This window comes from Bubalus bubalis, chromosome 19, assembly GCF_019923935.1.
Source record: "Bubalus bubalis isolate 160015118507 breed Murrah chromosome 19, NDDB_SH_1, whole genome shotgun sequence".
Lineage (NCBI taxonomy): Eukaryota > Metazoa > Chordata > Mammalia > Artiodactyla > Bovidae > Bubalus > Bubalus bubalis.
The window spans coordinates 10,291,795-10,363,883 of record NC_059175.1 but is presented as its reverse complement, the minus strand read 5'-3'; the positions used below and the strand labels follow the sequence as shown (position 1 = coordinate 10,363,883).

The window sequence follows — 72,089 nt, the reverse complement described above, 5'->3', positions numbered from 1 at the left end:
ACCTTCTGCTTCCAGCTGCCATCCATGTGCTTGTGGTCAGCATGTAGTCACCACTCACCACCTGGGTGAAGATCTTAGTTCCTACAAAACAGCTCAAAGAAATGCATCAGATTGTTATCAATACCCTTTCAGGAGGAAATAGGGGTCCTGTCACTATCGTCCTAATCATTAACTGTTTGAGCCTGCCCTTTAACACTGGAGCAGACTTTTTTCCCCTATAAATAAGAAATAGGGGGAGAGGCACATAGAGATGCTTTGTACCTGGGAGGACCACTCAGGGTCCTGTGGGGTTCCACTAAAACTTCTATCTCACTTGGCTATTAGTTGGAGCTTTCCGTGACCTCTTCCCTGGAGGCTCAGACTGTAAAGAATCTGCCTGCAATGCAGGAGACTCGGTTTTGATCCCTGGATGGGGAAGATGCCCTGGAGAAAGGGAATGGCTACCCAATCCGGTATTCTTGCCTGGAGAATTCCATGGATAGAGGAGTCTGGAGGGCTACAGTCCATGGGGTTGCAAAGAGTAGGACATGAATGAGCGACTAATACTAATGACCTCTTCTCTTTTAGATTCAGTTATTTCCTAGAACAGCTCACAGAACTCAGGAACACTCGCTTATGTTTACCAGTGTATTAAAGGACATGATAAAGCATACAGATGAACAACCAGATGAAGAGGTTCATTGTCAAGGCAAGGTCAGGAAGGGTTCTGAACACAGGAGCTTCTGTCCCCATGGAGCTGGCAGGCCTCACTCTCCCAGTAAGTGGATGTGTTCAACCCACCTGGAAACCCCCCAAACCCCACACTATTGGGATTTCATGGATGTTTCATCACATTGTGTGTGTGTGTGCGTGCACTCAGTCGTGTCTGATTCTTTGCAACCCCCTGGACTATAGCCCTTCAGGCTCCTATGTCCATGCAATTCTCCAGGCAAGAATACTGAAGCAAGTTGCCATTTCCTTCTCCAGGGGATCTTCCTGACCCAGGGATCAAACCTGGGTCACTTGTGTCTCCTGCACTGGCAGGTGGATTGATAGGCATGAACAATTACTAACTTCATTTCTAGCCCCTCTCTGTTGTCTAGAGAATGGGAGTAGGGCTGAAAATTCCAAGATTTAATCATGGCTTGGCCTCTCTGGCGACCAGCCCCCATCCAGAAGTCTATTAGAACAGCAGATGCTCCAGGACTGCAACCTGCCAGGATCCTCTGTCCTCCACTATCTCCCAGAGTTTGCTCAAACTCATGTCCATTGAGTCAATGATGCCATCCAACCATCTCATCCTCTGTTTCCCCCTTGTCCTTTTGCCTTCAATCTTTCCCAGCATCAGGGTCTTTTCCAATGAGTCAGTTCTTTGCATCAGGTGGCCAAAGTATTGGAGCTTTAGCTTCAGCATCAGTTCTTCCAATGAATATTCAGGACTGATTTCCTTTAGGATTGACTGGTTTGATCTCCTTGCTGTCCAAGGGACTCTCAAGAGTCTTCTCTAGCACCACAATTCAAAAGCATCAATTCTTCAGTATTCTACCTTCTTTATGATCCAACTCTCACATCCATACATGACCAGTGGAAAGACCATAGCTTTTCCCATATGGACCTTTTTCGACAAGTGATGTCCTATGTTTTAATACACTGTCCAGCTTTCCTTCCAAAGAGCAAGCATGTTTTAAGTTTATGGCCGCAGTCACTGTCTGCGGTGACTTTGGAGCCCAAGAAAACAAAATCTGTCACTTGCTTTCTCATAGGGGAGCCGTAAGAGACAGTAACAGTGGGGCTGTCTCCAACCGCAAAGGAATAAGGGGAAGGAAAGCTTGCCTGAAGCTAGAGATGTTGCTAAACTCAGGCTCAGCTGCTCACCGCTTGATGCAGCAAACTCCGGGCGATAGTGGACGACAGAGGAGCCTGGCAGGCCACAGTCCATGGGGTTGCAAAGAGCTGGACACAACTTAGCAACTGAACAGCAACAACTGTTTATGTCTCTTCCTTGAGGAAGAACCAGAACCCTGCTCCGAGGGTATTCTTGTTTCTTGACCGCTTTTCCTTTGTTTCTTCATTCCCTCCTTCCCCCGATAAGCAACTGTTTGAATCTGCCCTTTGGAACTCAGGGAAGGTCAAGGAGAGTAAATAAAGCCTTTTTCCTACAAACAGGAAACAGGGGACATGGACAGGATCTATACTCAGGAGGGCCCCACGGGGTCCTGATCCATTTCAGAAAGAGAATAGTTCAGAGTGAGCCACCTAGACAGGAGTGATGACCATCTGCTGAGGAATGTAGCAGCCTCTGGCAACCTCCCAGGCAAGAACCAGAGAAATGAGCCAGCGGAGCCTGACCCCAGGCTCCACTCTCTCTCCTTCCCGCCTCCTGCAGAAAGCCAAAGAACACAGGTGCCTTTGATGTATTCATGCAGGACAGCCTCACAGGAGAGAGAAGAGTATGGAGAAAGGGGGAGAATGGATCTAGAAGGGCACAGTGAAGAAATTCAACCCCTTTGCCCAGCTAAACAAGCTCAGATTCTATCCCATGTGTAGAAAAGGCAAAATGCTGTAAGGAATTTTGAAACATTTTTCTTTCTTCCTGAATATGAGTTTAAATCATGAGTTGCTAAGCCAAAACCTCTACTCTAAACCCTACAGAGCACAGACTATAATAATGCCAACCCAATAAAAAAGACATTTAATAAAGATCAGAAATGTTGAATAACTCACAGTTCTTAGTAAACCCAAGTGCCCTACTATAAACTTTCAAATGTTACGGATGACTTTTTGAGATTACATAGGAGTTATAAGGACAAGGAAAGCAAAAGAATGGTAATAGGGGAATACTTAGTTCATGGAACATTTCTTCTATTTTCCATCTTTCATCTCTGCCAAGAAGAAAGTTTATTGGACAGAAAATAGAAGAACAAGAATTCAAATGAGAGACCAGAAGTCCAAACTGGTTTAGAGATTCTAAGACAGCACCTGGATTCACTACATCAGTGCAAACCTTCTGGTTCTGACAAACTACATACCAGCCTAATACTGGAAGAACTTAGCAATAAAATGAGCTACTGTTTGTTATCTCAAAAGAATCTTAGAAACTGGGGCAGGGATGGATGATAAAATTCTCAAACAAGTTATCAAACATGATCCTGAACACAGAGAGAGAAACAGGGGGGGACACTCAAACATGCCTAGGTGTCGAGAAAGGCCAAGTCATGATTTAATGAATTCACAGCACTTCCCTCCTTCTCCAGATTGTGCCAGATTAGTAAATCTGAGAAATCTGTCGACACTCCACTTCAGCATTTGAGATCAGAATTTGATAGAGACCCTCACCTTGTGAACAACATGGATGAACGTGGCTCGGATGATCACAAAGATAAATAATAATTATGAATCAATGTCAGCCCAGAGTCTTTGGTGCCACAAAATTCTGTCTTTAGTCTTGACCTGTGCATTGAGCAAATAGCTGAGTGTACAGCCAGCTTGCTTTTCTTCTTCTTCAATGGCTGGAAAGATAGCCAAATATTTTGAATGACAGTGTGGATCCAAAGGCCATAAAAAACAAAATCAACAATAAAACTCTTAATTGGAATAAATGCAAAAGCCTACACTTACATTGTTTGATGCATAAGAACAAAATCAGAAAAACATGACTAGGTTTCCATATAAAAACAGTCATGTTTTACTTCTTACTTTTATTTCTTCTCTCTTCCAAAGCTGACCAAAATGACAGTAGGCAATTTTTTAAATAAAATTATAAATCATAGGAACAAAAAGAATGAGAGAGGATAAATAGAGGACATGAGATGTGGGACCTCCCTGATGGTCCAGTGATTTACAATCCTGTACTTCCAACACAGGGGGCACCAGTTTGAGCCCTGGTCAAGAAACTAAGATTCCCCCGTGCCACAAAACCCTTAGAAAAAGCAAAACCCTTAGAAGGAAGGAGATGTGAGCAATAATTCAAAAGATGGAAAGCCTACAGTAACTGATTTGGCAGAACCCACCAACAGATAGCTCAGTTGGTAAAGAATCTGCCTACAATGCAGGAGACCTTGGTTCAATTCCTGGGTCGGGAAGATCCCCTGGAGAAGGAAATGGCAACCCACTTCAGTATTCTTGCCTGGAGAATTCCATGGACAGAGGAGTTTGGTGGGCTACAGTCCATGGGGTCACAAAGAGTCAGACACGACTGAGCGACTTCACATTCTTTCACTTTCACCACCAAAGTACCTGCAAAGAGGGATGCCAGTGAGAAAGCAGCCAGTTCTACATGAAGAACCCTGGAAAGGCCTCGAACCAGGAGGCCCACTAGTACAGAAGACACTGGTGAAGCCCAGAGTGAGAAGTATATGAACATATGAATAGAATGAACTGCTCCGTGAAAGTGTGTTTCCATTCACTGAGGAGGTTCAGGTAGAATTTAGACAGCCACTAATCAAATATACTATAAAAGTGATTCAAGATTTGGATAGAAACCTGTCTCTGATAACCTTTAAAGTCCCATGACCTCTGAAATCCTATGATTCTAACCCTGTGAACTGTGATGTTGAAGAAGACGCTTGAAAGTCCCTTGGACTGCAAGATCAAAACAGTCAATCCTGAGGAAATTAGTTCTGAATATTCATTGGAAGGACTGATGCTGAAGCAAAAGCTCCAATGCTTTGGCCACCTGATGCAAAGAACTGACTCATTGGGAAAGACCCTGATGCTGGGAAAGATTGGAGGCAGGAGGAGAAGGGGACAACAGAGGATGAGATGGTTGGATGGCATCACCAACTGGATGGACATGAGTTTGAGTAAGCTCTGGGAGTTGGTGATGGACAGGGAAGCCTGGCGTGCTGCAGTCCATGGGGTCACAAAGAGTCCGGCTGGACTGAGTGGCAGAACTGAACTGTAGACAGGACTCCAACAGATTTGGTAACTTTATGCATGTAGTTCTGACAAGAGTTCTATAGGTGGCACTGTGGTTTAAGACAAGAATCAGCAATGGCTCCTACCTGATTCTTTTGGGCTATTCTAATTGACTAAGGAAAAAAGCAGGTCCATATAGTCAAAGCTTTGGTTTTTCCAGTAGTCATGTATGGATGTGAGAGTTGGACCATAAAGAAGGCTACGCCCTGAAGAATGGATGCTTTTTAACTGTGGTGCTGGAGAAAATTCTTGAGAGTCCCTTGGACTACAAGATCAAACCAATCAATCCTAAAGGAAATCAAGCCTGAATATTCATTGGAAGGACTGATGCTGAAGCAATAGTTCTAGTGACATATAAGCCTTTGATTAGTTTGATCACTCTTCTCGGTTCAAGCCTTCTGCCTCATTCATATCGCAGTTGTGAAACTTCACCATATTTGTCAGGGACAACAAAATAAGTCATACACCAAAGCAACTGTTCTTTCACATCCCAAATGTCCTGCTTCGCTCTCTGTCCTGCCCTTTATCTCAGGGGTCCTGGGAGTGTGGGACTTTACAAGCTTTATCCCCCTTGTTTTAAAAAACAAGAAGAACAAAACAAACACCATATTTTTTCAAGTTTAAGTTTAAGCCAGTAACTCAAATATGATGTCTCTGCTCCTCTTCCCTTTTCCATAGCTAAAGATTTATACTCTGCTTTCTAAAAGCTATTTACTTAATATCCAGCTCTTCCTGACAAATTTTGCCACTCATCAATACTGTAAAATTTGGTTTATTTCTCTTATTGGCTTCAGATTTACAAGGTCTTTGGGGAATTTCTGCTTCTCACCAAGGAACGTCTCCAACAACTCCATCAATTTCATAGATTCAAAGGGCTCCTCCATTCAGGTCTCAATTCCAGGAAAACTTCTTCCCATTTGGAATCTATAAAACTGTTAAATCCACTCACTTTTGGCAAAACTAGCCTCTTCCAACCCACTGATGGGGGTGATTGTTGTTGTTTAGTCACTAAGTAGCATAGGGGAGTGCCAAATGTCATTAGTCTAACCAAAAGCCCAGACTGCCTTCCTTTTTTATGTTGAATCTAGTCTAGTTGAGTGAGAAAAAAAATCTTATACTTCTTTTTTGTTATCGTCACTACTTTGTTGTCTTTTTCAGATTCCAGGTATAAGTGATAGGGGCAAGGGGGTGAGCGGTACAAACTATTACATATGATATAAGCTATGAGAACATATTGTACAACACAGGGAATATAGCCAGTATTTTATAATAACTATTAATATAAACGGAGTATAACCTTTAAAAGTAATCACTATATTGGGGCTTCCCTGGTGGCTCAGTGGTAAAGAATCTGCCTGCCAATGCAGGAGACACAGGTTTGATCCCTGGTCCAGGAAGATCCTACATCCTAGCCTCGGAGTAACTAAGCCCGTGTGCCACAACTACCGAGCCCATGCACCCAGAGTGTGTGCCGCAACAAGAGAAGCCACCGCCATGAGCAGCCCACACACCACAACTAGAGAGCTGCCCCACTCACTGCGACTAGAGAAAATCCCGCTCCCAGCAACAAAGAACCAGCACAGCCAAAAATAACTAAGTAAAATACATTTTACAACAATGACTATATTGTACACCTGTAAATTGTATAACATTTTATCCAACTATATTTCAATTAACAAAAAAAGATTTGTGATCACCAAATGCAAAAAAAAAAAAAAGAAACCTCATACTCATTCTTCTATGACTAAATTTTCCATTGTAATGGCATCCTTGCCATCTATTCCAAGTATTTATCCTAATTACCTTGGTCCTTTATAGTCCCAGGCCCTCAATATCTGATTAACTCAGGTTGTTCTGTTTGTTTTCTGAACTGTCCTTTCTACTAATTTTATCTAAACTAAAGACTATGATGTAGTAGCTCACGACATCCCCCATCTGTCCTAATTCTTATACCAACTTTCTAGACTTGATCTTTCTTTCTCTGAAGATAACAGAAACAATTTATGTCCTATTTAGAGCAATTAATAAGGACTTACAGAAACATCTGTGAATTGTTTGTCTCACAGAAGGAAGGGTAGCACCTGGTTAGTTAGTCCTCCAACTAAATCATTTCTATTGTTTCAAAAAATATTCTTAGCATTGCCAGCATCATTTGTGCAAGTGAGTACCCCTCCACCTCTATATCACAAAATGGAAAACTTTGAAAGGAGTGCTGTGCATTGGGGCATACTTTTTAAAATTATTTATTATATTTTGGCTGCACTGGGTCCTCGGTGCTGTGCATGGGCTTTCTCTGGTTGCGGAGAGTGGGGGCTACTCTCTAGCTGTGGTGAGTGGGCTTCTCATTGCAGTGACTTCTTGCGGAGCATGGGCTATAGGCATGCAGGCTCAGCAGTTGTGGCGCACAGGACCTAACTGCAGGTGGGATCTTCCCAGACCAGGGATCGAACCTGTGTCCCCTTCACTGATAGGCAGATTCTTAACCACTAGACCACCAGGGACATCCCAGGCATACAGATTTGTTTTAAATTTCTTATGATCTTATCATGTTCATAGCTCATACTTAAGCCCTTAAATGGCTTATGAAGATGGGGACGGGGGGTAGTGCTCTAAGTGATCCTTGTAATCTACTGCTATAAGGCAAATTACAGTGTATTGAAAAGAGAAGAATTTAAACTTTGTGGATTCAAATTAAGCATTCAAGTCCCCATTTGAGCCAAATTCATTAATGTTGTGTTAAAACTGTGTGCTGGGAGACCCTAAGGATGAAACAAACCAGCATCTCTGTTCATGCATTTTAAATATAGCTGTGGCTTGCATCAAACCAGGATGTGGGAGAAGCTTCTAAAGCTGATGAAAGAGCTGCTCAAGAAAACATAAAAGGTCTTAGTTTCAAAGGCAAAAAAAAAAAAAAAATCAACAACTTGAGCCTATACTTGCTTCAAGAAAATCTGCAGTGAAAATTAAAACAAACAAATAACAAATAAAAACAGCTTAATAAATGCTCCAGAATTAGTTTCTCACTAGGGCACGTGGAGGGATACTAGGTCTCTAAAAGTCTACTCAAAAAAGCCAACAAAGATTCTCCACTCTGTGGCTGTTCTGATGTTTATAGCAAAACATCAGATATCTGATGATGTTTGTCTCCTGATGTTTATAGCAAAAATAAGGCTAGAAATATGAAGATAAGAACTTTTGACTAGGGTTTTATAAGATTATCTCATGTGAAGTGTAATTTTATATACACTTGGCCTGCTTGATTGATTAAGAAATAATTTGGAAAGCATCTTTTAATATTTATTTGTTTGATTGCACTAGTCTTAGTTGTGACATGCAGAATCTTCAGTTGTGGCATGTGAGATCTAGTCCCCCCCACCCCCACCAGGGATAGAACCTGTGACCCGAGCACTGCAGTGCAGAGTCTTAGCCACTGGACCACCAGGGCAATCCCTGGAAAGCTTAATACTGTGCAAAATCAGTTCCTCGAGTCACCTCTCTAAAAAGAAATCAAGCTCCAAAGCAAGAATATCACCTCCCTATTTCACTCTTGTTTCTATGAGAAGCCAAAATTCAGCTTGCTTTACTTCAATTTATAGAAGCTTTTCCATGTTCATATCCATCACGAGAAGGAACTGACTTATGAATGGTACATAAAGTTAGAACATGCAAAGTGTATGAGAATGTCTGTATGTTTGTGTGTGTTAGGGTTTTTGATGTCAAGACAACTTCAGTTTGAGTACTAGGGGATTTACTGTGTGTTGCACACAGGATTAATAAAATAGGAATCTGGGCTACATGGCCAGGCATCGTGGGGCTCGGTGGAGCAGGACAGTAGGTGCTACGGGGCCTGAAGGGCAGTTCCCAGAACTAAAAGGCACTGGTGCAGTGGCAGTGATGAGGGACCCAGGCTGCCAGCCTCGGCCGCTGGGTTCTCTGCCTCTCCATCCTCACGGTGACTCAGCAACTCTCTTTCTTCAGCTTGTCAGGCTGAGACAACCTCCTCACCACTAGAACCAACCACCCCACTCCAAACATCTTTTCTCTCCCTCAGGGCTTACATCACTCATGGCTTCTGCTAGTTCATGGTTCTGCGTCCTCTTGGCATCGATGTACTGCCTTCCTTGGGGGAATCCACACCTGCTTGCATTATCACTTGGTTGTCTCTTGCCCTTTATTGCCAGCACAAATTCTTGAAAGAGAAAACTGCTTGACTTCATAACTGTAGGCTACCTCAGGGCTTCCCTGGTGGCTCAGTAGTTTAAAAAAAAAATCCACCTACCAATGCAGGAGACGCAGTTTCAATCCCTGGGTCGGGAAGATCCCCTACAGAAGGAAATGGCAACCACTCCAGTGTTCTTGCCTGGAGAATCCCATGGACAGAGGAGGCTGGCAGGCTACAACCCATGGGGTCACAAGAGTTGGACACGACAAAGCAACTGAAAAACAACAAGCCACAACACAGGCCACCTCATAGGCCTCTAGCCCAGTGGTTCTCAAATTAGGGCATAAATCACCAGGAAGATTTATTGAAACACAAATGGCCCACCCCTAGAATTTCTGATTCAGTAGATCTGTAGTGGGATCCAATAACTTGTGCTTCTAACAGAGCCCCCAAGTGACTCTGATGCTTCTGATCTAGAGATTACACTTTAATTAAAAGTCTCTGCTGTAGCTGCAGTTGATGGTCCTTCATGTGTTGGCAGGGGATAAGTGATATGATTTAGAATATATGGCCACCTACAAACAAGGACCTTACCAGTGCCAGTTTCCTCAGCAGGAGACTCTGAACAGAAAAGCCTTAATATGGTCTATGGATAGGCAAGCTCTGCCATGTTCCCTGTCCACTCTTCTTCTAAGTGAGGTTCTACAGCATTCAATGAGTGTCTTTTATGTGCCACACCTTTAACGTCCTAAGCATTGGAAATACCAAACCAGATGATACTAAATTATCACCAGGGACTCAGCTAAAGCATTTTAATAACATAAAAATCAAGATAAATGTTTGCATTCCCTTTTGAATATAAAGACACATCAAAAGAAAACTACAGAAATCCTTGTTTCCTTTCCAATCATATTGTGATAGAAACAGAAAAAAGTGCATAAGCAGGAAAAGCACATTCAAAAAAGTTAATTAAGATAGGGGGCTTCCTGGGCCTTCCCTGGTGGCTCAGTGGTAAAGAATCTGCCCACCAGTGCAGGAGACTGGAGTTCGATCCCTGATCCAGGAAGATCCCACATGCTGTGGAGCAACTCAGCCCACTGGCCATGACTATCGAGCCTGTGCTCTAGAGCTCAGGAATCGCAGCTAGAGAGCCTACGTGCCCCAACTACTGAAGCTCGGTGCCCTGGAGCCTGTGCTCGGCAACAGAAGAAGCCACTGCGATAAGCAGCCTGTGCAATGCAATGATGGAGGAGGAAACGGCAACCCACGCCAGTGTCCTTGCCTGGAGAATCCCAGGGACGGCGGAGCCTGGTGGGCTGCCGTCTCTGGGGTCGCACAGAGTTGGACACAACTGAAGCGACTTAGCAGCAGCAGCAGCAATGCAACGAAGAGTAGCCCCCACTCGCTGTAACTAGAGAAAAGCCAGTACAGCAACAAAGACGCAGCACAGCAAAAATAAATAAATAAACAAGATTTATTAAAAAAAAGATAGCGGGCTTCTCTGTTAGTACAGTAGTTGAGAACCTGTCTGCCAATGCAGGGGACATGGGTTCAATCTCTGCTTTGGGAAGATCCCACATGCCCTGGAGTGACTAAACCCATGAGCCACAACTAGAACTGGAGAGCTGCAACCACTGAGCCCACATACTTCGAATACTGAACCCCCCTCGCCTAGAGCCTGTTCTCTGCAGCAGAAGAAGCCACTGCAGTGAGACGCCCACACACCACAAAGCCCCTGACCGCTACAACTAGAAAAGCCAGCACAGCCAAAAATAAATAAATCTTTTTTAAAAAGAAAGAAAGAATACGTTACAAGGGACTCAATTTCTAACTCGGAGTAAAACCAAAGTATATTTTGATGGGGACTTGCCTGGTCCAACTAAGACTCTGAGCTCTCAACACAGGGGGCCCAGAGTTCAATCCCTAGTCAGGGAACTAGATCCCTCATGTCACAGCTAAGACCTAGAGCAGCATCCAAATAGATAAATAATAAATAATTTTTGAAGTATATTATAATGGAAACAAATTAGGATCTGTGCTTTCAAATCCGAGTTGCATGCAAAAGAGTCAAGTAAGCAGATGGTGATTACAGCCATGAAATTAAAAGACGCTTACTTCCTGGAAGAAAAGTTATGACCAACCTAGATAGCATATTCAAAAGCAGAGACATTACTTTGCCAACAAAGGTCCATCTAGTCAAGGCTATGGTTTTTCCAGTGGTCATGTATGGATGTGAGAGTTGGACTGTGAAGAAAGATGAGTGCCGAAGAATTGATCTTTTGAACTGTGGTGTTGGAGAAGACTCTTGAGAGTCCCTTGGACTGCAAGGAGATCCAACCAGTCCATCCTAAAGAAGATCAGTCCAGGGTGTTCTTTGGAAGGACGGATGCTGAAGCTGAAACTCCAATACTTTGGCTACCTCATGCAAAGAGTTGACTCATTGGAAAAGACCCTGATGCTGGGAGGGATTGGGGGCAGGAGAAGGGCACGACAGAGGATGAGATGGCTGGATGGCATCACTGACTCGATGGACATGAGTTTGGGTAAACTCTAGGAGTTGGTGATGGACAGGGAGGCCTGGCGTGCTGCGATTCGTGGGGTCGCAAAGAGTCGGACATGACTGAGAGACTGAACTTAACTGAACTGAACTGAAGCACATCTTAAAAGGAGGAGATGTATCAGCAGCAGATCTGCTTGGGGCAGGAGAAAGCCACATATATACAGGTTTTAGAAAAGGTCACATTTAACCAGCCTGAAAAGTGGGTGCTGTGAAGAATAGTTTATACTATTTTTCCCTGACAGGAGAACCCCAGAAGATCAGGCAACAAACTTGTCTCCTTCTCTAGTCCAGGTTGCAGTGCTGTCTGTCCTTCTCTAACTTTCCTGAAGCATTCACTGCCCAAATTCACCATGGATTGTGTTGTGTTATATCGTCCTCTAGTGGTTTCAAAAATTTCTTATCTCCCATTTTTAAGGACAGTATTTATCACAGGGCCATACACATACTTGATGCTTAACATAGGTCTGTTAAATGGATGGAAATGACTAACAGAGATCCTACAGGTGACTGCAAACAAATAAGACAACCTATCTCAGCATTCCTGGGAGAATGACTATTCTCCCAAGCAGGAGTATTTCAGGCTCAGGTCACTTATGCCATCCCAGGCTTTCCTTTGAAGTACATAATGCTTGCATAGTTTCAAGAAATTCCCATGTAACTTTGGGGAGTACAACAGCCTGAGAGTACAAAAATTCCCAAAATGATAACTACAAGCAAAGTGTTTGAAGTTGGTCTCCATTCCAGAATATTGTGACCAAAAGGTACTTTGGAGTGAGGTTTCACTTCTCAGTCATATCTGAATCTTAATAACACCTCACCGAATAAGGAAACCATATAAGTTTATGGCTTATTGATTTTTTTAACCCAGCAAAATGAATTTGTTTGGAAATAGCAGAGAAATTGCAATTTGCAACATGCGAACCATAGACTAGTCCCTCCTTAATCTTTCTTTTGTGTCAGCTTGCTGTATTGTGTGGTTGGGTTGGGTTTGGTTTGTTTGTACTTTATGTATCCATTCTGTAGGTGTTTGTTGTTCTGCTCTGTGCAAGGCATCCTGATGTTAGTTCTGGGAGGAGCTAGAGACACAAATGAGATTCACCCTTGCTTTCAAACTGCTTACCCTGTAGAGAGAAAGCAGAGTACACACTGAGAGAGACAGAAAAGGAGTTTTAGGAGTTCAAGGAAGGACGAGGCCCCCTCTGAAATAATTCTTTCTGAATGTCTGGCACATATCTTTCAATCCTGATTGAAGACTGCTCAACAGCAAACAAACCACAGCAAATCAATAATGACCAAGAGCTGATATTATCATCTATATTGAAACTGTGACTAAGGACAAAAAAATCCCACTCCTGTTCTTCAGATAAAAAAAAAATGCCACTGGATTTCAACCCAGGAGAAAATACTCACTCAGAAATTTCCAGCTTTAAAATACCTTAACCAGGTACCGAAATGAAAACCAAAAATAGCTAAGATATTCACTCTGCCCCGAGAGAATTCATCACATCGTGGGAAACCTGCTCAGGATTAAGTTACACAGTATGCCAGAGCAGAGATCCTCTGAAGGACTCTCAAAGCTCAGCTCTTTTTCCCTTTGTTCTGTCAAAATATTTTGTATATAAAAAAATCAAATAAATAAAAATACAAAAGCATTTTATAAATATCCAGGCGTTAGTATTGAGATCGTTTTTGTTTTTTTTTAGGCTTATCTTTTTTGCTGGAAGAAAATACTGCAAAACATTTATTGACAAAGGAATGGTATAATCAGAATACAAAAAAATTCCTACAACTCAGTTTAAAAATACAAATCATCCCTCTGGGTCGTCCCAGACCCAGAGGGATGGAATGGGGAGGGAGGAGGGAGGAGGGTTCAGGATGGGGAACACATGTATACCTGTGGTGGATTCATTTTGATATTTGGCAAAACTAATACAATTATGTAAAGTTTAAAATAAATAAAATTAAATATAAAAAAAATAAAAATAAAAATCACCCAATGAAAAATTGGGTGAAATACTCAAATAGACACGTCTCAACAGAAAAATGGCCAATAAGCAAATGAAAAAGCACTCAACTTCTTATTAGTCATTGGGGAAATGTCAATTAAATGAGATATCACTATATACCTATCAGAATTGTAAACAGTTACAATTGAATGATTGATTCCACCAACCACAGTGACAATGTGTAGCAACCAGAACTCATATGTTGCAGTAAGCCTGGAAAACAAAACAGCTACTAAAGGCTGGCATGTTCTTAATAAACTAGAACATACACCTACTCTGTGACTTGGCAATTCTACTCCCAAGGCAAAAAAAAAAAAAAACACCTTTCTACACAAAGACCTGTACAAGTATGTTTAAAGCAGTTTTATTCACCATACCCCAAAACTGGAACAACCCAGGTATCCATCAGTAAGAGAATGAATAAACTGTGTTAATTCATACACTGAACCAAAAGTACCAAAACACACAGCAAGAAAGAATAATAAACTACCAGTCTATGAAGCAACTATGATGACTCTTAAAAACATTATGCTGAGTGAAGAAGCCTTTCTCAAAAGAGAACTGTGGCAGGATTCCACTTATGTGTAGTTCTAATAGGCTAATCTACTGTATGGTGGGAAAAAAATGAAAGTAGCTGTTTCCTCTGTTGGAAGTCAGATTGATTGAGAAGGGACATGAAGGAACTTTGAGGGGTGATGGGAACAGCCCATAACTCCAAAGAGGTGTGAGTTACAAATATTTGTCAAAACTCAGCAAATGTACAGTCAACGTGTGTGCATTTCATTGTACATAAATTTTATATCAAAAGAAAAAACTGGTAAGCAAATATTGAAACATGCTGGGCTTCCCTGGTGATCTAGTGGTTAAGAATCCACCTTGCAACGCAGGGGACACAGGTTCAGCCCCCGGCCTGGGAAGATCGTACATGCCACAAGGCAGTTAAGCCCATTAGCCGCCAACTACTGAGTCCATACGTCCCAGAGCCTGTGCTCCACAACTAGAGAAGCCATGGCAAATGAGAAGCCCCCACTTGCCGCAACTAGAGAAAGTTCACACACAATAGCAAAGCCTCAGCACAGCCATAAATAAACATAAAAATTTAAAATAATAATAAACATGCTGAAGAATTTAGGAAAGGCCTAGATTTGCCCCTTTTAATTGCCGATGTGAATGTTTTTAAAGGGTCTGACGCAGGTTGGGTTCTCCAGGTGCAGACACTGGTTTGGAATTTGCACACAAAGTATTTATGAAGCATGGACACCTATGGGAAAGAGTGGGAGGGAAGTAGGACCGGGCAGAGAGAAAAGTGGAACTTCAATCCAACCTGCTAGGAACCTCAACCCCAAGATGTGCTCTGGGGTGCGTATGATCGATCAGAGTTGAAGAGCACTGAGTCACAATGGCCAACCCCTGGAACCCGGCCCCAGTCAGCATGATTGCAGACCACCCGTAGAATGAGGGCACCCAAAAGGAGTCACAGCTGAGGACTGCAAGCTGCCAGCTGGACAGCACGTCCTGCCTTGAAGTGGATCTGGGACACACATGTCTGTGCCCGCCACAGCATATTTCCTGTTTTAATTTGCGCTTCTTTCATAATTAATGATGCTTTTTAAAATTGATTAAAGTGCAAATCTAACCATGCTCTAAGACATTTCCAAGCTAATGTGCAATCATGTCTCCAAATAAGGAGCCACTGAAGGCTTTGGTGTCTTGAAGCACCTTTCAGCCCGGATGCAATGGAATGGAAAAGATAGGAATGAAGTTGGATGGGAAAGGAAGGACAGAACCAAATTAAGGAGAGAGAAGGGAGGTTGAAACTTTACATAGTCTGGGAACACAGGAGTCAGTCACTGAATGTTCCGGAATAGGGGAATGGTGTGATGACATGGTCATCTAGCACAGGGATTCTACCAGAATATGTCAGCACAGCTGACAACAGATGAGCTTTCTCCAGCCATCTTTTGAGTTTGACCTTTCTGACTTCTTCCTTACCTAGTTTTCACTGGCCAACCGCCCACCCATCATGAATAAGGTAAGATCAAAGACTAATGTGGCATCAACAAGCGGTGGTTCAGAAAATACAGAAGACAGTGTAGAAATTATACCTCAACATGGCCCAGGCAAAGAATCCAAACTGGAATTAGAGTCAAAGGAATTTCCTTAGTGTATAAATTTATTTTTTTATATGGACAAAAGATAAGTCCCTTAAGAGAAAAATGAGAAAGATCGGAAAACAATTTCCATACACTTGAAAATGAAGCCAAAGAGTCAAGAAATATGTCAACAGATGTTCAAACTCAATAGTGTAAAAAAGTTTTGCTTTAATTAAAATACCAGTGATATACAATATTTTAACCCATAAAATTGTCCAAAATCTTTGTCCTTTTTCTTTGGGGGTATCCAAAAATGCAGGGAGCGTGAACCTCAGGTTTGCATCACGTTGTCTTGCCTCCTCCACCCCCAAATCCCATGGAGATGATGCATGTTAGCCTAGATGGATGCTAACATGCAAGTGAGGGTTGGGGAAACCCCCGTCTTTTAATAGAGCTGCTAGCCCAACCTTGTCCTAGAGGGAAGCAGTATCTTTGTTATGTGTTAGTCCTTCAGTCATGTCCAACTCTATATGAACCCATGGACTGTAGCCCGCCAGGCTCCTCTATCCATGGAATTCTCCAGGCAAGAATACTGGAGTGAGTTGCCATTCCATTCTCCAGCGATCTTCCCGACCCAGGAATCAAACCCAGGTCTCTTGGATTGCAAGCAGATTCTTTACTATCTGAGCCACTCAGGCAGCAAACAAATCTTCCCTCTGTTTCAGAGGGAGATATTATCTCTATCTTCCAAGGTTGTTTGCTGTACAAACATCCTTGAAAACAGTCTGGGGCAAAAGCTATCCATGCTCCTGCTCAGAAGACATGCAAAACACAACAGGCCCATGAAGAATTGCCTTCCAACAAATTTATTTTTTTAAGTTTTTTTTCCACAGTGTGTTTCTACCAGTTAAATTTCCAGTTTGAGAAGAAGGGTAACACCGTATTTTTCTCCATTCTGGGATATAACTGGTACTGGCACATAGGAGGCCTTGAGTGAATATTTCCTTTATGATTACTGGGTGTATGTGTGGGTGAATGGCAGGATAAATTCTTGAAAAACTTGGGACACAATTATGACGAAACTTCTAGATCCACTGTTCTGCTAGTTGAAAATATCAAAATAGCAATTATTTCCCTCCGTCTCCTCATTTGCATCCTCCCGATCATTCCTATAGATAGTGTTTTTCATTTTTAGCTGCCCACATTTAATGTCTGCTAAAGAGATTATACACTAATGTGCCTAACTGGTAGCACCTCAAACCCTTAAAAAAAATCCAGAGCTTCCTTCTATAGCTTAGCATTTGTATTGCAAACTCAGTGTCTCCCTTACAATTCCAGGGCACACACACACTTTCCTTCTTCTTTCTACCTGGTCAGGAAGGATAAGGAATTAGTGAACATTGTCTCGTTTCCTTTTTCCACTTTTAAATAGATGACAAGAATATATTTGACATCAAATGAAGTCATCTGATGAGTTTGGGGAAGCTTTCTCCACTATGGTGCAGCATTTTAGGAGTTGATTTTTATAAGCATCATAGTGTTCCCCACTCACACTGTGAGTGAAATAAAATGCACTCACAAGATCTATGAGCTGATTACTGTTCTTAAAGGGTTGCTGCCATATCACCTGTACTATTCAGTGATTTAATTACCAACAGCAACCTCCATTCTGACTAGTTTAGGCAGGAATTTATTGAGGGGTATTGGGTAAATCACAGAACTTCTTGGAGGACCAGAGAGCCAGGCTCTGAAGCTAGGTAGCCAAAAACAAGGTCCAACCATATCATGAAGGCCATTCTGCCCAAAACACCAATGGCATGGCCACTTGGCACCAAGGACACCCAGAAATGGACACCAGAAGCTCTGCCACCACTCTTCCAAAGTACTGGGTCTTTTTTCCCAAGTAGAACATTAACTCTCGATTTCCTGCCTCCTCAGCTGAGGTCAAGTTATGCCTGGATAGTCTGATTGTGAAAAACCCAGGTCATATTCCCAAACCCCAGGTGGAAGGAAGTCTGGGAATGTGAGGTTTCTGATTTCAACCTTGAAAAAGTAGACCATATAATGTGGGAAATGATCAAAATATTTGTAGTCTTGCAGTGGACATTATCATCAATAAGTCCCTTGCCCATGCCCCCTTGATCCCTTTCCTACCCTTACACATGCCAGGAGCACTCCTAACAGCCAGCCAGCACCTTCCTCTCTTTGTCAATGAACTACTGAAATATCCTCATTCCAAATACTATGGTCTCAATGTTGTGTCTCCCTCAGAACGCACACATTGAAATCCTAAACCCCAAGGTGATGGAATTGAGAGGTGGGCTTTAGGGAGGTTATTAGGTCATGATTTGGATTAATATCCTTGTAAAAAGGACCCTAGAGAGTTACTCCCTCCTTCCACCACTTGAGGACACAGTGAAAATGCACTGCCTATAAACCGGGAGGACGGCTTTCACCAGATACCAAATCTGCCAGCACCCTGATCTTGAAAATCCCAGCCTCCAGAACCGTGAGAAGTAAATTCCATTGTTTATTTATAAAACCACTGCGTTTACAGTGTTTTGTTACCGCAGTGCACATGGACTAAGACACCTTACCCCAACCAGGACCCTCTGAAGCGGGATCTTCACAATATCCAAGCTTTCCAGTGGAAGTGAACCTGCTGTCACTTCCTGCTCATCTTTCTTTCCCGTCCCACCTTCCCACACTCCTACCAGTTTTTCCTGGGAACACTTTTCACACAAATCCTCATTTCAGAGTGTGCTTCAGGGAAACCCAACAAGTACCTAGAATTGGACCTACACAAAGTAAGCACTCAACAAGTACTCATTAGGAGGAAGGAAGCCGCCACTAATTTGCTCCGCAGGACGATGGCCGCCGTATTCTTTGATCCGGATTCCTAGAGGTGGCTTACAAAAGAGGCCCTCCCCGCATTGGGTTCGCTTACATCACTGGAACAGTCGTCACTCATGCAAGCAGAAGAGAGGAGCCAAACAGCTGACACTAGAGCTCACTTTGCCCAGTGAATGGGGAGTCTTGCCTTATCCGTTATATAATTTTGGACAGTTTACATAATATTTTTGGGAGCCAGGTTTTTTACCCTCAGGGAAGAGAGATACAGATGTAGAAAGGGGAAAGTCTAGGATAAAAACATCTAAGATTGGCTTGCACTTGGAAGTGTCGGTATGAACTTTTGGTTTCTGGTGTATGATAAATAGAAAAATAATCTTAGGTACACAAACACACACCTAGTTGTATACATATGTACTGGCATAATTCCTAACTCTGTCCACTGAGAAGTCAAAGCAGCAATGAGTGCACCAGCAGCAACCGGATACCCAACACCTAGACCTCGGTCTTTGTTTTATTGAAGTATAGTGGATTTATAATACTGTGTTAATTACTATTGTAAAATGACTCAGATATATATATACACACATATATTCTATTTTTGCATGCATGCTCAGTCGTGTCTGACTCTTTCCAACCCCATGGACTGTAGTCCACCAAGTTCCTCTGTCCATGAGATTTCCCAGGCAAGAATACCGGAGTGGGTTGCCATTTCCTCTTCCAGGGTATCTTTCCAACCTAGGGATCAAACCTGGGTTTCCTGCATTGCAGGCGGATTCTTTACCACTGCACCCCCTGGGAAGCCCATATATTCTATACAGAGAGAATATATAAAATATACATTCCTTTTTATATTCTTTTTCACTAGAGTTTATTGCAGGATTTTGAATACAGTTCTCTGTGCTGTAGAGTAGGACCTTATATTTATCCATTCTATATACACTACTTTGCATCTGCTAATCCCTCCAGATCCATCCCTCTCCCTCCCTCATCCCCCATGGCAACTACAGATGTATTCACCATGTGATTCTGCTTCTGTTTCACAGATAGGTTCATTTGTGGCGTATTTTAGATTCCACATATAAGTGATATCATATGGCATTTATCTTTCTCTTTGGAATCACTTCACATCTTGGTTTCCTTTTTTGGCCATGACATACCGAATCTTAGTTACCCAACCGGGGATGGAATCCGTGCCCCCCTGCAGTAGAAGCACTGAGTCTATGGAACTGCCAGGGAAGTCCCATATAGACCCCAGTTTCTAAATACTACTCTCCTCAAAAGGAACCAGAGCTCCTTGGAGGAATGGCTAATTCCAGAGCTAAATTAGGGAAAGTATATAATAAATCTGGAACCTCTTATATCAGAAAATATGGAAATTCTGAAAGATTGATAGGAATATTTCAAAACTGTACAAAAACCAGTGGCTTAATTTGGGACAATTTAGCATCAAAAGGGGAGAAGGCAATGGCACCCTACTCCAGTACTTTTGCCTAGAAAATCCCATGGAAGGAGGAGCCTGGTAGGCTGCAGTCCATGGGGTCACTAGAGTCGGACACGACTGAGCGACTTCACTTTCACTTTTCACTTTGCGCTGCTGCTGCTAAGTCGCTTCAGTCGTGTCTGACTCTGTGTGACCCCATAGACGGAAGCCCACCAGGCTCCGCTGTCCCTGGGATTCTCCAGGCAAGAATACTGGAATGGGTTGCCATTTCCTCCTCCAATGCATGAAAGTGAAAAGTGAAAGTGAAGTCACAGCAGCATCAAAAGAGTCATAGCAATTGATTATAATCCATTTAATAAAACAGGAACCCATGAACTTAATAATAGTAAAATAGATACATTGGGGGCAGTACAGGAAATTTTTACCTTACAGTAGGTCAAATAATAAATGTAGACAAGATGATGGAACAGATGATTAGCATGTAGCAAACTTTATAGTAAAAACTTTTGATTGAGGAACTAAAATGGATACTAATACAAATGACTGAAAGTGTGATCAGAAACAGAATTTTAACATGGTCTCAAAGTATCTCCAGACAAAACACTCATTCAATAACATTACACTGAAAAATCTAGCAGATGTCTTCTTATCAAATGATAAAAGTTAACTTTTTACCAGTTAATGAGACAAATCAACATCATGTCCCTTCTGATGTAATGCAACAAGAGGAATACAGAATCACTTCTGTGCTATTCCTGCCAAAAATGCATACCTAAAATCCAATCATGAGGAAACATCAGACAAACGCAAGCTGACAGACATTCTGCAAAGTAATTGTCCCATTCACTTCAAAAATGTCAAGGTCATGAAAAAAAGGAGAGACCAGGAACTGTTCCAGATAAAATAAAACTAATGAGACATGACAAACACAATTCATGATCTTGGATGAATCTTGAACCTATAAAAGACTTTATTCAGAAAATAAAAAACTGTAACGTATGTCTCAAGAACCATTTTAGCTCCAGATGCGTCCATGAGGTTTACTGTGGCTTTTGCTGGTGTGCACCACTTCTCAACTTCTTCTGCCCAGCTGTGTCCTTTCCCTCCCCTTTACAGCTCTTGGTCCCCAAAGCACTCCTTAAAAAGTATCTTGCACACTAAACTCCATCTCTCAGAGTCTGTTTCCTAGAGAAACTCAACCTGAAGCAAAAGAACGAGTAGGATCTTAACAATCAGAGGTTGAGATGGGGTGCATTCTACACATGAAAATTGGTCTGAGAAAAGTCTTATATTAGAAAATAAACAGCACAACTGATGACTGGGATCTTGAGATTAGAGGGCAGCTTGAAATGAGATAAAGCTGAAAAGATAGATTAGGGCAAGCCCATACAGGATGTTGCTGGCCACCTTAATGGCTTGATTTTGTCTTAAACCCTGCGTGCTGAGTTGTGTCCAATTCTTTGAGACCCCATGGACTGTAGCCCGCCAGGCTCCTCTGTCCTTGGAATTTTCCACACAAGAACACTGGAGTGGACTGCCATTTCCTCCCCCAGAGGATCTTCCCGACCCGGGGACTGAACCCGAACCTGGGTCTCCTGCATTGGCAGGCAGATTCTTTACCACTGAGCTTGTGTTCAAAAGGATAGAAAGTCACAATGGATAGAAATCCGTCTACCAACGCAGAGGACATTAGTTCCACCCCAGGTCCAGGAAGACCCCACATACCTCGGAGCAACTAAGCCCACGTGCCACAACTACTGAAGCTTAGGTGCCTAGAGCCTGTGCTCCGCAACAAGAGAAGCCACTGCAATGAGAAGCCTGTGTACTGCAACAGAGTAGCCCCCACTCACCGCAACCAGAGAAAGCCTGCACAGTGCAACAAAGACACGGCACAGTCAAAAATAAATAAAACCTTTAAGAAAAGAGTAATGGGAAGCCACTGGAAGGCTGGAGAGTAGGGTCGGGTGGGGCAGGCAGTGCATAATAAGATTTGCAACTGGAAGAGATTGTTAATACTGCGGCAGAATGTGGAAAACAAGACTAGAAAAGGGAGAGGACTTGGAAAGACTAGTAAGGAGGTTATGGTAGCCGACTAAATAAAACGCCACGGTCATTTAGACTAGAGGGTGGCGATAAGGATGGAAAATTTTGGATTGATTCAAGAAATACTGAGAAGGTAAAAAATGACACTTCAATGTTGGATACAGACCGTAAGGAAAGGGAAGTGTTAAGGATGATACCTGAGCTTTTGGTTTACTAAACTAAGTACATGACGCCATTCGATGAGGGAGAAACAACAGATGATCAGGTCTAGTGGAGACAGCATGAGTTTGGGAGAACATGAACTTCCGCTGACAACCAAATGCGGGGCTCTGGAAACCAAGGAAAGAGGATGTTTCCAAAAGAGGGAGAGATCAGCTATGTTGAAAGTTAGAGACAGGTAAGGTAATATGTGGCTCAAAAATACCCATGAGAGAGCTGCTTCAAAGGAATGGTGAACGTAGAAGCCAGGTTGGACTGAGCTGAGAAGTGAGCAGGAGGAAAGAAAAGAGAGTCGCTTTTCCTTCCACTACCAAAAAAAAAAAAAAAAACACAGGAAACATATCAGCCTAAAAGAACAGTGTCCTAATTCTAACCAAATCAAATATCAACTGAATTCAAGCTATACTTGGGATAAAAATTAATCTTAATGTATACATGTCATTTTACCTAGTTCTCTGAACACCAAAGGGATGGAATCAGCTCTAGAAAAACAAGATAGCTAGTTGTTACCACCACCATTTGGATTAGAAAATAACAGTACTGCAAAGAAATAGCTACAAGGAAAAAAAATGCTACAAAAAAGTCACTTCAAGAAAGTGAAGCAAGAAAGTCGTTCTTTGTTCAGCTTTACCTGATCTACTCCACTCTGAGTCAATGACTAAAATTCAATAAACAAACATCCTGAATTTAAAACCCAATTCACTGATGGAGTATTGTATCTTTGCGCTCTTCTTTGCCTCAAATGGGAAAATATGCATCCTTAGCTTTTAAAGTTCGTGCCTTCCCCTCGCATCCTAGAGCCCATGCTACGCAATGAGAGGCCACTGCACTGAGAAGCCCGTTAACTGCAACCAGAGAACAGCCCCTGCTCTCCCCAACGAGAGAAAAGTCTGCGCAGCAGTGAAGACCCAGCACAGCCATAAACAAGCAAACAAATAAAAATTAAAAGTAAAGTTCATGCCTTCTTCTTTGTTCTACACTTAGGACATATCTTCCCACAATGTTTTTCTCACATATCCAAAACTTAGGTTCCATATCAGCTTCCATCTGTGAGTCTTCTCTGGTTACACCCCTATTACACCTTTATTGGGAACTCTCAGCATTTGTGCGTTTAAGGTGTAATGTTGCCAACCAGGTCTTGCTCTCAAATTGCTAAGTATTTTCCACAATAGATTATGAAGTCCCAGCAGGCAGAGACTATGACTCCTCATTCTCTAAAAGGTTTCTAAGACTCTATGTATCAATATATTTGAATTAAGTGGAACATTGTAAACTAATCATAATTTACACTGCTCAAAAACCCCATTTTTATCTCCATATCCCAGTCCTCAAATTTCCCTATAAATAATAGCTAACATTTACTGATTATTATATACCATTCACTGTTACAGACACCACGTATTAACACTTACAATCCTCCCAACAACCCTATGACATAGATATAACTATTCTTGCTTTGCGGATAAGAAAACTGAGGTACAGAAAGGCCAAGTCACACAGTAAGTGGCAGAGTTGATATTCAAAGACAGACACTGAAGCCCATTTTCTTAACTTTTTAGCAACAGAAAAATAACCCTAATAAAGTCTTGTCCTACCTTCCCAGGTTTACTGATGTATCAGGATTAAGTAACAAGTTTAAAAGCCAGAATTTAAAAGAAATTCTAGTCTATTAATATTTCATCACAAGTGGGGCATTTTCTGTCTCCTCTCCGCTGCAGAACTCCTTGTAGTTCTTACGGCCCATAGGTGGCGCTGCAGGGACAGGCATGTGCTCAGGCTTCATCTACGGGAGGGGCAGATGGGGGGGCGAGAACACCATTCAAAGCCCCGCGGTAGGAGGAGCCTTGGGGAGGGGAGGGGAATGGCGAGTGTTGTGCAGTGCGCAGGCGCAGGACCGGGCCCTCCCGCCCCGAGAGTGAGGGCTGCTGGGCCTGATGACGTGGCCCGGTGCCGTCCGCCCCGGTGAGCCTCCTGGAAAGCCGGCGCCCCCGGAACTGTCCGTGGCCTAGTCTCCACGCACGCGTGCTTGTGAGCCGGGGATAGCGGCGGCGGCGGCCGTCTGGCCTGCGGGGACCTGACGGGGCCGTTGCCATGGGGGAGTGACGCGCCCGCGCCCGCTGTTCCGCGGAGCGGAGAGACATGAGGAGACCCCGCCGCGGGAGTAGCGGCGGCGGCGGCGGCGGCGGCGGCGACGGCTCCTGATACCCGGGATGGAGGAGAAATACGGCGGGGACGTGCTAGCCGGCCACGGCGGCGGCGGCGGCGGCAGCGGCCTCGGGCCGGTGGATGTGCCCAGCGCTCGGTAAGGGACCGATCGGGCTCCCGCTTCCGGAGCCGCTCTCTCCCTGCGCCAGCCCGGCCGCTGCGCGGATCCTCCCCGTTGCACGCGGGGCCTGGCGGCCGACAGCCCGGAACGCCCGCCTCGGTGCAGTCCGCGCTCCCGCGGCAGCTCTCATTGGTTCGGCTGTTCCGCGCTGCGGGATAAATGCTCTAGGACCCGGGAAGGTTCCGCCTGAGTTTCTGGGGTTCAGAGCCGTCCGTTAACCTTAGAACTGCTGGCCAGTTCACGTGAGAGGTTTTTCTCACCTGTCAGAAGAATTTCTGTTGGGTGTTCCTCCCTCAAATAGTAGTTTGGTGATATTTAACCTTTCTGACCTTTTAAATGAAGGGTCACCATCACCTCTTCAGGCGAGGAAATCAAAGTACAAACAGATGAACTTTGAGGTTCAGGTTATAACTCCGCACATTAAGAATCCAGCCCGCCCTCTAGTTTTTCTTTTCCTTTCTTCGCCTATTTTGTTTTATCCTTAAATAAGAAATGCGTGCGCATTGTCAAAAAGTTCAAACAGTACAGAAATTCATAGAGTGAAAAGGAAAAATCCCCCTTTCCCTCCCTCCCCGTAATGTTCCCACGAACGCCAGAAAGGTAAGTCAGTACAGTGACCTCTTTCCAGCTTGTCTTTCTGGACCTGGGCTAATTTCTGAGGTAGTGTCGCAGGATGCACGAAATACGGCTCAACAGTTGGATTGAACCTGATTTTCATCGCCTTTATATTTAATAAGGTTAATGAGGTTAGGTGTTTCTTGTTCTCGCATATCTCCTTTGAGACTGGAAGACTGTTTTGCTAAATTCTTCGGAACTGTATAAATAGCATTACCAGAATAACTATTTTTTGTGAAATGCTGAGCAACTTAAATCAGCTGCATTTTTTGTAGTACAAGTTTAATTTTCTGATCTATTTTGAACAGCTCGTTTTTGTAAAATAAAAATATGGTTGTGGTGGTTTAGTCGCTAAGTTGTGTCCAACTCTTTTGCAACCCCATGGACTGTAACCGGCTCCAGGCTCCTCTGTCCATGGGATTTCCCAGGTAAGAATACTGTAGTGGGTTGCCAGTTCCTTTTCCAAAAGGTCTTCCTGACCCAGGGGTCAAACCTGGGTCTCCAGCATTGCAGGTGGATTCTTTACTGACTGAGCCACCAGAGAAGCTTAAAAAAAAAAAAAAATCAAATATTATTTACTGAGATGTGACAGCTAAATGCAATAGGCAATTCTGGTGTAGATTTAATACTGGAGAAAATGTAGTAAAGGGTAGGACTGGGTCAGTTGATAAAAGTGGACTGTAGATGATAGATAAAAGTATATCCATGTTAAATTTCCTATAGTTTATAACTGATTTCAGAAGAGAATGATCATGGGTTTAGGAATACAAGTAATTATGGGTAGAGGAGCATAATATATGTAACTTACTCTTAAATAGTTCAGAAAAAAAAGTTTGCACCTGCCAATGCAGGAAATGTGGGTTCAGTTCCTGGGTGGGGAAGATCCCCTGGAGAAGGATGGCAACCCATTCCAGTATTCTTGCTCCCAAGGGCAGGAGGCCCAGGTCTGATCCCTAATTAGGGAACTAGATCCCCAGATGCCACAACTAAAAGACCCAACATGCTGTCAGGAAGGTTGGAGATCATGAGTGCCATAACGTAGACCTGGAGCAGCCAAATACATAAAAATAAATATCCTTAAAAAAAATAGTTCGTTACAGAATAAAATTCAAATCAGGACTGGTTGAATTTTGAATAGATTACAGGTTGAAAGAATTTTTCTTTATATAGACTGAAAATCAAATTCTGATTATAATCTGCAACAAAAGCTAATTGACAGATTCTTTGTGGATGTTTTTATGCCTGAATTCACAAATATGAATTGTTTTACATGTTTCTATGTTGGTTTCAATAAATCCTCTTGGCAGGAAAGAGCATAGGGTGACAGCCAGCATTTGTTAAGCACTTCCTATGTTCCAGGGACTTTGCATGCAGCATTTCACTTAAGCCTTAGAGCAGCACTGCAGACTCATTAGCTGTGTCCTTGTCTCACAGATCAGGAAACTGGGACATAGAAAAATAATTTTTCTAAGGTCACACACTTAGTAACTGAACTGGGAGTCAGTTCCCTCAGACTTCATTTTTTTTTTTTTTAAGCTAGAAGCTTCCTTTTTATTTATTTTTGGCTGTGCTGGGTCCTCTTTGTTGTGCGGACTTTTCCCTAGTTGCAGAGAGCAGGGGCTACTCACTAGTTCGGTGTGAAGGCTTATTGTGGTGGCTTCTCTGGTGGAGCTCAGGCTGCAGGGGGCGCGCGGGCTTCAGTAGTGGTGACTCCCTGGCTCTAGAGCACAGACTCACAGGTTGTGGGTCTCAGCACAGGTTGTGAGTCTCAGCACAAGTCTCACTCACAGACTCCGCACAGGTTGTGCTGTTGTGGCACAACCACTGAGCGAGTTGCTCAATTAGTTGGTCCCCGGCCTATGGGGTCTTCCCAGACCAGGGTTCAAACCAGTGTCTCCTGCATTAATTGATAATTGCAATAATTGATAATTATTGAATTGATTGACGATTATTGGATGAACCCATGTCTCCTGCACAGACTGATAATTATTGAATCGATTTATAATTACTGCATTGACTGATAATTATTGAATGTCTCCTGCATTGCAGGCAAATTCTTTACCACTGAGCCACCAGTGAAGCCCCCAAACTTCATTTACACTGCCCTCTACATAGTAGACATTTAAATATTGAGTGAATCAAAATAGATTTACATACACTGATTCTGTCTTTTAAACTGCGAGCTGCTACAGTGGGCAAAGCCCGAAAGGCAGGTTTGAATCCAAACTCCGATTTCAGTAATTTCAGATTTGAAGAATGAGTTTTTTCCTAACCCTTCACAGAAAATACCAGTGATACCTTTGATGAGGCTAGTTAATGGCAGATAATGATTTACAAGTCAGGAAGGTGGATTGGATCCTGATAAGTTGCCTGAAGGATCAGTGAGTGGCTCAGAAGCCACTGCCCCCATTTAAGTGCCTCCCTTCCTCACCCATGAAAATTTCCCTCTTGGTATGTTTCCCTTTGCAACGTGAACTAGGGATTGTGTGCTTATTATTAATAGTGTATGGTTACCTGGCCTTAGCTAGTGTTTTGTTGTTAGCCCCACAGGAAGACTTCATTAGTTGACACTTTAAAAATCAAAGTATCTACCTTTCAGCTAAATATTAAAATAGTTTTCCTAATTAATAATGACAACAAAAAATCTTCAATATATATTACATGAAAAATCACATAAAAATATCAAAATATGTGTACAGTGGTAAATATATGCATGTATCTAAAATATGTGTTTGTCCATACATGGAGATGCAAAGGAAAAGGTTTGGAAAGATGTCCCCAATTGGGCACCTGTGAGCAGAAAATTAGGAATGGTTTTATTTAAAATGTTGATAACAGGCAACTACTCAGGAATTACTTTCACAATCTGTTGTTTTGTTTTTGTTTTTGTTTTTTTTAATTAAAAAGGAAAAGCATCCCTGGTGGCTCAGTGATAAAAATCTGCCTGCCAGTGCAGGGGACACAGGTTCAATCCCTGATCCAGAAAGATCTCACATGCTCCAGAGCAGCTAAGCCCTTGAGCCACAGCTGTGGAGCCTGTGCTCCAGAGCTGGGGAACCGCAAGTACGGAAGCCCACTCACCCTAGAGCCCAAGCTCCACAACAAGAGAAACCACCGCAGTGAGAAGCCCACCACCACAGCTAGAGAGTAGCAAGTATTATAGGGACTGCCCTGGTGGTCCAGTGGGTAAGAATCCACCTTGCAGTGCAGGGATGTGGGTTCAGTCCCTGGTCGGGGAACTAAGATCCCACACGCCTGGGAGCAGCTAAGACTGTGCAGCACAACTAAAGAGTCCAGCGCTGCAACGGAAGAGCCCTCATGCTGAAACCAAGATGCACGCAGCCGAATAAATATTTTCCAAAAGGAATACTATGTTTAAGATTCCCTATGACTGAATCTTGCCATCACAGTGCCAAATGTTTAAGTTTTGTTAGCAATTTAAAGAAAAATTATTTAGAAATGATTTTACATATTCCCTCATCTTAAAACAAGTCTATTAAGTATAGTTTACCTTTTTCTTGATGACAAGACTTGATTTGTATCTGACTGTGACTGCAGACTATAGCCTATCAGGCTCCTCTGTCCATGGAATTTTTCAGGCAAGAACACTGGAGTGGGTTACCATTTCCTGCTCCAGGGGATCTTCCCAACCCAGGGATGGAACTCAAGTCTCTTGTGTCTCCTGCATTCTTTGCCACCGTGCCACCTGGGAAGCCCAGTTGCAGCACAGACTCTCTAGTTGTGGCTCTTGGGCTTAGTTGTTCCACGGGATGTGGGATCTTAGTTCCCCCACCAGGGATCAAACCCACATTTTTTGATTGGGTTGTTTATTTTTTCTACTTAGTCTTTAATACCCACACACCCGAGACTCGGAAGACTACTTTTGTTTCCCTAGGTGCAATTAGTTGCTTCCACATCTGTTCCTTTAGATCTCTGCTAATTAACCTGGGTCACATAAACACTTGTTTCTCACCTGTCTTTAGACCTTAAACTCCTTAAGGGAGGGCCTCTATTACAAGTTTCTTGGATAGCACCTAGAAATGCATTTAATTGTAAGTAACCAAACTAATGGCACCCCACTCCAGTACTCTTGCCTAGAAAATCTCATGGACGGAGGAGCCTGGTAGGCTGCAGGCCATGGGGTCGCTAAGAGTCGGGCATGACTGAGTGACTTCACTTTGACTTTTCACTTTCATGCATTGGAGAAAGAAATGGCAACCCACTCCAGTGTTCTTGCCTGGAGAATCCCAGGGACGGGGGAGCCTGGTGGGCTGCCGTCTATGGGGTCCCACAGAGTCGGACACAACTGAAGTGACTTAGCAGTAGCAGCAGCAGCAACCAAACTAAGACAGCTTTAAACAAAGACGGATATATTCTTCTCACATAAAAGATGCCAGAGGCTGCCAGTGTTGGTTCAGCCCCTCCGTAGTACCATCTAGGACAGATTCTTGGCCTTTGCTCTCTGCCATTCCAAGTATGGCTCTCATATTCAGGCTTATTATCAAATGGATGACATTTTTTTTTAAAGAATGTTAAGACTTTGATAACATTTTAAGATAAATTTTAGATAAAAGTCCTGCTTTGAAGTCAGAAAGAATGCAGAACTAGTTCCAGGTGCATCAGGCCCTTTTATCAGGAGGAGGGAAGGCTGTCGTACCTGAAACCAACCTGTCAGACTGGTCTCATTGGACTCCAGTGACACCTGGCACATAGTAAGTGAGCAGGGAATATTTGAAAAATGGCTTCACAGCTCCCTGAGGGCTGTACAAGGCTCTTCGCTGGCATCAGGAATTCCCAGATTGCCGGGGTTTTTAATGTATGTCTGTCTGTTTTTCCTGGTCTCTTGTTTTATCCTCCCTGTCTTGTTGACAGTGTTGTTCTTTGTGTCCTTGCTTCTGTCCTGCTGCCTTATTTTTTTTTTTTAGTTTTTTTTTATTTTATTTTATTATTTATTTTTTTTTTTGCCTTATTTTTACACCTTGTTAAGAGCTGAAGGAGTGAAGCGCTTGAGGCTTTGAGCTTTCCTCTCTCTTCCCTCATTCTGAATTCATGCCTGAGTGGATGACAGTTTAAATTGCCAGAAGCTTGACAGCCAGTTGTGTACTGTATTACTGTGCTATCTGTATTGCTATGCTAGACATCGCTGCATCACACAAATGTTAACAGTAGAGTTAGCATTCTTTCATTTAGGAAACATTTGCTGAGCACATATTATGTAAGTCCCCTTGTTAAGAAGTGAATAAACAGAAGAATAAACAGAACTGAATAAACAAAAGTAGTATTTTTATTGGCTAATTACAAATTGCTGCCATGATCATTAGCATTAATATAGTTAATTTACTTCAGTCTATCTGACTTTTTTCTCTAAGTGAAGTTGCTCAGTCGTATCCGACTCTGCAACCAGGTAGACTGTAGCCCGCTGGGCTCCTCTGTCCATGGGATTCTCTAGGCAAGAGTGGGTTGCCATTTCCTTCTCCAGGGGTTCTTCCCAACGCAGGGATCAAACCTGCATGTGTCCCACATTGCAGGCAGACTCTTAACCCTCTGAGCCACCAGTGAAGCCCTAGCTTAAATAGAGAAAATCTGCATTAATCTTGGGTTTTAATATGCATTTTGTTTGTAATATTTAATGATTTTACCCTTTGTGAGGGCCACTGTGAATATATAATTGGAAATGATTTAGAAGATGGGAATCCCCAAAGCCTTCTGGATGAACTTGGGTTTTCTGTGTGACCTAGGAAAAGAGCATACTTAAGAGTCAAGGACTGGGCCCTCGCTAACTCTGTGGGCTTCAACTTCCCCATCTGTGACAGGAGAGGAATTGGACTAGAGAATCTCCAGGGTGTTTTTCAGCTCTTAAATGTTAGTGTTTTGTTTTTTCTAGCGCATATACATTACTTTCATACCTACATAATTGCTAGAAATGTGATGGATTTTTCATGTCGTACTGCGTTTTCAACCAGTCTGCAAACAATCCAAAAACAAAATACACTCAGTTTTTTGTTGTTGTTATAGCCATAATTTTATTATTTTTTCCAATACTCCTTTTCTCATTGAGATATAAATTACATCTTTCAGCACAATCAAGCTGTAGGCCATTTTTATCACCCCAGAAAATCTGCTTGATCTTTTAAACAGAAATTTCAATATTTATACTATTCTATAGGTAGATTAAGTAGGAACCTCTGTGGTTTAGGATTTGAGTTATGTCATTCTGCATAATGTTTTTATTAGCTTCTTGGTGATGATTATCACATTGTTAAAACTCCCAAACAGCACCATTAAAAGTTCCCTCAGATTATATTCATGAAAAGAAAAACCATTTTGTTCTAAATCTGATTTTCTTTAATGTTATTTGGTCTAAAACAGAAAATGAGCTGTCAGATGGTGAAGATGGTAGAATTGTTGAGATTCATTCTTTCAAGGACTGAAATATATTTTCACAGTTGCATTAAAACTTCCAAAAGTATATATTTTGATGTCTTCTGAAGCAGATTACTGTTTGTTGATTTAGTGCCATGAGACTTAATGATTTACACTCAGTGATTTTTTAGACCATCCTATGTACATTGGTATCATTGCAAATCAAACTGTTTTAGCACTACTATTTGAATGACTAAGGTTTCCTTTAAACTTCTGTGTCTGCTTTTTTGTATTTTTCTCCCATGGGTAGAGACTTCTTCCTCTACTGTGCTGCTTTGCACATCCCCTGTACCTCCTTTTTAATGTATTAACTCCTGTTAGACGTAAACTTTGCAGGTAGTCTCCTGGGTGACGTGAAGACGATCTGTTAAAATTTCTCAAAATTTTATCTCATTATTTTTCATTTCTAATTTGTGTGTGTTTTATAACATATAATATCAACATAGTAGTACATGTTTGTAATATCTAAATAAATAATGGGTTTCAGGTACTTTTTTTTTTTTTTTTTAATACTAGAGGTATATGATCAAAGAAGACTCAGTTCAGTTCAGTTTAGCCGCTAAGTTGTGTCCAACTCTTTGCAACCCCATAGACTGCAGCACGCCAGGCCTCCCTGTCCATCACCAACTCCCAGAGTTTACTCAAACTCATGTCCATTGACTCGGTGATGCCATCCAACCATCTCATCCTCTGTCGTCCCCTTCTCCTCCCACCTTCAATCTTTCCCAGCATCAGGGTCTTTTCACAGAGTCAGTTCTTCTACTAAGCTGAAAAACAGATAATTTCTTCACTGTTTTCTGATTGCTCTTTTGGGAGTTCCTTTTTCCTTTCTTTTTATGGAAGCACCAGGTTTTCATGGATGCAGTGTTCTTTCTTGTCCGAGAATGTATAGTTCTTTGATGCTCTCTACTATTCCCTATGCTCTCTGTATCTTTTAAATTTCTTTGTTATTTTAGTTTGGTCTGTTGTCATAGACTTATTGTAAATGATTAATTATCCAGATCTGGCTTTTCATATTTGAATGAGGCCTAAAAAACTAGTTAGAAGAGTTGTGTAGGGCTTGTCCCCTGATGGGCTTCCCAGAAAAGGGTTCTCCTGTTGGGAGATTGAAGTCTGACAGTTAGGATGTTAGAGCTAAATGAGGGAAGACAGGTGTGTTGGGGTAAAGAAGGGAAACGTCCTTTTAATCTCTGTGGTTTTAGTCCAACACCTCATCCTTTTTTTTCCATTTGCCTTTTGTCTAGATCTCTCCAGAGGCTAAACTTCACTTGTTCTGTCCTCATTGAGGGAAAATGGTTGCCTGGCTGTGCTGGGTGGGATTCTGGAGACCAAACTGCTTGGCACATTTCTAGAGTGTGTGTGTGTGTGTGTGTGTGTTAGTCACTAAGTTGTGTCCAACTCTTTGCAGCCCCATGGACTATAAATCCCCAGGCTCTTCTGTCCATGGGATTCTCCAGGCAAGAATACTGGAGTGGGTTCCATTCCCTTCTCCACACCCTTTCTGAGGTGCTTCACATTCCTAAGCCTTTTCAAGACTGTAGGTCAGGTCACTTGACTTCACCTATGACTACTGCAGCCACTTAATGAAACAGAGGAGAGGAGAACTTCAGGCATTTATCATATTCTCCCTTCCTGTATTATGATCTCATTTCATGAGAGTTTGGTTTCTGTTTTTATTCTCTTTGTTTGGAGTAATTCTTTAAAAAGTGCATTATAAAGTAGTCAAGGCGACTCAGGAAATCAAAAATGTTTATTTTTAGTTTGCCTTTTTTTTTTAAATAGACTGTACCTATCCATAATACATTCATGTACATGAAAAGAATCTGAAAGTATATATACCAGTGTTAGTAGTAGTTACACACGGGGAGTGAGTTGAGTGTTTGTTTGTTTCATCTTTTGTTTATATTTATGGTTTTCATAATGACCTCTCTTGTATAATAAGAAAAAGATTTCAGAGTTCCTTGTGATTTCATTGATAACTGAAACTTGTTTCTGTTTTTATTTTTCAGATTAACGAAATATATTGTGTTACTGTGTTTCACTAAATTTCTGAAGGCTGTTGGACTTTTTGAATCATATGATCTCCTGAAAGTAGTTCACGTTGTTCAGTTCATTTTTATATTAAAACTTGGGTGAGTGTGTACAGTTCTTTTTTTCCTTAATGTTTTTTAATGTCTTTGAAAATTCTGTGTTAACTGAGTGTCTTTAGGAAGTTTTATGTAAAATATTTTGTGCATTTTATTCCTCCTGGAAAGTATTTGAGAGAGAGATATATATATATTTTAAAGATAGACTACCTAAGGTTAGAGATAACAGGCTGGATTTAAAAAAAAAAAATTGTCACACACTATTAGCTTGCCAAAACATCAACTTTTACTTTAGTTTGTGTTAATGTGTGAAGAGATACCCCACAACCAAGGTAAGAGAAACCCCAGTAAGACAGTAGGTGCTGAGAGAGGGCAGCAGAGGGCAGACAGACTAAAACCACAATCACAGACAACTAGCCAATCTGATAACATGGACCACAGCCTTGTCTAACTCAGTGAAACTAAACCATGCCATGTAGGGCCACCCAAGACAGATGGGTCATGGTGGAGAGTTCTGACAAAAGGTGCTCCACTGGAGAAGGGAATGGCAAGCCACTTCAGTATTCCTGTCTTGAGAACCCCATGAACAGTATGAAAAGGCAAAAAGATAGACACTGAAAGATGAACTCCCCAGGTTGGTAAGTGCCCAATATGCTACTGGAGATCAGTGGAGAAATAACTCCAGAAAGAATAAAGGGATGGAACCAAAGCAAAAACACCCAGTTGTGGATGTGACTGGTGATAGAAGCAAGGGCCAATGCTGTAAAGAGCAATAATGCATAGGAACCTGGAATGTCAGGTCCATGAATCAAGGCAAATTGGAAGTGGTCAAACAAGGTGGCAAGAGTGAACATCGACATTCTAGGAATCAGCGAACTGAAATGGACTGGAATGGGTGAATTTAACTCAGATGACCATTATACCTACTACTGTGGGCAGGAATCCCTTAGAAGAAATGGAGTAGCCATCATGGTCAACAAAAGAGTCCCAAATGCAGACTTGGATGCAATCTCAAAACAACAGAATGATCTCTGTTCGTTTCCAAGGCAAACCATTCAATATCACAGTAATCCAAGTCTATGCCCCGACCAGTAACGCTGAAGAAGCTGAAGGTGAATAGTTCTATGAAGACCTACAAGACCGTCTAGAACTAACGCCCAAAAAAGATGTCCTTTTCATTATAGGGGCCTGGAATGCAAAAGTAGGGAAGTCAAGGAACACCTGAAGTAACAGGCAAATTTGGCCTTGGAGTACAGAGTGAAGCAGGGCAAAGACTCATAGAGTTTTGCCAAGAGAACGCACTGGTCATACAAAGCACCCCCTTCCAACAACACAAGAGAAGACTCTACGCATGGAAATCACTAGATGTCCAACAGGGAAATCAGATTGATCATATTCTTTGCAGCCAAAGATGGAGAAGCTCTATACAGTCGGCAAAAAAAAAGACCATGAGCTGACTGTGGCTCAGATCATGAATTCCTTATTGCCCAATTCAGACTTAAATTGAAGAAAGTAGGGAAAACCACTAGACTATTCAGGTATGACCTAAATCAAATCCTTTATGAAGAGTGGAAGTGACAAATAGATTTAAGGGACTAGTCTCCGGCCCTATCGGCCTGAAGGCGCCCGATCTCGTCTGATCTCGGAAGATTTAAGGGACTAGATCTGATAGAGTGCAAATAGATTTAAGAGACTGGATCTGATAGAGTGCCTGAAGAACTATGGAACAAGATTCATGACATTGTACAGGAGACAGGGAACAAGACCATCCCCAAGAAAAAGAAATGCAAAAAAGCAAAATGGCTGTCTGGGGAGGCCTTACAAATAGCTATGAAAAGAAGAGAAGGGAAAGGCAAAGGAGAAAAGGAAAGATATACCCATTTGAATGCAGAGTTCCAAAGAATAGCAAGAAGAGATAAGAAAGCCTTCTTCAGTGATCAGTGCAAAGAAATAGAGGAAAATAATAGAATGGGAAAGAATAGAGATCTCTTCAAGAAAATTAGAGATACCAAGGGAACATTTCATGCAGAGATGGGGTCAATAAAGGACAGAAATGGTATGGACCTAACAGAAACAGAAGATATTAAGAAGAGGTGGCAAGAATACACAGAAGAACTGTACAGAAAAGATCTTCACAACCTAGATCTTCACACGATGGTGTGATCACTGACCTAGAGCCAGATATCCTGGAATGTGAAGTCAAGTGGGCCTTAGGAAGCATCAATACAAACAAAGCTAGTGGAGGTGATGGAATTCCAGTTGAGCTATTTAAAATCCTAAAAGATGATGCTGTGAAAATTCTGCACTCAATATGCCAGAAAATTTGGAAAACTTAGCAGTGGCCACAGGACTAGAAAAGGTCAGTTTTCATTCCAATCCCAAAGAAAGGCAATGCCAAAGAATGCTCAAACTACTGCAAAATTCCACTCATCTCAATGCTAGCAAAGTAATGCTCAAGATTCTCCAAGCCAGGCTTCAGCAGTATGTGAACCGTGAACGTCCAGATGTTCAAGCTGGATTTAGAAAAGGCTGAGGAACCAGAGATCAAATTGCCGACATCTGCTGGATCATCGAAAAAGCAAGAGAGTTCCAGAAAAACATCTATTTCTGCTCTATTGACTATGCCAAAGCCTTTGACTGTGTGGATCACAACAAACTGTGGAAAATTCTTCAAGAGATGGGAACACCAGACCACCTGACCTGCCTATTGAGAAATCTGTATGCAGGTCAGGAAGCAACTGTCCAGTTAGAACTGGACATGGAACAACAGACTGGTTCCAAATAGGAAAAGGAGTACAGCAAGGCTGTATTTTGTCACCCTGCTTATTTAACTTATATTCAGAGTACATCATTAGAAACGCTGGGCTGGATGAAGCACAAGCTGGAATCAAGATTGCCGGGAGAAATATCAATAATCTCAGATATGCAGATGACACCACCCGTATGGCAGAAAATGAAGAAGAACTAAAGAGCCTCTTGATGAAAGTGAAAGAGGAGAGTAAAAAAGTTGGCTTAAAGCCCAACATTCAGAAAACTTAAGATCATGGCATCCGGTCCCATCACTTTATGGCAAATAGATGGGGAAACAGTGACTGCCTTTATTTTTGGGGGCTCCAAAATCACTGCAGATGGTGACTGCAGTCATGAAATTAAAAGACACTTATGAGAGTTGGACTGTGAAGAGAGCTGAGCACCGAAGAATTGATGCTTTTGAACTGTGGTGTTGGAGAAGACTCTTGAGTCCCTTGGACTGCAAGGAGATCCCAACCAGTCCATTCTGAAGGAGATCAGCCCTGGGATTTCTTTGGAAGGAATGATGCTAAGGCTGAAACTCCAGTACTTTGGCCACCTCATGCAAAGAGTTGACTCATTGGAAAAGACTCTGATGCTGGGAGGGATTGGGGGCAGGAGGAGAAGAGGATGACAGAGGATGAGATGGCTGGATGGCGTCACTGAGTCGATGGACGTGAGTCTGAGTGAACTCCAGGAGTTGGTGATAGACAGGGAGGCCTGGCGTGCTGCGATTCATGGGATCGCAAAGAGTTGGACACGACTGAGCAACTGAACTGAACTGAACTCCTTGGAAGGGAAGTTATGACCAACCTAGATAGCATATTCAAAAGCAGAGACATTGCCAACAAAGGTCCATCTAGTCAAAGCTATGGCTTTTCCAGTAGTCATGTATGGACGTAGAGTTGGACTGTAAAGAAAGCTGAGTGCCAAAGAATTGATGGTTTAGACCTATGGTGTTGGAGAAGACTCTTGAGAGTCCCTTGGACTGCAAGGAGATTCATCTGGTCCACCGTAAAGGAGATCAGTCCTGGGTGTTCACTGGAAGGACTGATGTTGAAGCTGAAACTCCAGTACTTTGGCCACCTGATGGGAAGAGCTGACTCATTTGAAAAAACCTTGATGCTGGGAAAGATTGAGGGCAGGAGGAGAAGTGGATGATAGAGGATGAGATTGTTGGATGGCATCACCAACTCAATGAACATGAGTTTGGGTTAACTCCGGGAGTTGGTGATGGACAGGGAGGCCTGGCATGCTGCAGTCTATGGGGTCACAAAGAGTCAGACACGACTGAGCAACTGAACTAGACTGAATGCAGTTTTTGCAAATTTAATGTCTGGCTTAATAGAACACAGCTGGATTCCCACATCTGAGTCAGCATTCAGTCAGTTACAGTCAGCATTCAACTGCTTACGGTTGCAGTATCCCACATGAACTAGCCTCTGAAAAGCTCTCCTGTACAGCACTGAGAGAATAAGAGTAAAAAGAGTAAATAATATCTAAATACTTCTTTAAAAATAGTGTGACCTCACAGCTTCCTAAAAGGGCCTCAGGGGCCCTAGGGATTCCCAGACCATCCTACTGGGGTAGTCTAACCTTCCAGCTGGCATGGTATGTCACCTGAGCCTTGTCTGAGTACAGATGTTCCTCATTTTCCAAGTTGAACCACACTGGTCTGTGTTCACTATATGTCCCTTCGTAATATAGGGTAAGCTTGAAAAGAAAGTGAAAGCGTTAGTCGCTCAGTCATGTCTGATTCTGCAACCTCATGGACTGTAGCCCACCAGGCTCCTTCGTCCATGGGATTTTCCAGGCAAGAATACTGCAGTGGGTTGCCATTTCCTTCTCCAGAGGATCTTCCTGACCCAGCAGTCTAACCTGGGTCTCCTGCATTGCAGGCAGACTCCTTACTATCTGAGCCACCAGGGAAGGGCCCGCTTATAGTATACCTTTTACACTATTCTGCATGTAGTAAGAAATTGTAAAAGTGCTCAGGACCTTGGGACTGATGGTGGCCAACCTCTGTATTAATACTAGTGTGTTACACTCCTGGCAGTATAATTTTAGTAATAATGAAAAGTGATTCTTGACTAGGAAATTTTAAGCACCAGTTATATGTATTTTTAATAACTATTTTGGGTATGTGAAAGGTAGGGTATATAATTAGTACTTTCTTCAGTTCTATTTCAAGATTTGTTATTACTAAATTTTTGAGAAGTAGGAATTATTTTCTTTGGTATTTCAGAGTATAAAAAAATATCGAGGGTTCTTTTGTGGCTTGTAAACTGGGTTTTGAAGGCCATTACAAAAGAAAGAAGAGTTCCCAAGACATCATGGTGGAAGCCTTATTAAAATAAGTGTTGTTCTCTAGTATAATTTCTTCAGAGGCTAACATATCCTTCAAGTTCTAGTATATTTAAGTGTCTTTACTTTAAACCATACGTTGTATATAAGATTAATATTAATTTGTTAATATTTCAATATTCACAGGACTGCATTTTTTATGGTTTTGTTTCAAAAGCCTTTTTCTTCTGGGAAAAGTATTACCAAACGCCAGGTAAGTCTTTTGCAGAATCCTTTTGTCCTAGAAGGAGACCAGGAGGCAGTGTTCTTTCCTTGATCAGGGTTACTTATTGAATGATTTTAGGTGCACAACAGAACATTTCAAGAGTTAACTTGCTCTTGACTTAGCTTTTCAGAACTGAGGCTTTAAGAGTAAACTATAAAATGCTAAGATAATGAAGTATTTAAAAATGTAGTATAGGGTAGAAAATGTCTCAAGCATCCATATAATTATTTTCTTTAATACACGATCCATATTTTGAAAAGATTTACAAATCAGGCATGTAGACATGCCCACAAGACTAGGATAGATGTCACTAGGGAACAGATGAAGCATAAGGGTTAAGAACAAGGCATTTGGAGTCAGACAGATTCTTGGCTGTTGTAGTTACTAACTCTTACTTAAAGTAAGTTACTTAATTTCTTTACCTTCAGTTTCTCACCTGAAAATGCAGATGGTAATGCTTTCCTAATGAAGCTATGAGGAATAAATGGATTAATATATGTAAAGTTCTTTAAATAGTGCTGGACATGTTGTGAGTGCTAAGTCGCTTCAGACTCTCTGCAACCCAGTGGACTGTAGCCTGCCGGGCTCCTCTGTCCATAGGGATTCTCCAGGGAAGAATACTGGAGTGGGTTGCCATGCCCTCCTCCAGGGGATCTTCCAAACTCAGGGATCAAGCCTGCATTTCTTACGTCTCCTACATTGGCAGGCGGGTTCTTTACCACTAGTGCCACCTGGGAAAACCCAAGTAGTGAGTATGCAATGCATACTAGCCGTCTCCCTTGTCATCACTATTATTTTCTTTAAGCATCTGAGGTTCAGGATGCATACCCAGAAATGTCCTACATTCTGCATAATCATCTCACATTACCACTTCTTTGGACAGCACTTATACCCTACTACATGTTTGCTTTATGCCACAACTTAGAAACCTGTGCTATGATTTTTTATTAGAAAGAAATTTAAGTACCTCTGTTTTAGAGGACCAAGAAGATTTTTTAAAACAGGATTAATTTTTAAACCCCATCTTAACTCCCCACCCCCCGCCCTGCCCTGCCCTCTTTTCAAATAATTGGAGAATTGACTATTCCTGCTGGAGAAGAATTTAAAGACTAAAACATTTTATGTTCCTGGCAAACTTGTGAGAACTAATGTAAAAAATGGAGAAAATTGTATATAGAAAAAGATTTCAGGATCTAGCACCAGAGAAGAATATAGAAAATGCAAAACAGAGTAATATCTTGTAAATCTAGATTTAATCAAGACATCTTAATAATTTCTGCTTAATTTCAAAATATGTAATTATTTGGCCTTTAAAATATTTGTGTTACCATTATCTTCCCCTATGTGTTTTGTTTAAGATTTTGAGATATCTGGCTAAACATGACTGAAATTTTTAATTTTTTGTTTCCATTTTTAGTGGATCAAAATATTTAAACATGCGATTGCTGGGTGTATCATTTCACTCTTGTGGTTTTTTGGCCTCACGCTTTGTGGACCACTAAGGTAAATAGAAATGCATGTTTTGAGTGTTTTTATTTCTTCATTTTGAATATTAGTTTTTTGCCATTATGTTTTATGTCAAATTTTTTTGTCAGTTATATACAAATGCTTCTTTCACTTCAATAGCATGGGGTACAACTAAGTGAGCATACATGTATATTGAGGACCTGTTTAGTCTGTGGACTATTCTTTGTTGAGTAGCGTTAATGTATTGTTCATGATCTGTCATAGACATTTTACTAGAGTCCACCAAACAGTTTCAGAAAAATTTTAGCATAAATGGCTTTTTTGTTATTCATTGATTATATCCATTTTAGCAGCTGATTTTAGAGATGAAAAGTCTAAAATGGTAAATAAAATCAGCCGATAACGAGGAGAGCAGAATCTTTTAAAAATGCTCCCTCCCCCCACTCTGAAAGTCCTGTAGTACCACAGAAGGTATGTGAAAGGTATGGTCATAAACAAATGCCTTGGAAATAATGTGCCAGTCGTCAGATTGAAGATGCGTTAACTCGCGTTTCATATTCCCCGAAGTCTATATAGATTCTTTTATGTAAATTGGTCAGTTCAGGGGGCAAAATGCTTTAGGGCCACTTAATCTAATAAGAATTTGATAGGTGCAACTGTGTCTAAGTCTTAATGTTTCTCTCTCTCAAAATTATAAGAAAAAAGTACCCTGCCATTGATGAGGGAGGAAAATGGGGACAAGAAGCAAGGAGTAAGCTGAAGGGTATTCTAAAGAAATTCACTCAGGGTGATGGAGTGGACAGAGTAGAAAGTGATCAGTGAGACCTGCTTTGTGAAAAGGCTTTCTCCTCTCCCAGCGAATAAAGGAGCTCTGGGTTGTCTCCCTTTAGCTTGTTTACCCTGTGCTTTTCGAAAGGGAATATATAGAACTCCAGTGTCACATCGCTGTCCACAACAGCAGTAGGATCCTGGAGTGGTGGGAAAGCTGGCTGGAATTTTTCAGCTTGGGGAAAGCCTTTTCAGTTTATGTTTAAATATGACTGACTGATAATTTCTTACTCCTAAAGTGATCCTGTGGTCTGTTTGTTACTAAATCACCATCACTGAGTGTCAGGGAAGGAAGGGGGAAAGTTGTTAATTCTTACTTGGCTCCTCATTGAGTCATCTGTTTCTGCCCTTACAACCCTCAGTACCACCAGCTCCTCTGCCAGCGCTGCCCCTCTCATTCTTTTACTAAAATCATCATTCAGCTTCTTGATCATAGACTTCTTTGGTGTTTCATAGCCTGTCGTATTTCAAGTTACTGTCATTCTGCTGATATATTTAATATATATATAAATATATGTATTTGTATTTATATAAATATATATAATATATATTTTTATATATAATATATATTTATTTTTTTAATTGTAATTTCCCAAATGTTAACAGAACTGAAATAATCACTGCCATGTTTTCATTACAGATTTTTGAGTACAGAGGAAAAATGAAAATTTTCTTAATGAGAAGCTTAAGATCTGTAGATCCTATAAGCTCCCTTCAGCTAGCAATAATTTTTTAATATTTCATACATATAAAACAATAAATCTAAATAAATATGAACATTCATGTGTTACCCCAAATAAAACCGTACCAGTTCTTCTGGTGTCTTATGAATCCCCCTCCTGATTAAATCCCTGTCTCTGGCTACCATCAGATGTAACCAGTATTTCTTTTTTGCAGATTTTTTACTTGATATGAATAGAATTACATTGCGTGTACTTCTGTGCAGCCTATTTTTTACATTCAGTGTTATGTTTGAGATTTGCTCATTTTGATGCATGTAGTGTGTGTATATATACACATATGTGTAATAGTTCTTTGAGTTTTATGTTAGCTTTTTGAAATATAATTCATATACCATAAAATTCGCTCTTTTTGTCTCAGTCCATTTGGGCTGCTGTAACAAAAATACCATGGGCTGGGTGACTTTAAAAAAAGGCACATTTGTTTCTTACGATTCTGGAGGCCAGGAAGGCCAGGATCAAGGTACAGGTGACTGGATGTGTGATGAGAGACCTCTTCCTGGTTCATAGAAAGCCATCTTGTTTCTTCACTGTAACCTGACATAGCAGAAGGGGCAAGGGCGCTCCCTTTGGTCTCTTTTTATAAAGACTTTAATCTCATTTATGAGGGTTTCACCCTCATAACCTTAAGCACCTCTCAAAGGTGTTCCTTACCTCCTAATACCGTCATGTTGGGGATTGAGTTTAACCTTAGGGAAGGGAGGGGGACACAAACATTCAGTCTGCAGCACTTCTAAAGTATACAATTCTGTATTTCTTAGAATTTGTGTATATTCATGGAATTTCCTTCATTTTTACCACTGTGTAATAGTCCTTTGAATGGATACATTCTATATTATATTACCCATTCTCTCATCAGTGAGTAGAAAGGTTGTTTCCAGCTTAGGGATATCGCAAACAATGCTGGTATCTTACAAGTGTTTCCTGGTACATGTATATAAGAAATATGTATGATATAATCCTACAAGTAGTATTATTAGATATTTGTAGTTACAACCTTCTAAGATACTTAATGCCAGAATGTTTTCCAGGGCAGCTGTGCATGTTTATTTTTTCCATAATGGTTTATGAAATCAAGGGGAAAGATGTTTGTTCTTCTCCCTTAATCGGTTGAATTCCTGCTCCCTGATACAGATCAGACATACTTCATGAATCACGGTGTTTTGTTTGTAGGACCTTGCTGCTTTTCGAGCACAGTGATATTGTTGTCATCTCACTGCTCAGTGTTTTGTTCACTAGTTCTGGAGGAGGACCAGCAAAGGTAGAATTTTCCGTTATTTGAAAATTGAAAGTATACAAGTAAAATATTATCCAAGGCAATAAAATAGTATATCCTTTCCCATTTAAAAGAATGTAGAGGCTTTTTGCTAATTATAAATTTTTCTCACAAGTGTTCTATTTTTTACTGTTTATTTTGAAATCATTATAAATTCCTGCATATGTGTGTGTGTGTGTACTAAGTCATGTCCGACTCCTCGAAACCCCATGGGCTGCAGCCTGCCAGGCTGCTCTGTCCATGGAATTTTCCAGGCAAGAATACTGGAGTGGGTTGCCACTTCCTCCTCCAAGGGATCTTCCTGACCCAGGGATTGAACCCACATCTCCTGTCTCCTGCACTGCAGGCAGATTCTTTACCACTGAGCCACCTGGGAAGCCTAGGAGGCTGCCAATACAGTCAGAGAGGTCCCTGTGGCTTCACTCAGTGTCAGCAGTAGCTTCTTACCAGCTCAAGTACGCTGTCAAAACCAGGAAACTGACATCAGTACAACCCATAGACAGTATTCCGATTTCACCAGTTTTACATACACTCTGTGTGTGTGTGTGTGTGTGTGTGTGTGTGTGTATGTATGTGTGTGTTTAGATTTGTTTAACCATCACGATAGTCAAAGATACAGAACTGATCAATCACTGCAAACATCTCCTTCATGCTTTACCCGAGCCCTCCCCTATTTCATTCTTAACTCCTGTACATCATTTTTGGAAAAGATGTCCCTAAAAACTTGTTATATTTAAAGTTTGATGAACATTTGCCAAGTAGGCAACCGTATTCATCTTATATAATTTAAGTATTAATTTATTTTTAGTAAATTTATCAATATGCAATTAAAAGTTCTTGCAGCTACAATACTTTTACTTACCAAATTAAATGCTTCCTGTGTTACACAGGAAAGGAGAAATAAAGGCAAATAAGCTATAACAGTCTCTTTTCTGAAAGGGACTTTCTGGCTCAGTAGTGAATAAAATAAAGTGACCAAAGCAATATGCCAAGTAGAGCAAAGTGAGTCCGCCCAGCTTGTACATTTCAGATTGGATCTATGGGTATTAAAGTATATGCTACTATTTAATCTTTTCCCTTCACTCACAGAGTATTCCAAAATAAATGTTAAGTGTACTCACAGCGTACTCCAAAATCAATGTCAAAAAATCAGAGAAATGTCAAAATCAAAATCAATCAGCGTACTCCAAAATCAATGTCAAAAAATCAGAGAAATGTTAAGTGTACTCACAGCGTACTCCAAAATCAATGTCAAAAAAAAGAGAAAACCCGTACTTGTGACTTCATAATGATTACAAACATCTGCATAACAGATACCATTGTGCAGGGACTTCCCTGGCAGTCCGGTGGTTAAGACTCCGAGCTTCCACTGCAGGGGACGCTTTCCTGGGAGGGGAACTAGGATCCCATGTGGCACAGACAAAAGAATAAATAAATAAAAATATTTGAAAAATAATTGTGCAAACTAACAATGGTAACAAATTGCCACAAAATTTTACATTAAATATATACTCACATCACTCAAATAGTTTAAAAAAATGCTGAAGATCTTCAACATAAATGAGCTAAGGACAAAGACAACTCATAAAATAAATACTGCTGCTGCTGCTACTGCTAAGTCACGTCAGTCGTGTCCGACTCTGTGCAACCCCATAGTCGGCAGCCCAACAGGCTCCTCTGTCCCTGGGATTCTCCAGGCAAGAACACTGGAGTGGGTTGCCATTTCCTTCTCCAATGCATGAAAGTGAAAAGTCAAAGTGAAGTCGCTAAGTCGTGTCCGACTCTTCGTGACCCCATGGACTGTAGTCTACCAGGCTCCTCCGTCCATGGGATTCTCCAGGCAAGAGTACTGGAGTGGGGTGCCATTAACAAATGACTTTAAAACATTAAAAATTTTACTGCACTAAAAGGAGAGTATAGATCTTACATGTCCTCTCGTTAGTGTCGGTAATGAATCTAGGCATCTAACCAGAACTGTGGTGTTTTTTTTTTTTTAGTTCTGACTGTGAAGTACTACAGAATCCTCAGTGCCCTCTTTGCAACAAAAGTCTTAAGTTATAGTCTCCATGTTTGGGTATTGTTAATCTACCATGTCCTGATTCAATGAAAATTAGGAAATTTTAAATTGTATGGCTTATGTATACTGACTTTGTCAAAATACCTACCACACTAATAGGGAATTTATCAAGTACAGTGGTTATCTTGTAATGAACAAAAATCCTCATTTTGCACTTAACATTTTTATTTTCTGAAAGTACCTGGTATTACACCTGTAAATTTATAACTAGAGAATGTACAGTAGTGCTATTTAGATTGCTTGTGTGTGAAAAATTCTGAAGTATTTGCGTAAACCTGGATAGTATGTCCTTCCTGTAATTGTCTTTTATCAAAATCCTTTCCTGGAATGAGAACTTAAGAAGTGTGTATAAACCTTTACTAGATATTAGAGTTGACTGCTGATTTTCATAACATGTCCTCTTAGTTCTTTTTCCCTAGAAGAATGATAAGTAGAGTACTGATATTATTGTATATCAACTGTCTTCACTATAACTGTTGCATGTTATAGAATAAAATGTCACTACTAATTATTCCTTAGCTACTTGGGCTTTTCAGACAGAAGCAAAGTAACATTTAAGAAGATTAGTTCTGTGAACATGTAACAGTTTGTGCATGGAAATATCCCTATTCACAGTAGCAAAGACACAACTGAAGTTGTCATTATTAAGTGTCTTAAAGTGCCCTGAAAACATACTGCAGAATTTATGGGAGCTCTTTACTTTTGCATCTTACTGTTAATACTATAAATTTACATTGTATAGTATAAAGATTTTAATGTCAAATGTTATTTTATCTTTAAATAGGTATTTGAAAAAATTTTCTTTAGCATTTGTATAGTCATGGTCTTAAAAATCAACACTTGAAAAAGCCACTCTTGGTATTATTCTCTTCATTTTCAGACAAGGGGGGCTGCTTTTTTCATTATTGCTGTGATTTGCCTGTTGCTTTTCGACAATGATGATCTCATGGCTAAAATGGCTGAACACCGTATCCTTTTGCAGAAGATGGGAGTTTTTTAGTCTTACAGAAAAACAGAAGACTGGCAGAATGGGAAAGAAGGAGTAACTGAATTAAACTAATCAATCGTGAATGAAACTTTCATAGATTAATGTAGGTATTCTAAATCAGTATTCAAATAGTGAATAAATTTGTTCTAAGTTAAATATCTTTTAAAGCACCCTAAATTTTCAGCAATTTTGGGACAATGAAAGAATTTTAGAATGTTGTGGCGCTAATGTATGTATGTGTATACATATATATGTATGATTTACTCACTCAACAAAATCAATCTGTTTGCTCCCTTGTAATTTAACAATTTAAATGCTCCCTTTAGAAGGCAGTGGCAGTTATTAAATATAAACTTTTTTGAAATTAAATGCAAAAACCTTTGGCATCTTCTTACCTGAAAGAAGTTTAAATTCCTTAATCTGGTATTCACTGTCTTGCTCTAAACTATTTCCAACTCAGCCCCCCACTCCTCTCTTATACTGACTAAACCCAACTTCCAATCAAATATATCTACTCATTTTCCTCTGCAGACATGGCTTGTTCTTTCCTATCCACATACCCTTTAGTTACCTTAGCCCTCTCCATTAGCAGGTCTCAGAACACCAGTTTTGAATCTTCTGGTGATTGATACTGCCCTAAAACCTATTCATTAACTAAGACCAGTTTACTGTGTTACAGTGAAAGAGAATGGCATACTTTTGCAAAACTTTGGGTTGACTGTTAAAGAACTGTTGCCCACCCTACCCTCTTTTGCTTGCTGCTTATTTTGCTGAGGCTTATGCTATCAATGACTAAGAAGCAGATTTAGGACTGAGTTTTACATGGCATTCCAAAAGATCAACCTTAATTGAATCAGGTAGGAGTGGTCTAAGGAGGTTCCTTGTTCTCATCACTTTGTTCTAGTATGCATGCATATGTCTTTAGGAGGTTATGTACTAAAATTTAACAACTATGCCTTAAGCACTATTATACTTGTCTTGGAGACAACAAAAGAAGTATATACAAGCCATTCTAATTTACAAATCATGTTCCCTAAATTAATTTTTTCATTATTTTATTTTGTTTTTAAGGGAAACATTATTGAGGATAGTCAGGTTTGGGGCCCTCAGACTAATAAATAGTCAACCCAAAATAGTAGGTAAATTCCAGGAGGACTTCAGGATTCAAAGAGTTAAATTTTTTTCCTTTACTCCAGCTCACTTAGCTGAAGGACATCATGACAGTGCTCTAACCCACATGCTTTACACAGCCATTGCCTTCTTAGGTGTGGCAGATCACAAGGTATGTTTTCTTTTCTTTGTTCTTAACATGAGAGATTCTGAAAAGTTAAAGCAACAATAACTTTAAAAGTGCATTTAAAATTATTTACAATACTGCCAACCATTTAAGTAGTTCAGTAATTTGGGTTATGAAAAAAACATGCTAGCTCCACTTCTTTAAATATTATGTATTTAAAGCTTAAGTATTGAACTCTTCTATTAAGATTTATCTACTTTTCTCACAGGGTGGAGTATTGTTGCTAGTACTGGCTTTGTGTTGTAAAGTTGGTTTTCATACAGCTTCCAGAAAACTCTCTATAGATGTTGGTGGAGCCAAACGTCTTCAAGCTTTATCCCAAATCGTTTCTGTACTTCTCTTATGCCCATGGGTCATTGTTCTTTCTGTGACAACTGAGGTAAGAGCAGGAATTTATTGGTAATAAGTAAAATAAATTACTATTACTTATAGATTTTAGTTCAATACATTATATTTTATTTCAGTTTGATGCTGCAAGTGGCTTAAATTTCTTTGTATTTTCTTTATAGGTTTTGAAAATTTTTTAGAGTTAACTTTATTGTTTATAGGAAATACAAATCAAGTACTGTTACATTTATATACCCCTCCCATCCCTGTGGCCTGAAGGAATCAGTTAAATACTACCCAGAATAATTTAATACTTAACCAAAAACCCAAGGATTGTACATCACCAAGTATTTATAAAATTATTAAACCATAGTGCTTCTTTTTTTTAATACTTTGGGGAATACAAGGAAAATGTGCCAATATCTTATAACTCATATTTTGTCATTTTACAAGTTGTATTGAATCATGGAAATACTTGTGTACACATAAACGGATTAACTGAAATATAAGATGTGAACTTTATACCCATATGGTATTAACTTTTTTTTTTTTTAATTTCCAGAGTAAAGTCGATTCTTGGTTTTCTCTCATTATGCCTTTCTCAACGGTTATTTTTTTTGTCATGATCCTGGATTTCTATGTCGAGTCCATTTGTTCAGTCAAAATGGAAGTTTCCAAATGTGCCCGCTATGGATCCTTTCCCATTTTTATCAGCGCTCTACTGTTTGGAAAGTTTTGGACACATCCGATAGCAGGCCAACTCCGGGCTGTGGACAGAGCAGCACTCCAGGAGGGCACGGAGCACGTGCTTTCTGGAGGAGTGGTGGTCAGCGCTGTGTTCTTCACCTTATGTGAGCATTTCCCCTAGCGGCTCATTCATTCAACTGGGGAGTGTGTTCAGTGCTTACATAAGTGCTGAGAGATACTGTTGGGTTCTGTAGGTTAAACTTTTTAAATTTTTGTAATATATGTGTGTGTGTGTATATATATATATATTTTTTTTTTTTTTTTTTTCCTTTTTTTAGCTGCCAACATCTTATCATCTCCTTCTAAGAAAGGACAGAAAGGTACCCTCGTTGGATATTCTCCTGAAGGAACACCTCTTTATAACTTCATGGGTGACGCTTTTCAGCATAGTTCCCAGTCCATCCCTAGGTTTATTAAGGAATCACTAAAACAAATTCTTGAGGAAAATGACTCTAGGCAGATCTTTTACTTCTTGTGTTTGAATCTGGTAAGAGTTTTAAATATTAGTGGCATATCTTGAAAGCTTAAGCTTTTTTTTTTTTCTTTTTGAAGGCTTAATCTTTTAATTTTGACCGTTCTGGTGTAATTTTTGTTATTCCCAAATAATTTTAATAGTTAGAGGTGGGCTAAAATATTTTCTCTAGTAGAAAGATTCCAGGATCATATTCATACTGCTTAAACACTTTTGAGGTATTTTAGAGACATTGGTTTCATGTGCCATTCAAATCAATAGAGTAGCTTATAAAGATTCTAATGTACTCCTTATGGGATCTCACTCCCAACCAGATTGCTAACATTTTCTAATCTAGTTTATTGAGTTCTACAGACATGTAGATAAAGCTATCTCCTTTTAAATAATTTATAAGATGGACATATCTGATTTAGCATGATTTCTTACCATTTATATGAAATGAGATTTCTTGTTTGAGAATCAGTTAAGTAATGAAAGAGGCAGTATATCTTCAAGTAAGCTTTGGGTAATTAAGCATTAAATTCCTTATGATCAAATTCTGATAAATTTATCTTAAAACAGTATTTCCCAATTGTTTTTTGGGGAAATAAAAACTATTCCCCTGTTGTTGTTTTTTGTTTTGTTTTGGAACATGTTTTAGCTTTTTACCTTTGTGGAATTGTTCTATGGTGTGTTGACCAATAGTCTGGGTTTGATCTCGGATGGATTTCACATGCTCTTTGACTGCTCTGCTTTGGTCATGGGACTTTTTGCAGCCCTGATGAGCAGATGGAAAGCAACTCGGATTTTTTCCTATGGGTAAGTACACTGACTATCAAGGCTTGTGTTAATAGCAAATTCCATCTCATGGGATAAAATTCTACTACCTTGAATACAAATTTAATTTTTCAAAGCCTAATTTTTCTTTAAAGTAGATAAGAGGAAATAAACCAAGCATTTGATAAATACTGAATGGCAGTAAGCTTAAGACCATACTCCCTGACAAATCCTTCTCATAGATAGGTAGCAAAAATCAGTTAAATAGTGAGCTGTTTGGCCAGCGGTGTTTCTTTGAGGTCATGGAATGTGCATGATCATTCACGTCTTTGCTGTTAGGAAGAGAATTCAAACTTTGAAGTGATTATGCATGCAGTATCCTTTCATTAAGTGAATCATTCAGTGAATACTAGAATCCCTGATTTGTTCAGAGTATTTTGATAAAGACCTACTGTAAATAGGTTAATAAATTCAGCTTATTTTCAGCTGTTTATATTTTGAAAGATGAATGAGCCAAAGATACAAAAAATCTTGATACAAGTTGAATCTGTGTGTTGTGACAGATACAGAGAACATCAAAGTCTTGAAAGAGAGAAAAGTAACTTCTTGCTAAGAAATTAGGACATCTTTATATAAGAGGGGACACTGAAGAAGGCCTTTGATAAACACATAAAATCCCAAAAAACATATAAACCTTCCAGCAGTAGTATGATATTTAAAATCTTGGTAATTTTCAAGTCTTACTGTTTGTGTAGTTGAAAATCTGGACTCATTTCCTCATTTATAACATAATAATGTTTATATTTTAAAAATACTTCATTTGTCAACTTCCTTTTCTAAAAATATATTCTCCATTTTTAGGTATGGCCGAATAGAAATTCTCTCTGGATTTATTAACGGGCTTTTTCTAGTGGTAATAGCTTTCTTTGTGTTTATGGAGTCGGTGGCTAGGTTAATTGATCCTCCGGAATTAGACACACACATGTTAACAGTAAGTCTTTTCATTTTACTACTTAGTTTCTACTCATGCAGCTTTTTCCCTACTGTTTAACTACTTGTAATTATTGACCTAACAAGGTTTTATTTTTTTTTTTATTTAACTCAACATAACTTCCTATCTTGCTATTTATATTTACACTGCTGACTCTTAGAAATTAATACACCTTTCTCCAGTACATTGGTAGTCAGAATATTAGATGACATTCTAAAACATAGATTTTTTTTCTGCCTTATTAAATGTTTTTGTTTGAAGATGTGTTTTTAGGTACCTGAGGAAATTTGCAAAGACTTTATTACTCTAAATTAGTGCTATGGTAACTTTTAATGTTCTCCCTGTGCCCCTTAACCTTTACATGTGCTTTTCCTTGTAGTTCTCATACCTTTCCCACATTCTGCCCTTTTAGCCTTTACTTCTAATGTCTCCTCTGGTGGGATACCTTCCCTTCATCCCTCTCTTTGCACCACAAAGTATGTTAGATTTCCCTTTTTGAATATTCCCATTGTATCTGTGCAGTCTTCTTATAGCAACACGGACTTAAAGCTGTTGTTTAATTTGTCATTCTTCCACAATTAAGATGTATTTTCAGGACCTGAATTGTGTATATTAACTCTTAAATTTTAGCACCTGGCTTATAATAGAAAGCCAACTATTAATTGGTAGGGATTTTTTTTTGTAATATAGTAGAATTTTTATTATAATGTTATGTTAGTTTTAGATCTACCACAAAGTGATTCAGTAATATATATATATATTCTTTTTTTACAGTCTGTTATTAATCATTAAATGACTAAAAACAATTATGAATCTTGTTGATGGAAGCATATAGTAAATGTTTTTGAATTGTAATTTGGATATATATTTTGGATTTTTAAATGCTTATATCTTTGACCTTTAATATTTGCTACAGAAATATTCACACAAGGGTGTAGGGGTGCACCATTCATTGTACCATTGTTTATAATGGTACAATGGCAGGGAAAAAAGAAAAACAGTGTTCACCAATGAAAGGACTAGTTAAATGGCACTCATCCAATAGAATAATACACACCTACTAAAAAGAAAGGTATATCAATATATGCTGGCATGAAAAATATTTACAGTATGTACTAAGTGAAAAAAAATATAAAATAGTATTGAATATGATCCTGTTACTGATTTTTAAAAGGTATATATATATATATATGTATATTAGTATTGTGCATAGAATATACACCATCCTCTTAGGAGAGACTAACTCTTAGAGGGCAGAATTAGAGGGGCCTTTCACTTTGTTATTTTTTTTCATTCTGATGAAATACAGAAAAATGAAGTATTTCTCAACAGAGGAGAGTATTTATGATCTAATGAAGTCTCTGCAAACAGTATTTTATTTCATTCAAAATTCATTAACACTCTTCAGGATCATAAAGCTGACTGAAGTTTTTAAATCTGACAGACAGATGGTCTGAATCGTGAGAAGAAGTAAATAAGTTCTATACATGTTTACTACAGACTACAAAGCTAGTCTCTTACTAGCTTTGAAAATTAATTAAAATATTCTGTGCCCTTAATTTTATATGTTCTTTTTATAAAACATATGGATTTCTCTAAAGGAGAAATTGTAGATATATGTAAATTAAATAGTGCCATGAGCTACTATTTCAAATCACCTTGTAAGAGGTGTTAATGAAGGTAAGTAACTTTGTTTATCCTCTGAGGTATTATTGTGGCACCATTAAGTCAAGATAATCCCGCTTACTTTGTTTTTGAAAAAATGCTTTTTCATTACACTTTTTTTTATTTTGGGAAATCTTACTATAGTTAAGGCACAATAAGACTATGTTTATTTGGAGTCCACTCATTAGTAAATTACAGTCATTGTCTTTTAAAGTATTGAAATTTACCTAGTAATATAAATGAGATTTCAGGTACAGTGTATACATGCTCTAGTTAAGCAGTACTTTCAAACTCTTATTTAAACAAGACAAAACTTGAGCATCATTTATTTATTCATAAACCCTGAATCAAGTACACTTTTATTCTTAATCATTTAATTAAAGCAAACCTAAATCCTTTTACTTGTCAGCACTTTGGTATTTGAAACTTAAGTGCTGCTTCTAAAATATTCTAAAATTCACACTTTAAAATTTTTTCTTTTTGAATTTAGTGAGGTTTTACTATATTTTCAAAACTGTAAACAAAAAAAACGTATAGCTGTATAGTAAGTTTTTGATAACAAATTTTTTTTTTTTAATTACAAATTTAAAGGTTTCTTTCCTCTTTTTTGCTAGCCAGTCTCAGTTGGAGGGCTGATAGTAAACCTTATTGGTATCTGTGCCTTTAGCCATGCCCATAACCATAGCCATGGAGCTTCTCAAGGAAGCTGTCACTCGTCTGATCACAGCCATTCACACCACGCGCATGGACACAGTGACCATGGGCACGGCCACGGCCACAGCCACGGATCTGCAGGCAGAGGCATGAACGCTAACATGAGGGGTGAGTCCTGGCCAAAAACTGCCCTACCTTTCAACTGTTCTCAGTTGATACTGTACTAAGAATTGGGCTTCTGGTACAATTTTTTTTAAAAAAAACAATCTGTAGCTAAGAGATCTAAAATCACCTGTTATACAAAAATGCCCACAAATGTTCATAAATGTCAATTTTTTTAAATGAATTATTGTAATTATAAAGTCCCTTTCATAGTAACACTTGTATAAATATTAGTTGCGAGGGAAACTGTGTTATTATGCACTTGCATGTAAAAGAATTAGGAAATGTTTATTGTACTGTAAAAAAATAATACAGGGGAAGTATTTATCATTTATGTGGTATTTATTCTGATACTTGTTTGGACGTGCTGTGCAGCTTATGGGATCTTAGTTCCCCAACAAGTGATTGAACCTGCGCCCTTGACAGTGAAAGTGCAGAGTCCTAACTTCTGGACTCCCAGAGAATTCCCCATTCTGATATTTTAATATAAATAATTTGAGTAATGTCAAGAGTTGGCACATGTATGATTTCTAGGAGTCGTTCCCAGACAAACTACACCATCGTAAAACTCACCACTTTGTTAATAGTTGCCCAAATCTTTACTTTCACCTCTATGCCATGAATTCCTTGATGAAGTGAGGAGGTTTAATCATTTGGAAGTACCAGCCCCTAGCAGAGTGCCTGGTGGATAATAGATACCTTGTGATATTTGTAGAATGAATAAAAAACTAAATTAAATGTGCTTTAATTTTTAATATTTTATGTACCTTACTTGTAGGTGTATTTCTACACGTTTTGGCAGACACACTCGGCAGTATTGGTGTGATCGTATCCACCATTCTTATAGAGCAGTTTGGATGGTTCATTGCTGATCCCCTCTGTTCTCTTTTTATTGCTGTATTAATATTTCTCAGTGTTGTCCCACTGATTAAAGATGCCTGTCAGGTTCTACTTCTGAGGCTGCCACCAGAATATGAAAAAGAGCTACATATTGCCTTAGAAAAGGTACTGTGTATAATTTCCTTACTATTCTTCTTCCTTTTAAAATAGTATTTGAAATTAAGTTGGCCAAACAAGATGAAAATGAAAACGACAGTCTTATAGAAAATGAACTGAAAATATGGACAGGCAATTCATAGAAAAACCAGACACAAATAGAATATATTTCAACTTGTAGTTCGCCATTTATTATTATCTGCTGATGAACAGTTGGCATCTAGAATATATAAGGTATAACATTTTAACCACAGTGGTTTCATAAATAAAATTAGTAAAGTTTTCTCACTTTCTCATAATTGGTATCTATTAAAAAAAAGTTTTTACTATGTCCTACTAAAAAAAGTATTTTACTTCAAAACTAATATACATCCATTACAGAAAGTTTTAAAGTATAAAAAAGAAAAAATATATATAGTTAGTTTCACCACCTGGAGAGAAATACTTTTGAAGAGTTATTTTTCTATGAAAAATACTTTAAAAATATTAAAAACGGCCAAAAAAATGTTTTGTACTGCTTTGTAAATTTTTTCCCATTGAATTTAACCAGCCTGTATTGTTGAACATGAAGGCTATCTTTTGAATGTGCTATCTCAAATATAAAATAATACTTGAATGTTTGTATCAGTATAAAGGAAAACAGGTAGTTCACTAAACATATCCGATGTTTAAAACAGGTAAAGTGCATGTTATATAGGTAAAAATAGGTGTGCACCCATTGTGTATAAAGGCGCCTGTGTAACCCTGTTCACGTCCTATTCCAAACTTCCTTCCCTGGCATCACTGCCAGGTCAGTACTGTAGACATCTTTGCTTGTAGTTGTCCCTCCTATTCCCTTCTAAATTCTAGGCTCTCTTTACTATTGTTATTATTATTGTTTTTAATCAGCTTAATAATGGTTCCTGGACCAGAAAGACTGCTTTGTTTTCAGTAAATTAGCCTTTCAAGTCCATTTATATCACCTTTCCTTTTATTTGACAGCTACAGAAAATTGAAGGATTAATATCATACCGAGACCCACATTTTTGGCGTCATTCTGCCAGTATTGTGGCAGGAACAATTCATATACAGGTGACATCTGATGTGCTGGAACAAAGAATAGTACAGCAGGTAATCCTCTTAAGTTTTAAAAATAATTTCAGTTGAGGTAATTCATAAGTTAAATTGTACACATTATAAGTTTCTACAGCTCGATTGTCACTTAATTTTTTTAAAATATCAGCCTTACAGCTGACCAGGGACAGCTTTCTTTTTTACATTTAGATTTGTTTTATAACCAAAAATAGTAAAAATAAAGTCAATCTTTATTATGTGGAGGACAAGCTTAAGTTAATGTAAAAAAAGTTCATTTGTAATCCACCTTGATTACCAACAGATGGTCAAGAAATAAGTTATTATAAATAGTCCTAAGTTAATAATAATAAAGTTGGCAGGGTGGCGATAAGGATGAAAACAGTCCCTGTACCCCTATTCTGGACCTACCAAATTAAAAACAATCGCTGTTCTCCTTTACTCCTCTTGAGTTCAGTGAGCTACTGGCCTCCTGACAGATCCTATGTAATATTTTTCCAGCTAAATAATAAATGTTACTTTAAGGACATATCACTGACTGGCTGTTTTTTAAAATGTGATATTCATTATTTAATCCATGTGCACTAAATGCATTAATCTAAATGCTTTTCAATGTATGGATTTTTATAACAGGTTACAGGAATACTTAAAGATGCTGGAGTAAACAATTTAACGATTCAAGTGGAAAAAGAAGCATACTTTCAACATATGTCTGGCCTGAGTACTGGATTTCATGATGTTCTGACTATGACAAAACAAATGGAGTCCATGAAATACTATAAAGATGGTACTTACATCATGTGAGATAACTTGGGAATTACCGCTGGGGTTTGAACAATGAAGATTAAAAGGCCGGGTATTTATAATACCACCAGAAGGAAGAAAATTGCACATAATTGTACAGAAACATTTTGTTGCTTTTGAGAAAATTTTTAAAGCTCCCTACAGTTGGATCAAGGAATCTTTCTTAAAGGAATTTAAATATAGAATGAAGCATTAATTGTACAAGTAAAATAATTGTTGAAATTACGTGTAAAATAGCAAACCTGAAATTTGAGTGAATGTGATGTAATATCACATCATCTTCAAAAATGAACATATAATGATGGATTCAAGTGAAGACCAAAATTACTTCTGTGTGTTTACTTTCCGCCAGAAAGCATCTCCACTGTAAATGATGTATGTAACATGTTTATTACAAAGACCCAAATGAAAAAAATTTAGTCACTTTTTTGCATAGCCCTAGGATAAAATAGGAATAAAAGATCTATATTTATGGACTTTCTGTATATAAAACTGGTTTCTAATTATAACTTAAATCCATTAAGTAAAACCTTGTTGCCACTTTAAATGTAAACTGAATTACTTGGGAGAGACCTCAGCCACTGATAGGAGGCAGCAGTGGGAATGTGAAGGACAGCATGACAGATTTTGATGCGTTACAGAAGTCAACCACTCTGTAAAATAAATTTTTTTTTTTACTTTTGGTAATATTTGCAAATGAATAATTGCTTTATTAGGGTAAAGAACTTAGACTAAGTTGTGTCCATGTTGTTCACTCACTTGTCGTCTTCTAAAGTAGAATATTCCACTTCTTGTTATGCATCTGGCATTCCAAGTTGCTTATTAAGCTGGTATCCAAGCAGTGCTAGGCTTTTCATCTTTTCATTTAGCTCCATATACTGTGGAAGAGCCACTGGAGAGAGTCATAGATAACTGTCAACTCAGAGTTGAATTTTCTGCCTAAAAATGTAACTTAAAAAAAAAAAATTTCTGAAACATATCGCTATAAAAGAAATATCAAAGAATTAGGTGGTTATTTTAAAGTTTAATAAGTAAATCTTGTTCATAAACCCTTGGGCACTATGAAATCAAAATACCCTATAAGTACTTTCTGTAATAATATCTAATTTATATTTTTTCATTTCCGATTTAAACTGAATGTATAGTCTGAAAAGACTGTATGATAAATAGATACATAATAATATATGCAGTTCTATGAACACCAAAGAATGTTGTCCAAAAGAAACTTTTGAATACCTATTTATAAGCATCTGAATATTTTCTCTCTTATACTAGGAATTTTGATGAGTAGGATGAATTAATTTTAGTATGGGTACTATTTTCTTATCTATACCATAATGGCAAACATGTATTGTAAATCATATTTTTGTCTTACAAATTTTAATATGTGAGAGGTTTTAGAAATTTGTTATAAGTTATTTTGATATTCCTTGTCTTCTCTTTACACATTTTCTGGTCCAGATTCTTCAATACATATTAAAACTTTGGAGTGGTGGGAAAATAATTGCATATGGATGTTTTAATGTAATTTTTATACATTAAAAAATTTAAGTAGATAGGTACAATATTACATCATTTTTTTAAATTATATTTCCCTTTAAAAATAAAATTGTCATCTCCCTTAGAAGGCATAAAAGTAGCAAGAAAATTAAGCTAATGTGATTGACAACTATCAAGATGAAAGAGAAGGCAGCATGAAGATATGACTTTAGGCAAATCAGCTTCTGGTTTGTATTTTTTTTTTTCTCATACATAAAATCAGAATACAGTCTGCTTAAATTCCGGACCAACTGGAACCCAGACACTACTAGTAGGAATATGAAATGATGCAGCCACTTTGGAGAACTGTTCAACAGTTTCTTTTAATGTTGAACATATATCTATCCTGTGACCCAGCAGTTCCACTCCTGGGTCTTTACCCAAGAGAAATGGAAACATGTCTATAAAAAGAGTGGAACAAGAATGTACATGTTTGTGAGAGCCAGAAACTAAAAGTATCTAAATGTCCATCCTCAATAGATAGTAAATTATGGTATATTTATAATGGACTACTACTCAGCAGTTTTTTAAATTACTGTTAGAAACGATATAGGTGAATCTCAAAAACATAAGTGAGGGACTTCCCTGAAAGTCCAGTGGTTATGACTGTGCTCTCGATGCAGGGGGTGAAAGTTCAATCCCTCGTCCAGGAACTTAGATTCCTACGTGCCACAGGGTACAGCCCAAAAAAGAATAAGTGAAAGAAACCAGCTACAAAAGAGGTCTGGGTTTCCCTGCTGGCTCAGCTGGTAAAGAATCCGCCTGCAATGCAGGAGACCTGGGTTCGATCCCTGGGTTGGGAAGATCCCCTAAAGGAGGGCATGGCAACCTGCTCCAGTATTCTTGCCTGGAGAATCCCCATGGACAGAGCAGCCTGGTGGGCTACAGTCCTTGGGGTCTGAAAGAGTCAGACACGACTGGGTGACTAAGCACAGCACAAAAGAGGTCTATATGGTTCCATACGTGTAAAGTCCAAAAACAGAGAAGATTACTTAACACAAACTTATACTTCTGCAGTCAGAAGCTGAAGATGGGACTTAGTGGCCTAAAATCAAGTTGCCACAAGGCTGCATTTCTTTATGAAGGCTCTCAGAATCCATTACCTCATTCATTTCAAGTTGCTGGCTGAATTCAGTCCTATAGTTGTGATTGAGGTCACTGTTTCTTTGCTGCTATTCCCAGATTCTAAAGACCACCTATATTTTTTGACCACTCCCTTCCTCCATCCTCAAAGCCAACAAGAGTAGGTCATGTGCTTCTTACACTTCAGATCTCTCCTGCCTCTTTTTTCACTATAGCATCTTTCTCTGACCCACTCTTCTGTCTTCCTCTTCTATTTTTAAGGACTCTTGTGGTTATATTGGGCCCACCCAGGTAATCCCAAATAATCCCCTATCTCAAAGTCCCTTTTGCTATGTAACATGGTCACAGGTATGTTCATATTCACAGGTTCTGGGCATGAGGACAAGGACATCTTTTGGGGAGCTGTTATTTTGCCTGCCACACGGTTGCCTTGGGAAGACAGGAAATTGTTCCAAAAGGGCAGGGAGATCTTTTTGGAGTGGTGGAAGTGTTCTATACCTAGAGCACAGTGGTGGTTACCCAGGTATATACAGGAGTCAGAATCTTAGTTATAATTTAACTTCTGTTACTGCATTTTTTTCAAGTGCTTTTATATTACTAATTTGCTAGTAATTACTCAAAGCAACTATATGGTAGGCACGCAATTATCCAGTTTTTTTTTAGTACTCTAGTGTTACCATATAATAAGTTAGCTTTAACTGATCTAGTTCAATAACACAGTATAATGGACTAGATTTTTTTCCAGATACACTGTTCCTCTTTGTGGCTATATTCCTCTTGAATATAAAGGCTAAGGACGTTTCCCCCGAAGCAAAGTACAGTACATAGATCTGTCAGTATTCACAGTTATGGAAAGCCCATTTAAGAAATAATAGAATTTAGTAATTTATGTTTTTTTAAACATTGAATAAATCCAATCATTCTTAACAAAACTCACTGAAGTTCTTTATAGCAAGACACTGCTCTAGAAGCTAGGGGTAAAATCACCAATAAAACAGTCCTGCCGTAGAGGAACTTACTTCTAAATGTAGAAGACAGACCAATATGTAAAAATACCAGTTTGTGATAAGCAGTCTGAGGAAGAGCAGTAACTTACTGAACCCTTGTTATATACTACGTGGGCACTGTTGTAAGCAATCAATATGTCTTAATTGTTATCTGCATTTTACTGATGAGGAAACTGAGGAAGCAAAAGGTTAATTGCCCCAAATCATACACCTAATAAGTTGTAAAGCCAACTTTCCAAACCAGGCAGTCTGGTTTCACTCAAGAGAGGTGCTAGAGCTAGCCAAAGAGGATCTCCATGGCAGGGAACAGAACCAGATTTGAATAAGGAACCAAACAATATTAGTATCCTAAACTGTATTCTATTAATAGCCCCTATTCTACCCTGAAAGAACATCAAATGCACGGCATTTGAGGCAGGCGGTGGTTAGCATGTGGCACCCCACTCCAGTACTCTTGCCTGGAAAATCCCATGGACAGAGGAGCCTGGTAGGCTGCAGTCTATGGGGTCGCTCAGAGTCGGACACGACTGAAAGACTTCACTTTCACTTTCCACTTTCATGCATTGGAGAAGGAAATGGCAACCCACTCCAGTGTTCTTGCCTGGAGAATCCCAGGGACGGGGGAGCCTAGTGGGCTGCCGTCTCAGGGGTCGCACAGAGTCGGACACGACTGAAGTGACTTAGCAGTAGCCACAGTATAGTGAGGACATGGAAAATCTGTGGAGGGCTTTGAGTAAGGGGCAACTTGAGCTGATTAGTTTCAAAAGGATCAGGACAGGAAAACCAGAGTGGAATCCAGGGAACAGTGAGAAGGCCTTTGCCAAAGCCCAAACGAGAGATTTGGGCGGACTAAAAAGCATGTTCATTGCCTCTTAATCATAAGCTCGCTGTTTAAGGTAAAAAATAAATCAGACACAAACCCTGCCTTCACTGTTTGTTACACAAGGAAGATAAGGTGTACATAACGGTAATTCAAGATTTAGAGAAATTTGGTGCCATGAGGGAGTGGCAAAGTTCAGAAAATGGAAGTTACTTTTAGCTGAAGGGACAAGTGTGAGTCTTCACAAAGGAGGTGGCATTTGATAGATCAAAAGGACCAATGGGGTTGGAGACAGAAGGCAAGGGGATTAATTTCCTCGGGAGTAAAGTGTATAATCCCATTAGGGGTTCCCTTTTGTGCGATCATGACTTGTGAGTGTGGGTGTGGGGTTAGCAGTCCTACAATTAGGAAGGTTAGGAGCAGAGCATTGATATCTGAAAACCAGGTTACAGCTAACCACAGACCTGTTAGGTAATCACGCATGCATGCATGATAAGTCGCTTAAATCGTGTCTGACTCTTCAACCACATGGATTGTAGCCCACCAGGCTCCTCTGTCCATGGGATTCTCCAGGCAAGAGTACTGGAGTGGGTTGTCATGCCCTCCTCCAGGATAAGGTAATCATACAGGTGTTCATCTCTAGCCCTGTAAAAAGGGCTAAGTTACAGTGACTTATGCCTTATTTCAAGTAGGGTTTTCCATTGTTGGTTGCCTTGGTTTCTCACAGGAGCAGGACAGGAATGCCTAATATGAAAGACTGCAGACTGATAGTGGGCTGGACACTGGCAGGCCTAGGAATCAGACTTTGCCCATAGCTGTGATCCAAGTGTCTGTCACTTAATCTCTGACCTAAAATGATAGGGTTTGGATCCAGTGAATATAAGGTGATCAAGCCCTTGCAGTCCTGTGCAATCAGGGCAATAGTCCTAAATTCATCTACAGGAACCATTTTTTGTTAAAGGCAACAAATGCATTAAAAGCCTAAAGTGTACAAAGCAGGGTGCATGATACAAAGAAGTCTAATACAGTCTCTGCCCTCATAGGAACAAAACAGTTTCTAAAAATATAAAAATATGTAAAAGCATGAAAGAGATACATGCTGAGAGAAAGGTAAGTGTAACACTGCTCCAAGTTCAGAGGAGGAAGAGAACCCTTCCTCTTGGAAGATTGCAAAAACCGTTATGGAGGAGAGGGCACACATTTTCAATAATCAGGGAAGATCAGTGCACTTCGTTATGATTTTGAAGTTTGACTTGTCCATATCTTGGCTATGTAAAAATTTGAGTAAACTGCGTAAACTCTGAGCCTCAGGTTCATCAGCTAGGATCACCAGTGAATTCTGGGGTGATCAGCAGCACCTTTCACCTACTCCCACTTCTGACCTCATCAAACAGCCACTGTAAAGTATAGCTGGGCACCAACAAAAGACTATTAAATTGTGCTTTAATTTCGCTCTGTACTGTACCCCATGTTACTCAGCCCCAGTCTTAAGAGTCTCAGGCTACTCAGCCTTCTAGAAAGACTACTCACTGTGCAAAGACTCATTACTGTGCACACAGAGTAAGAACAGATATAGCAGGAGTGGTTTGCAGAAGAGAATCCTTTCTTCAGTTTCCAGGACCAGTAGACTGTCCTCTCATTCTCCATCCGTTTTTTCTTGGGCTTCTTTTATTACTTGCCTTTCTTCTTCATTCCCTTTTATTTCTCTCCATCTCCTTGAAAGTGAAAGTCGCTTAGTCATGTCCGACTTTTTGTGACCCCATGGACTATACAGTCCATGGAATTCTCCAGGTCAGAATACTGGAGTGGGTAGCCTTTCCCTTCTCCAGGGGATCTTCCCAACCCAGGGATCAAACCCAGGCCTCCCACATTGCAGATGGATTCTTTACCAGCTGAGCCACAAGGGAAGTCCAAGAATACTGGAGTGAGTAGCCTATCCCTTTTCCAGGGGATCTTGCCGACCCAGGAATCCAACCAGGGTCTCCTGCATTGCAGGTGGATTCTTTACCAACTGAGGTATGAGGGAAGCCCATCTCCTTACCACGACTTAACCTAACAAACTGAAGGTCCTACTAAGTGTGAAGTTTGACTTTACAACAGATTTCTCAAATGTGTGAGACATTTAGTTGTAAAATACTTCACCTCACTTTGCTAGCTCTTCCCTTGTAGCTCAGTTGGTGAAGAATCTGCCTGCAATGCAGGAGACTTGAGTTTGATTTCTGGGTCGGGAAGATGCCCTCAAGAAGGAAATGGCAACCCACTCCAGTATTCTTGCCTGGAGAATCCCATGGACAGAGGAGCCTGGCAAGCTACAGTTCACAGGGTCACAAGAGATGGACACAACTTAGCAACTAAACCACCACACAGGGCATAACTTATTCCCAGAGTAATGTCTGTAGGAAAAAACAAATGTATTAATATTTCCCTTACTGGACGCTGCTATAATTAATCACAAGTTTCAACAAAAATTAATTAATAATCAAGTTAAGAAGAAAAAAGGGAATGTTATTCAAATCAAACTAAGGATCATAACCTGGGAGATAGACTCTCAGCTCCTAGAACTGTTTCAAAGTTAGAAGTTGAAGGCACAGTCATATACATTTTCAGGACAGCAGATTATACATCAAAATGACATACAGATATTTTGCACAAAGTTCACCAAAGATACATAGACTAGATAAGCCTGCACAAGGGCTTCCCTGGAGGCTCAGTTGGTAAAGAATCTGCCCACAATACGGGAGACCTGGGTTCAATCCCTGGGTTGGGAAGACCCCCTGGAGGAGGGCATGGCGCCCCACTCCAGTATTCTTGCCTGGAGAATCCCCTGACATAGGGGTCTCGTGGGCTACAGTCCATGGGGTCACAAAGAGTCAGACACGACTGAGTGACTAAGTACACACACATACAAACTTGTACAAAGTGAACAGCAAGTCACCGTGACCTCCTACAGAGTTGGGAAAGAATGCTGTTCCTTTTTGACGGTACATTGCTAGCATCATAAGAAAGAACAAATTGATCTTCACAGTTAAGCAGACACTTCTGTATTTAAGAAGGTCTAGTTAATGTGTAATGCTGATGAGCACTGGATATTAGGGAAGGGGGAGACCCAGACAGACGGGGAGGGAGACTTTTATGTTTAAGTTTTCTTTCCCTGCCTTAAAATGTAAACACTATTTCATCACAATAAATAGAGCTTCAACTGTAACATGTTTTTGCATGAGACCAATTCAAGAAATATATACATACCATATTCTAAATATAACAAATTATATTCTAAATAAAACGTTTAAAAACAAGTTTCTCACTTCCTTCTCAAGTACCAATTCATTAACACCCTTACTTCTGTAAACCAATTTTTGTGTTCCCCATGCCCACACACCCACATATCCACTGTGGGGTAGAAGTAGGAGCAGACGTATCTTGCAGCTTTAAAATCTATGTACTTTTACATGGGATTTATCTGATGGTCTGGGTGGTTAGGACTCTGTGTTTCCCCTGCAGAGGGCACAGGTTCAATCTCTGGTCAGAGAGCTAAGATTTCCCAAAAAAAACCCTATGTACTCTTATATGTGCACAGAATATTCCTGAAGGATACCCAAGAACCTTTTAATATATTTTCCTTTGTGGAAGTGGACCAACTCTTTATTGTATAACCTCCATGACTATTAAACACAGTATCCAAAACCTAAAATAACAAATTTAAGGGACAATGGCAAGGGGTTAAAGTATACATTGGCTTTACAAATCTATGGTCAATATACAACTGAAGAAAATTATCTTATGGTGTTTTTCTGTATACTGTCTTTTTTTTTTTTTTTTTTTGGCCACGTAGCTCATGGGATCTTAGTTCCCTGATCAGAGATTGATCCCCAGCCCTCAGCAGTGACAATGCGGAGTCCTCACCATTGGACTGCCAGGGTATTCCCGATAATGTCATCTTTTTCAACTCCTGTTTCTATCAACATTTTAGTGTGAATGTCCCTGATTTTCAGTCAATACATCAACCACTTTAACCTTAATTTTTTTTTCAGTTACACAGTGTATTGTTTTAAAAAGTAAAATAGTTCTTTGATAACAAAATCATTACACCCCTGTCTACCATTCCTGCTCTCTACAAAGAACCATTTTCTATTTTTGTAACTGTGTGCTTTGCTATTTACAGTCATAATTCTCAATAATGTCCTTATACTGTTATTTTTTGTAGTTTTTTTTAACCAGTTTTAAAAATCATCCACTTCTAACAACGAAAGATGAGGGTTCAGCTCTTTTATACTATCAGCACACATACATACTCACACATAACACTCCCCTCCCCAACCTCCCAATAGAGTTGAACCATAATTTGGGGTTAAATCAATCTTCAGTGTTTTAATTATTTTATGACCATATGATTTACCAATCTGCACTAAGTCCCACACTGTGATTACATTTCCAATTTTTCTTTTAACTAGCTTGTTACAGATTTAATAGTGCCTTATTTATTTTCATTTGCCTAGTTTTTCTGTACCTATTACTCATTCATCTCCAATTCCACCAGAAGTGTAAGTCTCTTCTCAGTATAGTCAAATACTTCAAGTAAGGTATTGATTTAATTTTTTGCTTGGAGATGTCCCACTTAGAACCCACCATCATCCTTGTCATTCTATTCAAACGTACTGCTCTCCAGGCCTACTAAGAAGAGTCAGCTGAGGGTTACCTAAAGTCTTGGGAATTCTCTTTGCCTTTGTCCTGTGGTGGAACTACTCTTTTGTTTTGTTTGATCCCACACCTTCCTCTCTTATTTTGGCCTTGCCACACCATGCAGGCCCTTAGTTCCCCAATCAGGGACCCAGGGAACTAACCCACGCCTGTGCAGTAGAAGTGCAGAGTCCTGACCACTGGGCCACCAGGGACGTCTCCTTCACCTTTTAAAATTTTCATCCGTGTTAGAAGACTACACACTCCAATAACTTTCTATAAATGCACATGTGGAAAATTATTTTTAGACTTTGCCCATCTAAAAATGTCTTTATTCTACTTCATGACTGTTTAATGGTCTGACTGGGTACAGAATTATGGATTGAAAATAATTTTCCTACAAAATCTTGTAGCTTTCAACATTGTTACTGAAAGCCTCATTCCATTCTGATTCTAGATCCTTTGTATCTGATTTTGTTTCCTTAAGGGTCTCCCCTTTGTTTTAAATGTCATATGCCAGCACAGTATGCCATGAGATGAGCCTTTGGTTCACTTATTGTGCAACTCTCAGACATGGACCCATGAAACTCATGTCCTTTAGTCCTGAGAGGTTTTCTTGTATTCTCTCTTTTATAATTTCCTCCTTTCATTTTCTTTTGTCTTTTTTTTTCTAGAACTCCTCCATCTGTTGTATGTCAGATCTTATGGAATGAATTTCTTATATAAATAAACTTCTTATATTTGCTATAGTTTATCTCTTTGTCTTTTTGCCCTTTCTGGGGGAAATTTTCTTGACTTTCCCTTACAAACCTGCTATTGCATTTTTAATGTTTGTTATCATATTTTTAATTCCTTAGAGTCTTTCTAAAACTTGTTTATGGGTGCATTATTATCTTTTCTTTCTCTGATTATATAAATACCTTTTATACTTATTTTTTTAGCTTTCTTCTCCTTGAATTTTCTGTCCACTTGGGAGTTCTTTTTTTTTTTAAATATTTATTTGCTGTGCCACGTCTTAGTTGAGGCATGCAAGGTCTAGTTCCCTGACCAGGAGTGGAACCCAGGCTCCCTGCACTGGGAGTGTGAAGTCTTAGCTACTAGACAACCAGGAAAGTTCTAGGAGTTTCTTTTTATGTATTCTTGTTAGGTCTCTTTCAAGTTGGAGGATTTCCTTCAATTGTCCAGTGCTCCTTGACCGGCTGTTAATAGTTAGGAGTAATAAATTAATATATTGATTAGAAACCCTTTGTCAGCATACAAGTAGGTCAAACGCTATCACTTTAAACATGTCCCATCCATTTCATTGATCATCCTTCCTAACCTTCTGTATTTTTAAGACTTCTGTTTCAGGCTCTTCACTTCTCAGAGAAGCACACTTTGATCTCACTTAGGAGGGCATAAGTCCAGCTGCCTGCATTTAGGGGACTAAGTGGAAGAGGGAGCAGGAGGTCTCACTAATTGGGATGAAGAATTTCACTTCATCCCCTTTCAGCTTGCCTGGAGTCTGAAATCCCAAGTTCCATTAGTTCAGCCTCTAATCATCTGCCAGGACCAAGAAGATGTTTCACTCTAACCATGCTCCCAAGTGCAGGAGGTGATCAAGCAATCCTGCTCTCAACTCTACCTATGTCACCAGTTGCATAGATTCCCGGTGCCTCCAATTCCCAAGACTAGCTGGAATCCACAGTATGAATCAGTTTGCTTCTTTAATCTCCATTGCCAGCCTAGATTCTAATTTCCTTGGTCTGGTACTTCCATTATCACTCTTCAATGTGTTTCCTGCTTCCAAAATGATGTCATTATTGTTTCCTCACTCATCTTTGACAGTTTGTGCATTAAAAAAAAAAATCCCTCTATTGCCTTCAGGAAGAAATATGTATATTCAATCTGCCATGTTAAACCACTACTCCTTCTGTGAAACATCACCTTCTCTTTTGTGAGAAACCACTGTTTGGTGCCCTACCTGTTTGGTGTTCTTCCCCAATCTTCCTCACTTCCTGACAGAGAAGGCTCCCCCTCTCTGTTCAGCCTTTAATATGGAGGGCCCTGGGGCTTGCTGCAGGGCATCTGCTCTGCTTTCCATTCTCTAGATGATCTCACCTGCATCAGAGTTACAATACTATCGACAGGAAAAGAGGCTTTAGCTCCCACCCTGACCTTTGCCTCATAGACTTCTCTTGTACATCTCTAGGCATTCCAAATGTAGCAGAATTCTTGATCTCCTATCCAAAACCTGCTACTCCCTAAAAATGTTCATCTCTTAGTCTTCTTTTTCATTTACTCAAGTCAAAACCTAAGCGTCATCCTTGACTCCTTTTCCTTCACTCCAAGCATGTAAACCATCAAGACTCAGCAAGTCTACCTCCAAAATATATCCAGAATCTCTCTCTTTCTGTCTAACACTACTAGTACCATCAAAGTCATCATCTTTTATCTGGCCTCCTACAGTAGCCTCTTAATGGCTCCCCTGCTTCTCTTCCCCTCCTCCTGCTTCCCTCTCTGTCTCCTCCCCACCTACACTGTGTAATCTCTCCACAGTCACTATCTTTCAAAAGGATAGATTATGCCACGCCTTGGCTTAAAACCCTCAAAGCCTTCCACTGTACCTATCATAGCTTGGCTTAACAAAGCCTTATATAATTTTACCCTTTCCAATTTCTTTAATCTCATCTGTACTCCTACCTCCCCTCATGCTCTAGCCATACGGGCTTTTCTTAACCTGACAAGCTCATGCTTATTTAAAAAATTAATAAACAGAAACCTCAATTAAAATAGAATGGGAGGTCAGAAAGGGGACATTTCATGCCCTGTGACTGTTGTTATTTAGCTGCTAAGTCGTGTCCTACTCTTTTGTGACCATTTGGACTCCTCTGTCCATGGTCAGGCTCCTCCGTCCATGGAATTTTCCAGGCAAAATACTGGAGTGGGTTGCCATTTCCTCCTCCAGGGGATCATCTGACCCCGGGACCGAACCTGAGTCTCCTACACTGGCAGGCAGATTATTTACCACTGAGCCACCTGGGAAGCCCAGCTATAGCAGGGCCCAACAGGAAGAGGAGGGAGTTCTTACTGGGCATGAATGCAGTCAATAAAAAGCCACGATACTTCAAATTCTCAGTTCCTTCAATGGACTCTGTTTATTATAGCCCTTCCAACTTCCTTTTCCCCTCTCTGTAAGAGTCCTCTAGTGGCATGGAACTTGTATGGCTTGCCATGGATACAGATCCCAAATTGCAAGTCTTTGTTGATTGTGAATAAACCCATTTTTGCTGGAGAAATAACTGGCAGTCTATTTTAGGGCAACACTATCATTGGGTTTTCACAGACTATTTCCTCTCTCTAGAATGTTTTCCTTCTTGTCATTTAAGCCTCAGCTTAAATGCCAACTTCTCAGACTATCTCTCACCCACCAAGTGTAAGCCAGCTACCAAATGGCTCTATTTGAATCCCTTTCTTTTTAGTCTCTGCCTTGCACTTAGTACTATCTGATTTTTTCCTACTGTACTTATTAACTTAGTTTCTCTCCTAGAATGTACACTCTCCTGGAATATACACTTAATGAGAGTAGGGATCTCATCTGTTTTGTTCAGAGCTGTTTTCCTAGCGCCTAGAACATTGCCTAGTATGTGGTTGGCACTAAAAACCAGGCCAGGGGAGAGAACATGGAGTAGTTCACCCAGGAGAAAAATCAAGTTTTTAAGTGTTATAAAGAAAGGAGATGATCCATGAAACTTGTGTTAATTAAGCATCAAATGTTAACATTCTGGTGATCCAGTGGTCAAGAATCTGCCCTGTAATGAAGGGGTTCAATCCCTGGTCAGAGACCTAAGATCCCACATGCCTTGGGGCAAATAAGCCTGAGTGCCACAACTAGAAAGACTGTTTACCAAAAAAGATCCTGCATGATGCAACAAAGATCCCGAATGCTGCAACTAATGCAGCTAAATAAATAAAAAACAAATAAACACAGCTCCTAAAAACAGATGTTAACATTCTCAATAGAAGTGACTCATAAAGTACGAACACAATTTGCAAAATTTCTCAAGCCTGCACTCCTAAACTGTGTACATTTGCTGTGCTTAGTCACTCAGTTGGGTCCCACTCTTTGCGACCCCAGGTACTGCAGCCCGCCAGGTTCCTCTGTCCATGGGGATTCTCCAGGCAAGAATACTGGAGTGGGTTGCCATGCCCTTCTCCAGAGGATCTTCCCAACCCAGGGATCAAAGCCAGGTCTCCCGCATTGCAGGTAGATTCTTTACTGATTTGAGCCACCAGGAAAACCCAACTAACATTTGGGGCTGGATAATTATTTATGTGTGTGTGTGTGTTTAGGGGATAAGGCTGTTTTATACATTGTAGGATGTTTAGAAACCTCTCTGATCTTCACCTACTAGATGGCAGTAGAACCTTGCCAGTTGTGACAATCAGAAATGCAAATCTCCCCCTCCCCGCAGCCTCTCCCACCCCGGGACAAAATGTTCACCAGTTAAGAACTACTGTGTTAAAAGAAGTTCCACTGTGCAATGTTCACAAAGGGGTTGTCACTTAGGTCTGCTAAAGGCCTGGCATCCTAGGATCATTCAAAGTGTATGCTTTTTTTTTTTTTTTTTTTTTAATCAGCTTCAGCTAGTGGGAGAGGGCCCATGGCACTGGAACAACAGTGTCAACATTTCCTAAGCAAGTGCTGCTGCTTGGGGAGGTGAAACTTAGGGGCAAATCTGATGAAAAGCATGGTTCTAATGTGTCTTCCCATAGACACTTTATTAGTTGTAAGAAACAAACAACTAAATACAGTGGAGAAAGGAGGTAAAAGCGTAACCATGTGATCAAAATTAATCTCATTTATGGGGAACACATGAACACCATGTGTCTGCAGAGTTGATTTCCTGAGAAGAACACGATGTCACCTACGTGGCTTAACAGCCAAGAATGCAAATCACAGGGAACAATTATACAAACACAAAAATAAGAAAGTTCTCTTTTCTAAAAAGTGGCAGGGAGTACTGTATTCTTCAAAACCATCAGTATTATAAAAGAAAAAGAAAAGCTGCAAGAATTGTTCCGGACTAAAGGAGACTACATGCAACACTGCCCCTGGCTGGGTCCTGTACTGGAGAAAAGAAAATGCTGGAAAGGACATTATTAGGCCAACTGATAAAACTAGAATACAAACTAGGTTTAATACAATGTTGTGATAAAGTAAATGTATGAAGTTGATAACTGTTAGGAAATACACACTTAAGAACTGAGGGATAAAGGGCCATGATAACTGTAACTTACCCTCAAGTATTTCAGGAAAAAAAATTTATATACAATTATATAAGGGAGAAATATCAATAACCTCAGATATGCAGATGACACCACCCTTATGGCAGAAAGTGAAGAAGAACTAAAAAGCCTCTGGATGAAAGTGAAACAGGAGAATGAAAAAGCTGGCTTAAAACTCAACATTCAGAAAACTAAGATCATGGCATCTGGTCCCATCACATCATGGCAAATAGATGGGGAAACAGTGGAAACAGTGACAGACTTTATTTTTTTGGGCTCCAAAATCACTGCAGATGGTGATTGCAGCCATGAAATTAAAAGACGCTTACTCCTTGGAAGAAAAGTTATGACCAACTTAGACAGCATATTAAAAAGCAGAGACATTACTTTGCCAACAAAGGTCCGTTTAGTCAAGGCTATGGTTTATCCAGTAGTCATGTATGGATGTGAGAGTTGGACTATAAAGAAAGCTGAGCGCCGAAGAATTGATGCTTTTGAACTGTGGTGTTGGAGAAGACTCTTGAGAGTCCCTTGGACTGCAAGGAGATCTCACTAGTCCTAAAGTCCTAGGTGTTCATTGGAAGGTCAAATTTTGAAGCTGAAACTCCAATACTTTGGCCACCTGATGCCAAGAGCTGACTCATTTGAAAAGATCCTGATGCTGGGAGAGATTGAGGGCGGGAGGAGAAGGGGACGACAGAGGATGAGATGATTGGATAGCATCACCGACTCAATGGACATGAGTTTGGGTAAACTCCGGGAGTTGGTGATGGACAGGGAGAGGCCTGGTGTGCTGTGGTTCATGGGGTGGTAGAGTCGGACACGACTGAGCGACAGAACTGAACTGATACACAGATGGGTAAGTTACATACATAAGAAAGAGATTAAGTAAATGAGAAAGCAAATGGGATAAAAGGTTAAGGATGTTCGAATCTGGGTAAAGGGTATATGTGTGCGTTCCTTGCGGTATTTTTGCTTGCAACTTTTTTGTTTGAAATTATTTTCAAATCAAAAAGTAAAACATTATTTTCAAATCAAAAAATTGGCTTTGGGAAACAATCTGATTGAAATAATCTGGCAGGTTAAGAGGCTGGCAATATTCTTAAGAGACTATTAGTGTTGTGGAAACATCATGGATCTAAAGAAATCTATGTTTAGTCCTGTGTTACTAACTTATGATCCAGAGAAAGTCACCCAAAGCCTCTCTAAGCTTCAGTTCCTCCACCTTAGAGAGCTGTTGGGATGATCAAACGAAAGAACGCGTATATAAAATCCTTTCCTGCTACATGCCACT

General features: G+C 39.9%; 1 protein-coding gene across 1 annotated transcript; it reads left to right on the top strand.

Moving 5' to 3' along the window:
* Positions 1-24,167: 24,167 nt before the first annotated feature.
* Positions 24,168-57,905, top strand: SLC30A5 (solute carrier family 30 member 5). The gene is made up of 16 exons (XM_006058942.4): positions 24,168-24,575; positions 33,647-33,769; positions 39,005-39,071; positions 40,501-40,586; positions 43,292-43,379; positions 46,352-46,439; positions 47,665-47,741; positions 47,965-48,135; positions 48,646-48,934; positions 49,109-49,317; positions 49,943-50,100; positions 50,920-51,049; positions 53,329-53,536; positions 54,309-54,535; positions 55,508-55,636; positions 56,231-57,905. Exons 1-16 carry the CDS (start codon positions 24,484-24,486, stop codon positions 56,399-56,401), a joined length of 2,313 nt encoding a protein of 770 aa, XP_006059004.2. The 5' UTR covers positions 24,168-24,483; the 3' UTR covers positions 56,402-57,905.
* The last annotated feature ends 14,184 nt before the right edge of the window (positions 57,906-72,089 follow it).

Coding starts and splice junctions, on each gene's coding strand:
- SLC30A5 (XM_006058942.4), top strand. CDS start 24,484: ATGGAGGAGAAATACGGCGGGGACGTGCTAGCCGGCCACGGCGGCGGC. Junction 46,440..47,664: donor GGCTAAAATGGCTGAACACC/GTATCCTTTTGC, acceptor CAGCTCACTTAG/CTGAAGGACATCATGACAGT. Junction 47,742..47,964: donor TAGGTGTGGCAGATCACAAG/GTATGTTTTCTT, acceptor CTTTTCTCACAG/GGTGGAGTATTGTTGCTAGT.